Source organism: Kogia breviceps, chromosome 6, assembly GCF_026419965.1.
Source record: "Kogia breviceps isolate mKogBre1 chromosome 6, mKogBre1 haplotype 1, whole genome shotgun sequence".
NCBI classification, from domain to species: domain Eukaryota; kingdom Metazoa; phylum Chordata; class Mammalia; order Artiodactyla; family Physeteridae; genus Kogia; species Kogia breviceps.
In genome coordinates this window covers 2,466,331-2,538,419 of record NC_081315.1, presented here as the reverse complement: position 1 = coordinate 2,538,419, position 72,089 = coordinate 2,466,331, and the positions used below count along the sequence as shown (strand labels likewise).

Here is a 72,089-nt window from a genome sequence, read left to right as displayed (position 1 = left end):
TGCAATAAATGGGAACATTTACATGCATAAATATTGTAGACATAAAAACATCTGAGCAAACAAGGGGTCAAAACTAGGCATAGAGGAAAGAACAGGTAATTTTGGAAACACTCTTCCCCCCAAAAAAATCTTAAGAATAGTTAAATTTACAGAAACTGAAGTTTGAAAAATGCAACTAAAAGTGTGAACAGTGTAATCATTGAAATGGAAAAGTTCATTGAAAGATTAATGATGAAAGCACAGAAAAATTAAGCATAGAGATAAAGAGATGAAAAATATGAAAGAGATGCTAAGTTTCAGAGAGGAGAAAATAAAAGGATCCATAGGCATATGCTGATAAAATTCCGGGAAAAAAAGAACAGGAAGATAGGACAAAGGGTGGTCTTAGAAGAGATAATGGCTGAGAACTTCCTAGAACTGAAGACGGCTCTCAGGTTGAAGGAGTACACCAAGATCCAAGAGGAAAGAGAAAAGTAAATTACGTCTAGAAAAACCACAGTGAAATTGCAGAACCAAATAAGAAGACAAAACCTTCTTCTGCCGGAGAGAAAAGCCAGCTAACTTATAAAGGAAGGATGATTAGATGGACAACAGATTTCTCAGGGCCTGCAATCAATACTACAAATCAGTGAGATAATAATTTCAATGTTCTGATGTAAAAATTGTTGTTCACCTAGAATGCTACACAGCTAAACTCTAACCTGAGAGTAAAGGCAAAATTGAGACATCTTCTGCCATACAAAGATTGAGGCACGTTCCCTCGGGATAAAGTTGGATTGTGACATTGTTGGTGTCAGCCTGTTGTTGGTACTGATGTTCTTATTCGGAACTTGAACTACTGGAGGTAGAGTCTGAATAACAAGAGTGGACGGAGGTGGGTTTGTGGACCGATGCTGACCACCGTTGCTTCCACCTTTCGAGGGGATGTCCAGAACCGAGGGGCTGAGAAGCTAAGCAATGTTTACCAGGCCCCGCGCACTTAGATTCCAGCCCCGATTTAAGCTCAGTCAGTCACACGTGCCCACAAGGGCTCTGGACTGGCTGCTTTTGCTGCTTCTGTTGGCAAGCAGAGATGTGGAACTTTCTCCCCCTCGCGGGGGTGCTACCAGAGTCCCAGGGACCACGAGAGACTTTTTTTGTCAATGTTGAGAGGCAGTGGGCAGTGTCTCTTTTTTGGACGCAGGTTGTAGCAGCTTGGCTTGAATCCTGAGACGAGAGTGGTAGCGAAGCTACAGGGACTTTCTGTTTGTGGTGGCTTCTTGTGGATGGTCTTTTTCTCACTGTGGTGACAGATTATAGCTGTGAAAGGAAAGTTCTGAAGCAAGTGGCCTCCTGAGTGTAGAATAGGTGGCAACCCTAGAAATGCAATCAGGGCGTTTGCTGCAGTGCCTGGATTCTCTTTATTTGACTAATACACCCATGACTCAGCTGCTGTGAGTGTTGGCTACTGAGAGCTCAGGGCTTCCCCTCTTCTCTGAAGAAATGCCCTGTGATGATGGTACCCAGGTCACCTGGAAACTTTTGCGCCCTCTCCAGGGGCAGTCTGCAGCCGATGTCTGAATGACAAGGGGGCACAAAAGACCAGTCTTCTTACCTCAAGGGTGACCAACCCTGTAGGGTGATTTGTGCACTCAAGCTTTCCTGTGAGATCAGGCTGAAACCACACTCCTCTTAGCTTTTTTCCCCTTCCTCACCCCGTCTTCCTTCCTCTCCTCATGAAAATACTCACTCAGTGAATCTTGAACAACAATCTTCTTGTCAGGCTCTGCTTCTTGGGAATCACATCTAAGATGGGTGGTGCCATGCATGGGCCTATGAAACAGACCATAAAGATGGGATTTGCGTAATTTCAACTGGATTGCAAAAGGCAATCCCATTATTGGTGGTGGATGAAATACTGATAGACCCTAGACCGCTGTATCAATACGATTTGCAAAGACTTTCTCCTGTGGTGAATTGGGATGGGCTACAGATGAAAGAGGGTGTACTAGATATTGAAATTTCTTGAGCATTTGAACGGGTCTGGGGAAATAGTACCTAAAAGGGTGATGGAATTAGATATCTGCTGCTAACTGCCAATTCTTTACTGACAAGAAGAAATGGCAGACTTGGATATAGTAATTAACAACCTCAAGTTTAGTGTGACATTCAAAGAAGCTTTTTATTAAAAAATTATTTATTTATTTTTGGCTGCGTTGGGTCTTCGTTGCTGCGTGCGGGCTTTCTCTAGTTGCGGTGAGCGGGGGCTAAGCTTCGTTGCGGTGCACGGGCTTCTCGTTGCGGTGGCTTCTCTTGTTGCGGAGCACGGGCTCACGCGGGCTTCAGTAGTTGTGGCGCACGGGCTTCGTTGCTCTGCGGCATGTGGGATCTTTCTGGACCAGGGCTCGAACCCGTGTCCCCTGCATTGGCAGGCGGATTCTTAACCACTGCGCCACCAGGGAAACCCAAAGAACCTTTTTGACAATATTTCAAGAGACTTTCACTTTCTGCAAGCAGAAGTCCTGGTAAACCGTGATTTAGGCACAGGACTTAAAGTACAATTGGAAGGGAGGCTGTTTTCAGCCCAGAGAAGTCTCCGTGCCAAGGTCAGGGCTCTGTTCGGGGAGAGTGGCACTTGGGGCGTGAGATGGATCTGTCTGAGTAGGTGCACTTGGGAACATTCAATGCACAGATCCCCTTTTGCACCCTCTGCAGAAGGGCCTGTTTCCTCCTGTTTGAGGACAGACGCTGCAGAAACAATGTTTGTCCTCAGCATCTGCCTTTATCTCTACCCTGAAGGTGTTAAAAACAAAGGGTCTCGAACTTTAAACAGCACAGTGTAGATCACCAGCTTGGAAACCGAATGTTGCCCGGGCCGAGGGTCCTGGCCGATTTCCGTGCATCCCCCGAGATAACAGAGCGCCGCCCCAGCCCAGCTGCAAGGAAAACTTGTTCTTACACAAGTGTATGCAAATATCTGGAACAAAAATTGTTGTACAGTATTAACTTTTGCCAATTCTGTGTGTGGGCAGATGAATATGTATTGCATTACTCTCTGACCTTGTCTGTGTTTTTTAAACTTTTCAAAGTAAAAAAGTGATTGGCAGGATTTTGTTGTGGTTATTCTTTGTATGTGTTGAGGTTTGTCTTTTAATCCAGATATATATAATAATGAATAATCATTATTTTATACATAACAAAAAGTATTATAAGATATATGCAAGTTATAAACTATGGTAATCATAAATAAATAATAAACTTGGTCAACTTTTGACCTTTTAATTATAGGCCAAATGCTATTAAATCGATGGCTCTCAAAGATTCCCCAGTGGACACTTGTGCCTCCTAATACATAACTGTATTTTTCAATATATGATATCTTAGCAGAGGCCAGAGTCACTACAACGATTTTTGTTATAATTTAGACTGGTCAGTTAACTGGAAAGATAAAAATTTCTTGAAAAGAATGTTGAGATTGGCAAAGTTTCTATTTTCCAGGAATATTTAAACTTCTTTCAAAGAAATTAAAATTTTCCTAAAAACTTGTTGTGTCTTTATTATCTTAGGAAATCGCAGTGGTAATTATTTATTCTATTGTTTATCCTAATTCATTGCATTAGAGAAAATGTAACTGAAGAGTCTTTCGCTTAGGCATTTGACTTTATATCTCAAGAGAAATAAATTTCTTAATTCTTAACAAAATTTTATAGATGGTTTTGTACAAAAGATATCACCTCAGTGGCCTAATCTGCTTTTCCCAATATACTAAGGAGTAGCCTCTTTTTAAAAAAGTATCAGTTAAGTGTCTTTGGAAAGAATTTTTTCTCTAAAGTTTCAAATAAACCGCATTCTTGCTAAGGCATCTTCTGAGTAGCCCATAAGGAAATTACCTCTCATGACACTAGTCTAGGAGGATTCTGCTAGTGGACCAATTAGAAGAACTTGTGCCTTTCTCAGGAAATTAGAGTTGTAAATCTAACACTGGGGCTCTTGCTGCGGTGATGTACTACTATAATTTTTTTAAGACAATGAAACAAGCGAGTGAAGCGACTTGACCTGGAAAATCAGGATGAGAGCAGCAGCCAGACCCGCTTGGGCTCAGGTTACCGCGTAGTTCCTGAGACACACCGTCGCTTCTCTGTAACCACAGGGGCAGGGGTAGCTGTACTCCACGAGAACCAATATAGTGCCCTTTTCAGGGTAAAGAGTCCACACGTGTGCTTTCTCTCCAACACAGAGAAATGCTCAGGAACAGCACTGATCTCTAGGTGATTTATGTTTGGAAATTTATTTCATTTGAGGCCAAGGAGGCAGTAACATGGTGACAATAAAACAATATTACTTGTGACATCTGGTTTGATCTGTGTATTTTAATCAATTTTTAAAGCCACTGCCTTTTCTCTGTGTGGAAGAGGTTTTAGAGTTTGCCGTGAACACAGATTCCTCCAAGAGCTGAATATAATTTTTAGACCTTAAAAAGTTCAACATATGGAAATACATTATCTTCAATACATTTGTGAAACCTAACTAAATTCACATGTAAATTGGTACAGTGTTTTGACATCTTTCTTCCCCTTTATTGAATTAAAACTATTTTCTACTAAGCCCCCTCCCCCCTCAAAAACCCCGGGGGAATGGAAGTAGCAAGTTTGTATAATGGCTTCATAGCTCTTGATTATAGTGTGCTTTATCATTGAATAGTTGTATTAAAATATAATTAAACAATCGGGGTTATGGGAGAAAATATGAGAAACTTTAGCAAAACATGTGCCATCGCTTCACAGTAAATACTGCTCTGCAAATCAGAGAGAACTCCCCTCCCGCTGCTGCTGAAGTAACAGTACAACCCTTCACCCTAGCGGCTTCTGTAACAGGGAAGAACCTTTGTGCTCTACCGCAAGTGCATCACTAACGGGGTGGTGCCTGGAAGCTTCAGTTATACGCAATGGCCCACCTCTGGGGGCCCTAACCCTGCTCCCCAGGTCATGAGCATGAAGTAAATACCTTCCCTGAGCTCCCAGGAAACATCCTAACCAGGCCCACGGGTGAACGGCGGCAGGAAGGAAGGGATTCACACACCCCCTCCGGAGCCTGGTGGAGCCAGGATTCCCCTTTCAGTATAAAAGAGTCCTGAATTCTAGGTCGGGGAACATGGTCCTTTGGGCACTAGTCCCTGCAGTGTTTTTTTTTTTTTTTTCCCGTGCCCTTTCTTAGGGTTCCAGGCGCTGGTATCTTACAAAGATACAGCAAGAGGCAAAAAACCCCAATTCTTTCTTGTTCTTTGTGACTCATACACCCTTAAGAGCAGTTACTGCTGTTAAGTCTCAGAATTGTACAGAAAGTTTAGGATAGTCTAGGGTAGGTGTGCAAATTTTAATGCGGTTCTTTCTGGCTTCTGTAAACATCTTTTCCGAGTGTGCTTTTTGCTCTTTGTCATTTTTTGCAGTGCTTAGACACTCCCTTCTTTAACGTCTAAATGTGTTTGTTTCTGTACTTAGAAAAGTTGGAGTCTGTGCTGTCTTTGTGCCCGGTGTCTGATAGGTACGTCGCTTAGCAGTTGCCGTGAGGGAGATTTTGGGCAGAGCCTAGACTCCCAGGTGCTTCCTGACACTCGGGTTGGTTTACACACTTCGCTTGAGACGAAGGCCCTGGCAGGAGGGAAGTGTGCTTTCAGTATCTCAGTTCAGTAGCCAGGAATTTATTTTGAAACAGGTTGTGTTTATTTCACACAGATCCAAGGCAGCTTGGTTGAAGAGCTGGGGTCATGAATAATGCATCTTTAGGAAGATCAGCTGGTTTCTTTGAAGCAGTCTGCCTTTTTTAAAGTTAGGTGACTTGAGGCTACAGAATGACTTACTGGACAGAATAAAATTCTCTATAGTCAGAAGATAAATGATATGCCCTTGCACTGTTTTTCTGCTGGTGAATATAGAAAAAGATCAAAAGAATAATGTTCAAGTCAGAAGATTGTTCCAAATGAAATTGGTATATTGCTAAAAAGCTCTCAGTTGTCGGGGAGAGAAGGCAAAGCTACTTTGCAGGCAAGGGATAGTGTTTGCTTATAAAATGATTCTTAGTCCAGGAGTTGAGAAATAATTTTAAGAAAGTTTCTGCAAGGAAACATTTTAAGTATAGATGTTATGTGAAATTTAGATTCTGGTAAGATTTCCCTATTAAACGGCCATAGGGATTAGGGGCTCCCAGAATCCACTGTGAATAGAATTTTGTAAGATTAAACCCAGAAGGGACTTTGAAACCATCATTTCAGTTCCAGAATGTTTCACCGATTTGTCCCTGTGGGAGAGGCTGACCTTGTTGACGGGCAGAGCAGTTCCTGGGCCGAGACCCACCTGGCGCCCTCAGCTTCCTCCTCGGCGCTGCCTGTTGCGCTCTGTGTTTGACTGCCAGCGACTTTGGACTCAAGAAGCTTCCTCTGAGGAGGGAGCTGCTATGTTTCCTAAATGCAAATTGTTAAATAAAATATTTTGTGCTCTCAAAAAAAAAAAACAAAAAAAACCCCAGAACCTCATATACTTTCCATAAAAAAAAGTCCACAAACACCATTCAAAAGGAAGACCTTAAAATGTTTCAACTTTATGAAACTTATGATATTCAAACTTTTGGAATCAAGATGTTAAATTCTCATCAATATCTGTCAAAGCTGTGAAAGGTACACACTTACAGTGACTGCAGTACATTCATTCCACTAGCTTTGCCGTAAAAAGTGGAAACAAACTTGGCATTCCCCTTCCAAATTGTTTATATTTACCACAGGATTATTCAACGTAAGAATTTCCCTAATATAAAAGTGTTGCATATATATAAACATCTCTGTTGATACCCACACGCGCGTGTGCGTACACACACACTTTGGGGGTAGAGAGAGAAGGCCAGTCCAGGCCTTAAGTGCTAGGCAGGTGCTGCAATTATGCGTCAGTTGTCTCATAGCTGTCTCTTTCCTGTGCAGTGGCTTCTGCTGTCACTGTGACCTGGACCTGGCAGGGAGCCATGCGAGGGACACCCAGTGTCTCTGTGTTGGGATAAAACACTAGTGCCGGTTTTACAGATTTGCAAATTAGGCAGAGCCAGTAAGCTGAAGCTGATAAAATGCTCAGGCCAAAAAACCCCTAGAAATGAAAGTGGTTTTGTGAGGACTATACCATCTTTAGTTTTGATCTTAAAACAACCTGGCTACTTCTCTCAGGCACTTGATACCCTCAGATTTCAGTACCAGTTGGTGAGTCCCGGTCTTGCTGTTATAGGACTTGACCCTGATTCCAGATCTGCCGTTTATAGTTCACCCATGGTGGACACCAAACCTCTCTGAACTTCAACTTCCTATCTGCAAAGTGAGGGCTCTGACTGGACTAGTTTGTCTCTAGAGCTGCTTCTCCCTCCATCAGTCTCGTTTTCTTACTTTGTAGCGGCTGCCCACGGTGAGACATGATCCTGCAGGAACTGCACTGTTCCTTTCTACTCAGACTCTCTCCTCACCATGAACTCAAGGGTCCCAAACTTTCCTGGCGTTCCTTGATGCCCCTATTCCTTCTCTGTCTCATTCACACTCTCCTTTCCCTTTCTGACCCCTTAAATCTTGGCCTTTCCCACAATTCATGCTATTATCCCTCTTTCTCACTCTCTACACTCTCCCCGGGTGACCTCATAAGCCTGAGGCTATCACTGTGCGCGGTGGGCTCCTCCAACTTTGGAGTGTTTATCTACCGTCCACTGTGCGTCTTCCTACTTCATAGCAGCTGCAATCAGCATGTCCAGAACGAACTGACCACCTTCCATTCTAAGTCTCCTCCTACTCGCGAATGTCATCAGCATTTACTGCTCATTCCTGTATTTAGCCTTGACTCTTGCCCTTCCTTCACCGTTCCTATGCTGTCAGTTAACTCTTGAGCATTTCACGTTTTCACTGCCCTCGTGCAGGAAATCTCAAGTGAACAATTGACCCCCTACCCACTTCAGCTCTCCTTGTCCGGGGTCTTGCTCTGTCGTGCAATTCTGACCATCTCTCTCTAGGGTTTGAAAGCTTCATTGACTTTTCATGGACTAGAGTACCCAGTTTGTAGCCTATAAACCTTTGATGATATTTTGGTTAATGTTTGCAGGTCTATGCTGGATGCAAAATTTGATTATAATCTGAAAAAAATATCCACTATAGAAAATAGTATGGAGGTTCCTTAAAAAACTAAAAGTAGAGCTATCATATGATTTAGCGATCCTGCTCCTGGGTATATATCTGGAAAACATAAAAACTCTAATTTGAAAAGATACATACACCCCAATGATAGGGCTGTAATAGCAGCACTATTTACAATAACCAAGATATGAAAGCAAGTTAAGTGTCCATGGACAAATGAATATGGGTAAACAAGATGTGTTCTCTATATACAATGGAGTACTACTCAGCCATAAAAAGAATGAAATAATACCATTTTCAGCAACATGGATGGACCTAGAGAATATTATACTTAGTGAAGTCAGATAAAGAAAAACAAATACTATATGATATCACTTGTATGTGGAATCTAGAAAATAATACAAATCAGTTTACATACACAACAGAAACAGACTCATAGACATAGAAAACGAACTTACGGTTACCAGAGGGGAGAGGGAGGGAAGGAGGGACAAACTAGGAGTATGGGATTAACAGATACACACTACTATACGTAAAATAGATAACCAACAAGGATTTACTGCATAGGCACAGGAAATTATATTCAATATCTTGTAATAACCTATAATGGAATATAGTATGAAAAAATACATGTAACTGAATCACTTTGCTTGAAACTAACACAATTACTGTAAATCAACTATACTTCAACAAAAATAATAATACGTCATACATAATTACATGATTGTTTTTCCAAAGTTTGTAGATGCAGGTTATGACTAGTAATATAAATAATAATTTCCTCAATTGTGGTGAACTTGTGGTAACGTCTGACATTGTGTATTTTTAATGGATGTGAATATTAAAAGCACAGTTACCGTCATGTGGAGGCCCTAAATTCATCAATGTGAAAAGGGGGTTCCCACATTTGAAAAAGTTGGCAGCCTTTGACTAAATTCTAAGTTTTCTAGAAATGACTTACAAATCCATGACCAGACCCGTATGCTCCTAGTTACCTCTTCTGCCTCATTTTATAACCACCTACCTGGGACACTTAACTCTTTGTGGTCCCCCATTATGCAACATGGCATTTTTCTTTTATGTGCCTTTACAAATGAAGAGGAAACTGAAGCTTAGAAGGCATAATGTACCAGAGTTTACCCAAATACCAAGTGGTGGAGCTAGAGTTTAACTCGGGTCAATAAAATGCTAGTCTGTTTGTATCAGTCACTGTATTGCACACCCTTTCACAAGTGGCGCTGACGTATCCAGAAGAAGTAAGCAGCCTAAAGTCACAACAAATCGTTATTCCCTGTGGCTAACTTTGGCATACATGATTGATGACCCTTGATCTAGTATAAGAACAACTCAATTGCTATATATTAAAAAACAAAGAGTTGGGGCTCAGGCCACGCCTCCCCCAAATATGCCACAGTTGCATATGGATTACTTTGAATAGAAGTTGCTGGAGAAGCAGCCAACCCAGGAGGAAAATTGACCCCTTCTCTGTCTCCCAGAAAAGCAGGAAATGAACCTCCCCTGTGAAAGGTGATCTCCCTGCATCTAGAGGTGGAAGGACATCCTTACTGTCAGAGACAGGGAATTTGGGCGGAGAAGCCTGTATAAACAAACCATATTTCTTTTAAAATTTACTACCCCAAGCCCAAGCGCTGTTTAGATTCTTCACTAATTGAGCGCCCAAAGCCCAAGTTTTTTGTCCTGTCAATTCCTCACAAATGTATTGTTTCTTTGTCTAAAAATTATAAAACCTGCCTGCTTTGGCCACTTCCTAGATCCCATTTCTATGAGACCTCCATGAGCATGAATTAATACTTGTTTTCTTTTTTTCACCTGTTGATCTGTCTTGTGTTAATTTTCTTATTAGTCTAGCCACAAGAACTCAAGAGGGGTCCAGGGGAAATTTCCCACTCCCTGACAAAAGTAAATATCCATCAGAGAAAGTAGACATGAAAATCCTAAATAATAAACAAGTGCTGAGATTTCATGTCTTAATCCTGTTTAATTTATGCAGCAAAGACACCCTCTAGAATAACTATTAATTTGATTACTAGTTCCTTTTTTAATTTTTAATTTTTTTTTGTGGTACGCGGGCCTCTCACTGCCATGGCCTCTCCCGTTGCGGAGCACAGGCCCCAGACGTGCAGGCTCAGCGGCCACGGCTCACGGGCCCAGCCGCTCCGCGGCACGTGGGATCCTCCCGGACCGGGGCGCGAACCCGCGTCCCCTGCACCGGCAGGCGGACTCTCAACCACTGCGCCACCAGGGAAGTCCCACTAGTTGCATTTATATTTCCTAGGATAATGAGGTAAGTAAAATCTCTCTCCTAAGATACTTGATTAGGGCCCTGTGAACGCACTAGCTGGCACTTCATGTTACAGGATGTTAGTCTGCATGATAGTGTTTTCGTTTGCATTAACCCTTGTTCCTCCAAATAACTGGGCTAGGCGGGGTTGGTATTTTATTTTATTTTTTCCACTATTTTAATTTCATTTTTTTAACATCTTTATTGGAGTATAACTGCTTTACAATGGTGTGTTAGTTTCTGCTGTGTAACAAAGTGAATCAGCTATTTGTATACATATATCCCCATACCCCCTCCCTCTTGCGTCTCCCTCCCACCCTCCCTATCCCACCCCTCTAGGTGGTCACAGAGCACCGAGCTGAGCTGATCTCCCCGTGCTATGCGGCTGCTTCCCACTAGCCATCTATTTCACGTTTGCTAGTGTATATGTGTCCAGGCCACTCTCTCACTTCGTCCCAGCCTACCCTTCCCCTCCCCGTGTCCTCAGGCGGGGTTGGTATTTTAAATTTTCATTTTACTGTATGAAAATTGAGTTTCAGATTGTCAGGAACGGTTCTCAGACCTCTTTAAACAACCCTGGATGTGGAATGTGGCGCGAGGCCATCAGAGAAAATGGTTCTGAGTCCTGACAGGTGCATCATCTTCCTGGTACTGTGATTTGGCATCTGAAATCACCTCCTCATCCTATAGCTGTTGCTGCGTTTGCTTTGTCCCTGCAACCCCGTTAACCCAATTTGGGGTTTGGGGTTTTTCTGAGGTCGCCCTTGTCTGACGGCTGCTGATGCCATTTTGCCTCTGGGCTCCTCCTCACTCGGTGTGACGAGCCTCTGGGACTTTGCCGCCTCACAGACCGCCCTCAGCACTCTGGCCAGCAATGTGGCTTCCTAACAGATGAAGAAACCAAGGCTCAGGGAGCTTAATCGAATGATCTAGCACTACTACACTACTAGTAGGTGGCAGGATCGGGTTTTAAACTTCTGCCTCTCTGATACTGTCGGCAGCTTTGGGCAGGAAAGAGCTCTCTGCAGGAGGCCCCTTGGCCTTGTCACTAACCGTACGTAAACTAGGCACCTCATGCTCTACTCATCTCTGGCCCTAGCACACCTTTCAAAACCTTTTGATCACACAGTACCCTGCCTAATTTGCTGGTTGTTTCCATAGATCAAAGAAGTAGAAATGGAGAATAAATAATTAAAAGAGGACCGGGTCTCTTCCCCGGCTTCCCCTTCACTAATCTCATGAGCCAGCTGTGTGAACAAGACAGCATCTAGAGCAGGATCACAAGGAGAGGACAGCCTGCACACAGTGGGGGACGGCGCGGCCGTGACCCCCCGTCTCAGTGATTCACTGAGGTCACGTCCCTTTTTGCTTTAAAAACCTTCGCGGCTGAGCAGAATCTTCAGAGCTGTTTCTCTGCAGACAGTGAGCCTACCCTCTCCCCAGATTGCCAGCATTTTGATTAAAGGCAGCTTTCCTGTGCGCCAGCATTTGCCTCTCTCCACGAGGGACTTCTGAGCGCCAAGCAGCCAGACCTGAGTTTGCGATAATACTGAAAATTATAGTCTTGAATATGACTGCCCAGGGTTTTTGATACGGACCAGGGGTCTTGGCCTCCCCCGAGCAATAGAAATTGATCAGAGGCCAGACAAGAAGTTCAGGCAGGGCTGTGTTGGGCGCCCGCTAGCTCCTCGGGTTGGGGGGCGAGCTTGTTCCTTATATGGGGTGAGGGTGAGGGCGTGTGCAGAGGTCGGGCCGAAGGGGTGGTGCTGAGTGCGGGCGGCGTGCGCAGCGCCCTGCTTTTGCTCCCGAAGACCTGTTCTTGCTCCAGGCTCTTCAGAAGCGGCAGCTGGGTTTTTTGGTCTCTTTGTATCTTTTGTCCAGAATCTGTCCCAGCTGTGTGCGCGCACGGTTATTTTTAGTCCCATATATATAGTTTCTTTGTATCGGGTCTGCCAAACCCAAACGAACATATTGGCCGACCCAGTATTTTGTTGCTCGGGGAGAGGTTTGTCCAGGTGCAAGCGTTGCAGCACCGCGGCAAAGGGTCCCAGGTCCCAGCGTCTCACTTTGTATTAATTTGAATAATGATGCTTCCAGAGCTCAAGCAACCTCAGCTGTAACTTCTCCACGTCAGAGACAGAGAGCAGTGGGTTTAGTAAATCGTCAAGGCCACCTTCTCAGTCAGGCCCAACGATCATCTGTATTCGTGCTACTTGTCCCTCATCCACTAGTGCCGCCATCAGCACACGGGCATCTTAACGTTGTGCCCAATACGCATGCGTGCAGAGCGTAGAGCATCGGCAGCCCTGCTACTCGCTGAAGGGGTATGTGATTAATTACAGCAGGACGGGCTGCTTGCAGATCAGTTATTTAAATTTCCCCTGGCACTTAAACGTTTCCTTTTGCAAATCTTTAAAAGTTTTAAAATGTTGGCAGTACCACTTTTGGAAGTATGTGTTTTAAAAAGTGTATATGTCTTAAAATATTTTTCCTCTCAAAAGAAGTTTGATGCCCATTTGAGAACTTTGGTCCCTTTGTGATTGGCTTCGTGTTGAGCTAATTCAGTGTAGACTAATTTTGTGCTTTGGAAAGCTATAGATGAAAAGAGTCAGCCAATATATTGTTCTCAACACGAAACAGACATTTCACACGAGAAAGGACACAGCCTTAATAAAACAATCCCCTGAGAGCAAAGCTTGGAAACGTTTAACAAACACGACTTTCATAAATCATGCATCTTGCAAATCCTGAGCAGCAGGTGTAGCACAGAGACTTTCTTCCGTTTGCTTCGCCCAGTAGACGCAGAACAAGGCCATTTAAACAAACTTTTTTATGGGAACATATGTATATGTAGAACTGATTCACTTCGTTGTAAAGCAGTTGTAAAGCAATTATACTCCAATAAAGGAAAAGCCCACAATTTTTGTTTTTAGCAAGGGATTGTTTGTAAGCCTGTTGACTCTAAATTGTGAAATAAAAGGTTTGCCCCTTATTACAGGCATTATTATTAAAGACATTCAGACAATAGCATATTTGATTTCATTAAGTACAATAGGTGTTATTTACCCATAGTGATTATGTACCAACAGGCAATATAAAGCAGTGGTTAAAAGCATGGTTTCTGGGGGCTTCCCTGGTGGCGCAGTGGTTAAGAATCCACCTGCCAATGCAGGGGACGCGGGTTCGAGCCCTGGTCCGGGAAGATCCCACATGTTGCGGAGCAACTAAGCCCGCACACCACAACTACTGAGCCTGTGCTCTAGAGCCCAGGAGCCACAACTACTGAAGCCCACACGCCTAGAGCCTGTGCTCCGCAACAAGAGAAGCTCGCGCACCACAATGAAGAGTGGCCCCCGCTCGCTGCAACTAGAGAAAGCCCATGCGCAGCAATGAAGACCCAATGCAGCCAAAAATAGATAAATAAATGAAAAATAAATCAAATAAAAGCATGGATTCTGGAGTCAGACCAGCTGGGCTTGAATCCTGGCTCTGGCACTTATTAGCTGTATGCCCCGAGGCAAGTGCCTCTTTGTGCCTCAGTTGTTTAATCTGTAGGATGGAGAAACTGAGAGCAGCTGTGTGAAAGACTGACCGTGAGGATTGTATGTTAATGTGTGAAAAGCACTGGGACACAGATTGGTACATGGGTAAGCACGGAAGAAGTATTAATTACTACTGTACATGAATATGCTGGATTAACATGGCCACTTCAATTCAAAAACCAACAAAAATATATTGAGTCTATACTCCATTTCCTGAGCTTGACTCACACTCTGTAGTTTGTCCCGTGATCCTATTTTTTTCCCTCTTGCTTATGGATTTAGTAGGCCAATTACAAAGCCTAGACTGACCCGTTCCCTAAGATGGGCAAATGGCTGAGAGCTGTGATGTCGAATGTGATAAGCACTAGCTATAGTGGCTATTAAAATTAAAATTTATATTACTGGAAATGGAAGAAAATAAAAAATTCAGTTCCTTGGTCACATTAGCCCCAGTTCAAGAGCTCAGTGGTCCCATGTTGCTAGTGGCTACCACAAGGACAGTAGAAATATAAAGCATCTCCAGCTCTGCAGGAAGTTCTTTGGGGTAGTTCTGATAGAGTTTGCTAGTGTACCAGCCGTCTTGTTCCAGTCTCACCTATAGCTAATATAAGGAGCTTCTAACTTACAAATGAGACGCACACTGAAAGTTCATTTGCAAGTTGGTGGGAACTTTGAATACAGGTCCCTATGGACCAGTTATATTAAGATGATGGCAACATAAATCCTATGAAGAGGTCAATGGCTGCAAACATAAGGAAATAAATATTCAGGCTCATTGAAATGGAAATGATGACGATGAGCTTAGGTTTGATTATCCAGCTGGAAAGATTAAAAATAGTCTTCAAGTTCAATGCTGGTAAATGTGCAGTGAAGCAAGAATTTGTGGGTGTATATTTTGGTAAAATTTATCTGTAAAGTAATTTGGCAATACATACTAAAAGTCTTAACATTGTTTGTACTCTTTGGCCCTATAAGTCACTCTCCAGGACTTTAGTATAAGAAAATAGGGCTTCCCTGGTGGCGCAGTGGTTGAGAGCCCGCCTGCCAATGAGGGGGACGCGGGTTCGCGCCCCGGTCCGGGAGCATCCCACGTGCCGCGGAGCGGCTGGGCCCGTGAGCCGTGGCCGCTGCGCCTGCGCGTCCGGAGCCTGTGCTCCGCAACGGGAGAGGCCACAGCAGTGAGAGGCCCGCGTACCACATAAAATAAAAAAAATAAAAAATTTAAAAAAAAAGAAAATAGAGATACTTCCAAGATCCAGTACAGAGGTTCTCATAACAGGATTAATTATAGTAACAGTTGGAAACAACCCAAGTGTTTTACAACAGGGAGAGGGTTAGGTCAGTTATGACGGGGATATATTGGAATGCTGTATATCCATTAAAATGTTAATTAAAATGTTCTTCTTTTAAAACATAGGAAATACTCATGTAGAAATAAATGAAAAATATTATTTAATACTGCATAGCATGATTAAATAAAATATCCTTAGGAAACACTTGAAAATAAACTAAAATGTTAATAGTAATAATCTAAGTTTTATGGGATGGTGTGTGATTTCTTTTTTAATATTCTTTTATACTTTTAAGTTGTCTAAAGCAGGGGTCCCAAATATTTGTTTAAAGGCTATGAAAAAGACAATAAATAAGGTTGATTTAATAGATATACGCTGAATTTAATAGTCTGAGAACAGTTATGACACCTTATTTTCAAACATCATTAAGCATTTATAGAATTAAGATCCTATCTTAGCGCCCCAAAAAATTCTTCAGTATATTTTAATAAATAGAAAGAATATAGATTGCATTAATTATGTGAAAAATAGAAAGTAGAAAAATAAAAGTTAAAAATTTTAACCACCTGGACATTTTTAAGTGCTGCCTTAATTATTCTTGTGTAAAGCAGGATACTGAAATGGATAGTACAGAATCCCTAGAAAATGAAAATAAAAACTCTAGATATCAAAAATTATGTGACTTGTCTAAAACCATATTTATAGAAAAATTAATAGGCCTAGGAACTTATACTTACTAAAAGAAGTAGAATAAGACATTGAATTCACCATTTAACTCAGATTAAAAATAAAGAGGATTAAAATGATTACAACAGATATATGAAAGGTAAGTAGTAGAACTGATCAATAAAACCAAGAACTGGTACTTGAAAACAATAATAATAAGATAGAAAATCATGCCGTAGCACAAGCAGAAGATTTTTAAAATGTGCAAAGATATTAGATGCTCTTGAATAGGAAGACTCAATATTTGAAATTTATATATTGAATTATTTGAATTGTTATTAAAATATAATTCAATATTTGAATTAAATCTACAAATTCAGATGCTATCCAAACAAAATACCAACATCTGTTTGTATTTTGTCTCACTGCTGTTATATGCGTTTGCTTGGAACTTTATAGACTTACTCTAAATTCATGCAGAAAAGTAAGCGTGCACGAATAGCCTGGAATAACCCGAAAGAGAGTAACAACAATAATGAGCAAGCTAAACAATTTCAATATGTTATTAAGACAGTAACTACAGCGCTTCCCTGGTGGCGCAGCGGTTGAGAGCCCGCCTGCCGATGCAGGGGACGCGGGTTCGAGCCCCGGTCCGGGAAGATCCCACGTGCCGTGGAGCAACTAAGCCCGTGCGCCACAACGACTGAGCCTGTGCTCTAGAACCCGCCAGCCACAACTGCTGAGCCCACGTGCCTAGAGCCCATGCTCTGCAACAAGAGAAACCCCCGCTCACCGCAACTAGAGAAAGCCCGCGCGCAGCAACAAAGATCCAACGCAGCCAAAAATAATATAAATAAATAAATAAAGGAAACTTACATTAAAAAAAAAAAAAGTACATTACAACTCGGTGGTCCTAGCACAAAAAATGATTACAGGACCCACAGATTTATTCAAGTACCTATAGGAATTTGGCATTCCATTAAAAATATTTCAGAACACCAGAGAAAAACAGAATTTTTCAACAAATGGTGCTGGAATAAAATACCAAGTTGTCATTCAACCCCTCCGCCCCCAATAAAATGCACAGAATCCTATTGGAATATATTGTGAGAGTTAATTATATACATTTTCTTACCACCTATTTAAGAACTATGTTATATTTCCATGTGAAAGCTGAAGGTTTTATTACTAAGACAACACCTATATGTGATTTTGGAATTTCAGACCTGAGGTCCTCAATAGGAAGCATCACAAGATGATGTAAAATGAAGAGACAGGATTCTAGATGACTTCTGTTGTGTAAATGAAGAGAAATTAAGAAGATTCTGGAAAATATCTCCGTTTCTGATTTGAGCATTTTAGACATGTCCACCTTTCCTATCTCCGTGGAACTTGGATTTGAGCATTTTAGACGTGTCCAGCTTTCCTATCTCCGTGGAACTTGTTTCACAGTAATTTTCCACTAGGCACTTCAGAGCTGAAACAGACATCAGGCTCATTTGCTACTCCATTTACGTCAAACAATTCACCTTAGTAAGACATCGTTCTGTACCCAGGAAATAGGAACTGAGAACACGCCTTCCACAAGCTAGTCTACCAGTGATGGGAAGACCCTTAAGAATCCATATTTAGAATCCATCCAGATACAGCATAGGATTTCTTAATAGCCTATTGGGAAAACATTTCTGCCTCTCGGTTGCAAAAAGTTCTTCAAAAATAGCAGGGCAAATAGTCCCAGGTCTCTGTGACCTAAAATGTCTAATGAAGCTGAAGAATTATTAGAGAGAAACCTGAGGCAATTCAGCCTGACGATTTAGTCATGATGGTTCTGTCACTGGCTCAGAGAATTACGAGACTTCCAGCTCAGTATTTGCTCGGCATTACTCACAGTGTTGGCAGCACGGGATGCGAGAATTCTTCTAGGTCCTGAATATCCTAAGGCGACACACTCTTCTGTTTGAACAACTCTAGGTGTGGGCTTATTTTGTGATGTGTTCAACTTCCAGGAAACCAAATGATAAAGTCCAAATAATAAAGGTGAAAAGGTGTGAAAACTTACAGACCGAAAAGCAGACGTCACACCAGGGATTCGACTGATACATGTAAGACACAAGGCAGATAGTTGTTTTCTTCCCTAGTTCAGATTTTTTAAATCCATTGATGGCAAATTATAGTCATTTCCGAAGAGAGGTGCAGGGCAGGGGTGGGGACGGGGAAGAGTGAGGAAGCCCAAACTTCAAAAAATAAAGTTTACATGTTTTAACATACAGACTGTCACAACTAAACCTATGCTGCCCCCTGGTGGTCAAATATGAAAATGTGTTTATACTAATGACTTAAACGAATGGTTATTTAGCATACGTCAAAATAACTAAAGGTAGAGCAACCAAGTGCCTCACTTTGTATGAATATCCCATTGTCACTAACTCACCTGACTACATTTCCCCTAGTTTTTAAGGTTGAGTGGCTCTCTTTCGGAGAGGTCCCAATTCTACACTTTTCTAAACTGTAAGTAGTAAATTGTATTGGATACTACTAGTTATATACTTGGGATTTAGGTATTTATATATGTTACAAGTTATGCAGAAATAATAAGAATATTTTCCTCTACCTGTTACACTACTTACTCTTCAAAAGTAGACAAGGAATTATTTAATGCCTTAAATAATTTTACCACGCATATTTGTCAGGGATATTAAAATGAATATTTTAGGAACACAGACACTTACATTATTATCACGGTATATCAGGCTATATAGTCTCTGAACCCAGCAATCACACCTAGTGCTCTTGGTGGTCATATAATTTTTCTGATTGACAATTTTAAATTTCTCAAACTTCAACTTTACTACTTGCACAATAAAAAATATTTCTTTAAAAGCAAAAATATGGGGCTTCCCTGGTGGCGCAGCGGTTGAGAGTCCGCCTGCCGATGCAGGGGACACGGGTTCGTGCCCGGGTCCGGGAGGATCCCACGTGCCGCGGAGCGGCTGGGCCCGTGAGCCGTGGCCGCTGCGCCTGCGCGTCCGGAGCCTGTGCTCCGCAACGGGAGGGGTCACAGCAGTGAGAGGCCCGCGTACCACCAAAAAAAAAAAAAAAAAGCAAAAATATGAAATCCAGAGGAATCAAATGATCTGCCCACAGTTTCACTGCTGGTAGTATGTAGGGGCCTTAACACCATCCAGTGATTTTTCCTCTATAGTCTTCAAAGTATGATATATTTCCTCTTACTAACAAAATCGTAACGTTTCCTCTGAACCTGCTTTTCATTAAAATGTGCTGCTCCTATTTGCTTTCAGTGGCATCTCAGGTGCTAATCCCCTTGGGGTGAGCGCTCGGGTGTGTGGCTTTAGACCTCCAGTGAGGTCTCAGTCCCCCGACCGGGGATTGCACTGGAAGCATGGAGTCTTTTCGGGGGGCTGGGGGGTGTGGCTGCTTTACACTGCTGTGTCAGTTTCTGCCGTACGGCAAAGTGAATCAGTTATACGTATACACATCTCCCCTCTTATTTAGATTTCCTTCCCATTTAGGTCACCACAGAGCACCGAGTCGAGTTCCCTGCGCTACACGGCCGGTTCTCATTAGTTGTCTATTTTATACACAGTAGTGCATATATGTCAATCCCGGTCTCCCAGTCCCTCCCACCCTCCCCTTCCCCCTTGCAGAGTCTTCACCAACGGACCACCAGGGAAGTCCTCAAAAGAGTTGTTCTTGGGTGCCTTTCCCCAGCATGTCACTGGGGTCATTAGTGGGTGTCCGCTCTTCTCTGGGGCTGTAAGACGGATGAGGAAGCTTCTCTGTAGATGTTTAGACACTGAAAACCAGTGGAGAGCTGTCTGCAAGATCAGACAAGGGCAACTCCCCCTTGCTCCTTGCCGGCTTCCGTTCCCCATACAGCAGACATTGTTAGGAGCTGCTGTGAAGAAGCGACAGTTCAGTCCCCACAAACCGACCTTCTCTTACCCGTGGCCTTATCACCCAGCAAATTTCACAAACTGCCTCAATAAAAGTCAACCTCCAAGTTTCCTCAAAGCTTCTTTCTCTTAACTATATCATATTTTGAACCAAACAGAAACACTCTTTCGAACAGAGTCTTACCATGTTTTTCTCCCTCAAAATTTATGGAATTTTATCACTTACTAAAACGTTTTATGTATTTAAAAAATTTATTGTGAATGAACTGAGAACCAAGCTCATAATGCTGTGACCAGTCAAGTAAATGACAGCTTACCCTGCTCCTTTGTATTTCAGCAGCTGTGTGTCACGTTTCAGCTGAAGGATGCGATACACACGTGGAGAGAATCTATTGTTTCCTTTTTCAGACTGTGCACACATTTCTTAAAAGGCCGAACCGTGTTTTTTACATGCTTCCCCATGTTTACTTCTATAGAGCTTAATTTGACTTCAATATGAGGGAGTGAAATTCGAATTAATGTCAGGTCAGGTATGATCCAGAGGAAAACCTCCTAAGAATTGCACGTTCTTCTGTGTGTTTAAAATAAACATGTTTTCACTAGAGTCTCAGACACATCATAAAAATCTCCACATGATAGTATTACCAAACAGTGTATCCAAGTGTTTAGACTTCTTTCCCTAGATCTTGTTCCAAAATCTCCATTTGGAAATTGGAATTTTTGTTTGTTTGTTTTCATGGGAGCTTGTCAGCATAAATTGTGTTAGAGATTTTATACTGGAGAAAGAATCAGTCTGCATAATCTGAAGTGAACGTAGACTTGACCACCAGGCAGAGATGATTCAATGTGTGGAAGTTAAGTGGTTTGAGCCACAAAAGATAATACGATGCTCAGCCATTATTACTGTTATTTTTTGCCCCAAATTCCACTTAAACAGGATGGTTTCAAGCATTTCATTTTTTTCTCCTAAAAATCTTCATAAAATTAAGTGGATTACCTATTCTTTTATATCTTCTCTCTTTCCTCTAGGAGTGGAAGACAATATTCTTTTTTATTTTGTAATAACCTAGTACTTTGAAATCTTTTAGATAGCAAGGTGTAAGTCACCAATAGAAAAAAATTAGAGCACAGTGTGATAAGAATCACCAAGAGTACTCGTAAAAAATGCAAATTCATCCTTTCCCGCCCCAGAGATGGTAATCCATTAGGTCACTGTAAGAAACCCAAGAACAGGCATTTTTTTTCAACATGTAGAAAATGGAAGCCATCTAGTTTAAGCAGGTTAATATCTTACAGGCCCTCAAAAGAGAACATTACAGACTGGAGATGGACTCAAAGGGTAGCTAAGAATTCTTCTTAACCACACTATTAATTTAAAATGGTGACTTTCTGGAACATGACACATCACACACTTAAATATAACAATTCCAAATGTTAATTATTTTTGCTTTAGTTGTTATTTTGAATACACACACATGCTTTCTTCCACTAGGGTGAATAATTGAGAATGCATTATAATTGTTCTAGATCAGTAAAAATTGTTTGAAAATGGCTAGAAGATGAAAGAAATCAGATATGAAGGGTACATTGTATATGATCCCATTTATATGACATTTTAGAATAGGCAAAAGTAATCTAGAATGACAGAAAACAGATCGCCCGTTAGCTACAAAGAGGCAGAAGGGAACGTTTTGGGTTGCTGGAAATGTTCTGTATCTAGAGTGTAGTGGTGGTTACATGAGTGTATATTTGCTGAAGCTCATGGCACCGTTCACTTAAAACGGGAGAATTTTACTGGATGCAGATTATACTTCTTAAAGTTGATTAAAATAGACTACAAGGCATTTGTGAGGTTTTTGTTGTTGTTGTTGTTTAATGAGGCCAAATTTCTGCAACAACTATATTAGGTAGCTCACAGAATCTCCAGCAGGACCATGGAATTGGGTGGGCTTGGAGGCTCCACGGTCAGAAAAACCCTTAGGTCCTACCACAGGGAGGCTAGGAAAGCGAGTGTCTGGCTTCCACCTTCGGGACGTGGGGCTCCCACCCTGGAAACTTTCCCACCTTTGTCTTGATCTTCGTCTTTTTAGTTTGTGTGTTCGTGTGTGTGCGTTCTTGCTTTGCTAGTTTAAAGAGTACCTGGTTTTAATTACTTTAACATTTGGACATATGCTTCTGAGATGTTCTGCCGTTGATTCTTTAACACATATTGAAGAGCACATAGATGAATTCATTGCCATAAAACTTAGCGTATGCCAGGTAATGCTCGAGGCCACCTTGACCTAGTGTCACCATTTTATTCTCACTATTATGAGTTCAGTGCATATGTTTTTCTAATATGTTGCAGACATATGAATTCACAGAAGATGTACATATTACTTTGATTTTTAAAAATTGATTTAAATGGTATCATACCATGCACACATCCCTACAACTCACCTTTTTTACTCAATGTGTTTTTCAGAAGCTCTCGCAATATTGATACATACAAGGCTAGTAGGTAGCGACTCTATAAGTACAAATAAATCAGTATAACAGGACTAAAAGGAGGTTTGGTAGCTCAGGGGAAAGTCTGTACTATTAATTCTTTAAAACTCATTAGGGATTTTTGGTAATCAGGCATTTTTCTTCTGATAGTAGAAAATTACCATAATCTGGATGCCAGCTTCATTGGGGGCTATGCCCTCCTAAGCTACTGCCCTCTGAACACAGAGACAGAAAGCGAAGCCAAAATTGATGAAAACACAAGAATCTGACCATACTAGACAAGGGAAAAGGAAACCCCCAAACTTTAAGAACCGTGGGCATTAACTTCCTAAGGTAAGCGAAGGGAGTGGAGATGTGGAAATTGCCCATTTAGACTAACCTCTACATAAACAGTTGTTTGTTTGGTAAGCATTTTGAAAAAGCTTGTTCTCTCCCACACGACTGTACTGACATTACAGGCACTATCTGGCAGCAGAAACTGTAGAGTGGTAATAAGATTTGTTTTTTTCATTTTTCGTCTGCAGTTGCTTTACTTCACATTTAAAATTTTGCATACAAACTGGCAACCTCAGCTAAGGAATAATTCAGTGCCATTAATATAAAATTTTTAAATATATTTAAACAAGAAAAATAGCTTTGTATCATGTCAATTGATTCAGATATCAACATTTTAGGTTAAAATGAAAATGAATTTTTGGAAGATGTTACAATCAAATATTTGTTTATATTCACACTTCAACAATTAAACAGGGACTCCAGTATCTTTTTTTTTTTTTTTTTTTTTTTTCTTTTTTGTATGCGAGCCTCTCACCGCTGTGGCTTCTCCCGATGTGGGATCTTCCCGGACCGGGGCACGAACCCGCGTCCCCTGCATCAGCAGGCGGACTCTCAACTACTGAGCCACCAGGGAAGCCCTCCAGTATCATTTTTAAATTGCACTCATAGAGAGGCATAAGAAGTTGTTTGAGTGTGAGTGGTGGTGAGAGGAGTAGCTCTTACAAAGTATTCTCCAATCTACAGACACAGGCTTTCTTTCTCAAACAAGACATATTATAATAGCTAAGAATTAGAGGGACTTCCCTGGTGGCGCAGTGGTTAGGAATCCACCTGCCAGTGCAGGGGACACGGGTTCGAGCCCTGGCCTGGGAAAATCCCACATGCCGCGGGGCAGCTAAGCCCGTGCGCCACAACTACCGAGCCTGCGCTCTAGAGCCCGTGAGCCACAGCTACTGAGCCCACGTGCCTAGAGCCCGTGCTCCGCAACAAGAGAAGCCACCGCAATGAGAAGCCTGCGCACCGCAATGAATAGTAGCCCCCGCTCGCCGCAACTAGAGAAAAGCCCGTGCAGCAACGAAGACCCAATGCGGCCAAAAGTGAATTTTAAAAGAATTACATATTTGCCAAGCGCCAGACACTCATGAAAATACAGATTTTCACAAATTTGAATGTCCCAATAACCATGTGAGATGGATGTTACCATTATCTCCAGTCTACAGATGGGGAATCTGATACAGGGGGCGCAGGACCTTCATCCAAAGTCACGCAATTGAGATGAAGCAGAGGCAGGGTTCGAACCCGTACAGATTAGCTGGGGAGTCACACACTTTCTGCCTGTGTGAGGCAGTGGGTGAAATTGACACAGCACTCTTCCAGATTTTTTAATTCGACTATTTTGAGAGTTTGGGAACCATGCAGATAAACATTGTGCTAGCAGTTCCATTTCAGTTTTCTTAAAGAACACTATCATTTTCTGTGATTTTTCTTTTACCTAGTGGAAACCGCCAGTTAAAACAGGAAGAAAACCACCGGTTACAAGAGGGATTTTAGAAACGTATATTTCAGAAAAAAAATTAAATTGTACATCTAAAGGAGTGTGTTGGTCCCTTAAAATTCTCACTCTGATAAGCTGGAATCTCACGTCACCAATTCTAGAATCTCCCCCCATTGGAGTAGTACATACATATATGTATGTGTATTCATGTGTGTACTCGGTTACGTATGTATATGTGTTACACACATATTCTCAATGGTGGAAGGTTTGGTTCTCTGAGGATGGATTTTATCTGGAGATAATCAAAAGGCATTTTGAGCTAAGTCAGGTGGGTGGTGGAGAACTGGGCAACATTAATTTGAGGTTAAAATAAGTCTGGGCTAAAAATAATGAAATGGCCCTTTTCACATTCTGTTACCAACTCTGACATTTACTTTTCCTCGCAAAGGCCCCAGGTATCTTTGGATCCTAATTCCACTGTAAGTCTTCTTCCCATTCCTCCCCCCAAAACATTTTTATGCCTCTCTTCACTAATGAGGTTCATATGTTGCAAATTTGGACATATGCCAAGTTCTTTGTATACGAAATCCACACTGTTTTCTAGATTATGCACCAGTAAATACATATTGTTGTTAAAGCAGCATCCTTAGATGTAATGCTTCATAAGTAGCTCATTAGAAGAATTTCTCATTTTTATGCTCGACTGAAAGTGTTTTCCTTCATTCTCACATTTGTGGGGGAAAAAAAATCATTTACCCTAATCCGGGATGGATGGAGATCCATTTGCTGTATGAACATGAACGCTGTTCTCAGCAGTCTCTGTGTCCAGGAGAGACGTGTTCTCAAGCACTGCTGCCATCTGCTGGCCTTGTGGTTGTTAGATTTTAGAAAAAGCTGTGCATAAGGCTCCAGTCAAGATGATGCAAAATGCAAGTATCATCAGCAGGTAGTTTTGTCGACCCTAAGTAATAAAAATGAATGACTGTCATTAAGAAAACCTGAACCAAATATGCAAAAAGCACAGACTCTCAACATTGCTGTGGGCCTTACTAACCATCTGGTCTACCTCCTGTATGTTTTCTGCTACCCCTCTGCCTGATCTTCCTGACTCTGGAAACCCCGCAGATCCTCCATCATTTAACCATTCAGTAAACACATGTGCGCTCCCACTATGCATCCACACTTGCTGGGGTTAAAATGGTGAACAAAAACGTGCCCCTATTCAGTTCCTCACATAATACGGGAGACAGGAGTGAATAAAATCATTACAGAAAGGCATGTTAAAAGACAGAGAGAGGCTAATAAGCAAACACCCACGGCTGTTTGTGTGTGACCAAGGAATCTGACGGAGGGAGGTTTGAGGTTGAGTTGAGCCTCTAGGCCACAGCAGTGAGTTAGGTGGAGCTCGATGTGGTTGGAAGCTATGGGCCTGAGCACACAGGCATCTCAGAGGCCATGCTCTCCTTTTGGTTTTATTTTTCCAAGCAGTGGGAAAACATTGGAGGAATGGGCAGAGCTGGGTGTGGCGAAAAGACGGGACTTGCGTTCTGTGAAGCCCACGCTTCTGCAGATGGTGAACAGATTGGAGGGGGCCAGAATGGACGCAAGGGGACCGGAGAGGAGGTGATCGCAGTCCTCCTGGGCAGAAGTGAGGCAGCGCAGATGGAGAGACAGAGACCGGTCTAAGGGGCAAGGGAGAAACAGAGATGGAGTTTACTCGCCCAGCTATGTTGTCTTAAAGGCGGAAGCACGGAGGACCACTTCCCACCGCAGCCAGTCCATCTGTACCTTAACAAAGAAATACTGTCCTGTGCGCGCTAGAAATATTGCATTTCTCATAAGTTCCATCTCTAGGGGTACGGATAGATCAATTCTAATCTCGCTTCCACAAGATAAACCCTCAAACATTGAAAAATAAATGTCTTTTTAATCCCTGAAGCATCGTTTTCCCTGGTCATTATTTTAGCTCCTTTGACTATCTTTCAAATGGAACGGTTTCAGGCTCCCGCACGGTCCTGGATGTTCCCTTCTGAATGATTGCCAGGCTGTCTATATAGCTCTTTAAATGTATATCCCCCTTTTTTTTCATCTTAGTAAACAGTTGGGTTAAAGTGGGTGATTTTGTGTCTGTCTGATGACCACAGTGGTCTTTGTAAGTCGGGCTGGGCGGCTTGAATCGCCTGATCCGCTGTCAGCACCAACCCTACCAGAAGTCACTCTAATTCAAGTTCTACAAGTGAAAGACAGCACAAATCCTCGCCAGGCACAGGGCAGGCTAGTTACACACACACACACACACACACACACACACACACACACACACACACACACTCCTTCATGAAGGCGTTAAGGGTCCCTGACATCTTTTTCTTAGTCTTAAAGATTGCAGCCTTTGCCTAGATACCAGTACTGGTGCAGAGTGGGCGCTCAGTAAATATTTGTTCAAAGAATCAATACGCTCGGGCAATTTCCAAATGTGTTTTGTGAATTAGCCAATTGATGCAATCACTGAAATAAGAAAAAACAATATATGGGGCCTCACTTATCAGCACTTTACCACCTAATTATGTGAACACTTCATAAGCTCTCTATTTTGTTGTCTGTGTAGACAGAAGAAGAATGTTCTTAGGGGGTAAAATTTTTTCCCTTTTAAGGTTAAGAATCTGTCCAAACTGCCTAGTGTCTTAGATAAAAAGACTGATTATATTTGGGCAAAATAGTTTTCCTTTGTCAAAGATGAATGTTGGCTCTTAGAAAGATCATGCTAACATTCCTTCCCAAAGCAAAACAAGTGTGTAACTTGGATTTCGGAGACAGCTACTAAAAGGACAAATCATCTCATTCTTTATCTGGGCGTTGCTACGGACCTGTAAATTGCTGTGGTAACAATCCCCTGTACTGGGATTACTGTGGACACACTGACTAAAATGTGTTGCTAAAAATATAATGTCTGTCTAGTTTAAAATAGCTAAATATAAGATTCTAAAACAAACTTCCCAAAGAATAGATATCAGATATAAAAGAATGTCTCAAGGGCAAAGCAGACAAACCAGAGCATGGATGTTATTAAAATGAAATAAAATCGGTAAACTCTTTCACACAAAAAGTGCTTGGATCTCCGATTAAGTCCTTTTTGCTCCAGGTTGTAGACTTTTAAGTATGTGTCTTTGAGGACTGCTTCAAGACATAGCTGACAGGACCTATGAGTCATAAAGATAAATGTTTTGGTTTTGTTTTCCTCTACGGTTTTATCTTCTTTTTAAGACGAATAATTTTAAAAATTCAGATAGGATTTTGGTATCACTGTCTAGTTGATAACTCTTTGTTAAACTCGTTGGCATGGGAAGTATTTAAAACTTCCCTTTAAAGTTGCTGTCGAGAGGCAACTCAGTATCTGCATTGAATAAGTATCGCTGGACACACCTTAAGTTCTGTTTGTAGACAGATTTGTAAGACTTTTTAAACTAGAGTTAAAAGGTCAGCAAAACTCACTGTGCTTTCAGCTTTGCCCTCTCTCTATTTGTACTTACATACTTGGCCAAACTTTTGCACTCACTCTCAAATCTGCAGATCAAACACACTGGGATTTTATCTGAATGACACTGAATGTAATTGGAGGTGCTGCCTAAACCATAGTGAGCTGTTCCATCAGGGATATATGAGTCTCCTATTTGTTCTGATAGTCTTTTATGTTTTGTAGTAAACTTCTGCAGTAAAGGAAAAGATTTTAAAAATCCAGCACATTTCTTGTTAATTATTTTCTTTTATTTTTATAATTATTGTAGATATTAATAGCATTTATTTTCCTCTCTTTAATTGGTCCTTGGTGGCATATTGGAAAGCTATTGATTTAATATTTATCCTATATTTCAGTGCCTTAGTAAATGATCTTACTGGGTCTCAAGATTTTCAGCTGATACTCTTAAATTTTTAAAGAAGAGAATGTTATATGCAAATGACAATTTTCTCTCCTATATCTAGTCCTCTTACTTCTTAATTTTATCTTATCACACTGGCTAGGATCTCCAGAAAATACTGACTAATAGCAATGATGGAAAATCTATGACTTCCAACTTACAGAGAACTCTTATTTTTTCAGTTCTATTGAGATAGAATTGACAGAGAACTCTTATGTTTCACCTTAGTTACGTATATGCTATTGGTTTTTGATAGACATCTTGTATCAACTAAAACTTCCTCCTATTTGTGAGAGGTTTCTGCTATTGTAAGAGGTTGTTTTCTTAATTAAAAACTGGTTTTTAATTTTAGCCTTTTGAATATATATTGTCACAGAGTTTCTTTCTGTTTATCTAATAGTATAATAAATTACATTAATTAACTTGCATATTATGAACCATCCTTGCATTCCTAAATTAAACCCTACTTGGTCATGTTTTATCATTTTTAAAAGTTCCTCCTCTATTTCGTCTGAGCTGTTTTTTTAAAAGGTGTCTTAAAAAAACATTTCTTTGAATGTGCTTAGTGTCTTTTTAGAGGACTCTAAAGAATTAACATGATGCCCAATGGTTAGGGATTCTCTCTCTCAAGGGAGTTCTTGTATCTAGGGAAGAAGATTTTAAATGCAGTGTCATTATTACTGTGGTAGTGACTAAAATAATTTTTAAATGCTTCATAATAAATCTATTCTTAGTTTGTGCTTATTTATATCTATAGTTGTAAATAAGCTATGGTTACTTACTCATTCTTTTCTAAGGCTTCAGAGTGTTATGCTGGATAATACCCAATTCTTAAATAGAAATCATTATCCTTCACAAGGCAGATGAAATATTTGCAAAGAGATTTACAGCCTGCCTTGGGCATAGAATTACTTTCTGTGGAAAGCAACCCTAACTAAAATAAGTAAGAAACATGTGCACAAAAGTAACTTATGGGTCTATAAATGTTTTAAATTGTCTTGTAAATTTAAAAACACAAAAATTAAGATCATTATCCAAATGTCTTCTAAACAAATTTATTACTTCTTCAATCTGAAAATCTTACTTGTATTAACATCTTATGGCTTTCTACGTCAAAACATTTCATTTGGAATGAATGAAATGATGTTTTAAATGCAAAGCTGAATAATCATTTTAAGAATTATCCAGTGACATGTTCACTTTATGGCCCCCAGAGATTAGCAACATCAGATCTTCTTAGAAATAGGAATTATTTGCTGCTTATTAAGACAAAAAGTATTATACCTATGATGCCTTGACAGTGTCTCTAGTTTATATATTTTTTTAGTAAAAACTATTACAAAATACTATTCACATACATTGCTCAACTGAAGACTTTTTCCACAAATTAAGGTAAAGGGGAAAAATCCTAAAACAATTTTTAATGAGAATACACACACACATTCTAGAACTATTTGATAAATGCAATTTTAAGTCCACACCATTGGGGGCTTCCCTGTTGGTGCAGTGGTTAGGAATCTGCCTGCCAACACAGGGGACATGGGTTCAAGCCCTGGTCCGGGAAGATCCCACATGCCGCGGAGCAACTAAGCCCATGCGCCACAACTACTGAGCCCCCGTGCCACAACTACTGAAGCCTGTGCACCTAGAGCCTGTGCTCCACAACAAAAGAAGCCACCAAAATGAGAAGCCCACGCACCACAACGAAGAGTAGCCCCCACTTGCCACAACTGGAGAAAGCCCGTGCACAGCAGCAAAGACCCAACACAGCCAAATAAATTTTTTTTAAAAAGAAAAATGTCAGCACCATTTACACTCGAGAGGGAAGAGGTAGTTGTCACCTGTTACCACACTGTTTTCCTGTAAAGTCGGTGGTTGGATATGGAGGACCTTGGGAAGCATGAGAGCCAACAGAAAACATATTCCCAAATTCCATTTGCCTCAGGGATATTTTAATCTTTGGGATAAAAAAATCTTTCATCTTGTTTATCTACTGTATTTTACACTAAATAAAATTTCTCCTCTATCATATTTTATTGGATTATTTAACCAAAATCTCTTACAGGAAAATAAAGTCAACTAAAGCATTTTTCCCTTAAGTTGGGGTGGAGAAAAACATTTTCATGATAATTGTCATATCGTTAATATTTTCTTTCCTAGTTAGAGATAATAGCACTTTGAACATCTGACCTGTCAACTTCATTTGTGTGGCATGCAATTTTCAGAAAATAACACATAGTATTAAATACCCTTCTCAACTGGACCTACACCTTTCATGTACATACCTGTATTTCCTTAAACATGAAGACACCCCACATTGCAGCTACAAATCCTGGACCCTTAAATAAAAATAAGAACTTTGTTTAAATTGGTTCTTTTTCTGTGACTGTACCCTACACAAATACAGTAAGGTGGAGAGCTGACCTGACACTTTCCTCAAATAAACTTCTATTGTAAAAACAATATAACAATATTGTCAGGAAAAACTATTCATAATCTTGATCTGAGCTCAACATTGAGTTAAACTAAGCGTTAGGTGAAAAAATGAAGACTTTTTTCTTTTTTTTCTTTATGGTTTTCATTTTTATTATTTTGATGATGCTATTTTATGCCATACAGTGTGTTTCTTTAATGTGATTTATAATAAAATATTTTAATAAGCAAATAGTTTATTTTTTCTAGTGAACTACTTCCTTAGGATTCTAGAAATGGGCTTAAGAGGAAAGAGTGTATGAATAAACTTATTACTTCCTTTGGCATTAGATAATATCATTACTAAAGAAATGTTAGTATGTTCTTTCGGACCTGAAAAATAACGTGCCTATGGGAGCAGTGTGTACTTTAAAGCTCTCTTTAGCTGATATTACTGCACAGTAATCAGCTATGTCTCACATTATGCTCTAGGGAAGGCTACAGATAGCATTATGGGAAGATGGAAAAACCGTGTAAGAAAAAATAAACAACAGGTTAGTGAGCAGGAGGCAAAGACCGGAATGAGATAATGTAGCACAAAAGAGAAGAAATGAGATGGAAAAAGGATGATTCTGCAATCTGAAAACTTTAAGCTATTAAAGTTTATTAATTTTTTTTGCTGAGAAAGGAAAACACTGGAATTTAGATTAATTGCAGTTGGAGTGGTGGAGGGGAAAACAGGCGGGGACTGTTTATTTGAAACTCTTCCAGAGTGTGTGCAGGGCTTGAAAAGGAATCAGAATTTAGGTCTGTGTAGAAGGTGTACTGTATCAGCATTTTGACGATCCCTTTTCAAGCCCTGCACACACTCTGGAAGGGTTTCATATAAACGGTCCCAGCCTGTTTTCCCCTCCACCACTCCCAACTGTCTACGTGACTGGTTCAGCAAAGCTGGACTCCACTCCTGGCAGGTGAGCAAAGCAATAGGAACACATTACTCTCGGTTAATTGGGATCTGGAAAAGTCAAGATCAAAAGAGCCGGAGAAATAGGTCAAAGGAGCTGTCTTCTCCCAATGACATATGGTCCTAAGCCTCAAACTCCAAACTGAACAAGAAGCACCTGGGCCCTTTAGCAGTTTCGTAGTGACCTGGGGCAGGATGGGAGGAAATGATAGAATAGGGTGTAAATATTAATGCTATCATGCCCATCCCCCAAGAATTTTATCCTCTTTAATCCCTTCAGAGTACATGGGAGAAGACGGTACCAAGAGGTACCACTGACCTCTGAAGCTTTCTGGCTGATGACTTTCTAAATATGAGTTTAGACCTGGCCTCAGAGTTCCTGCAAGGAGCACGGTGGTTACTGGAAGTGGTGCTTTGCTAGACGTAACCCAAGCGGAAGTCTAAGTGTGCACAGACCCTGATTTGGCAAAGGACAGTCAACGAAGAAGGGCATCTTAAATAAGAGTCACAACTGTTTTGGCACTGGGATTGTGTATTTTTATATTGTAAATGAGTACAAATTACACATTTATAAATCAGCCTTGGAAAAGAAGGTGAGCTTGAGCCGTCCTGAGAGGCTTCACCTTCCTGAGGAGCTGATTTGGCCGTTCAATTCCTTGAGGAACACTGGGAGGTACCCAGCCCTTTGTCCTGCTACGTGGGCTTTTCTTCTTTCTTTCTCTCTTCTTTTTTTTTTTTTTTTTTTTTTTTTTTTGCGGTATGCGGGCCTCTCACTGTTGTGGCCTCTCCCGTTGCGGAGCACAGGCTCCGGACGCGCAGGCGCAGCGGCCACGGCTCACGGGCCCAGCCGCTCCACGGCACGTGGGATCTTCCCGGACCGGGGCTCGAACCCGCGTCCCCTGCATTGGCAGGCGGACTCTCAACCACTGCGCCACCAGGGAAACCCTCTTTTTTTCTTTTCAATTGAATATTTGCTAATAAACAATGTGGATGCTGCTTTCAAGGAACTCTTGGTCTGGTCACCAAAGGGTCCTAAGAATGGAAATACATGTCCTAGGGAAGAAGGGTAGGACGCTGGGATTTGAAAAATGTACTCTTGATGAAACAAGACTGACAATATTCATAATTGTTAAAGCGCGGTGATGGGTGTCTTTGAAATTTTCCAGCAAAAAAAAGTTAAAATTAAAACCAATCCAGCTCTACCATGAAAATAAAATAAAGAAGAAGGTACGATCCTGAAGGGCAGGGCCAAATCTTTTCTGCATACAGATAAGGCTGTCTTTGAACCAATGACAGTGAAACCGAGCAAGAGCCCAGTAGCAATAAAGACCTAGGCCCTCACCATCCAGAAATACCTGTCGCTCCTGGAAACAATCCTCAGGGGCCATAGGAAGCCACACTTGGTGGGTGAGACGCCCGCTCTCATCACAGTGTTTGAGAATCATCCTGATGGGTGAGTCGCCAAATGCCACAGTGACCGCTTCCACCGGCCCTTTGCCGACACCCCACCTGCCTCAGCCATTTACTTCCACTGAATTAGGCTTTAATGTCTTGTCCTAAGTCTTTACATAACTTAATACAAGAAACAGTAGGAGTAGTACCATATCTCTATCTACTATAAAATTTTTGTGAAGAATATTATTTATTATTTGTTCCACGTCTCCTGTATAAGGCCCCATAGGATAAATTCTATTAAGAGTTTAGTGTTTAAAAAACAAAAGCAAAAAAAAAATGAGTGTTAGAAAATACCTGGTCTTTTCTGAGGAAATAATGTTACCAGTTAAAAAGAATTAGTTATCACATTGTCTCACCCCCTTTTGCAAGCAAAAGCAAAACAATGTTTAATCACATAACTATTTACTCTCTGTTGTTTGCTTACTTTCTCACTTTTATCATAGTTTTCGTTTTCTATTTGTGTTTGTATTTCTGTTTGTCTTGTGTTACTTAATTCTATATGCGTATTTTATACAAAAAGTTGCTTCAAACTCGTTTTGAAGAATCCACATTTGTTCAAGAATATAACTTCATTGAAAGACAAAATCACTATCATGTGACGACATTTAAATTTGATGTGATTAATCACTGCATCTATTTTAATGTGTCATTCCTCCTTAGGTAGTGGGATCTGACGGTCAAATAACATTTGCATCCCTAGTCGAGGTGCATATCATACTGTATACTTTGCTCTACAAATTTACTTTTAAGCATTTCACTGGTAAGTGATATACCCCATTGCCCATTACATTTTCCTGTTATATGGTCACTTCTAGCACTAAATATCTTTGAAATAATGAGAAACAAACCCTTTCTGTGAAAAAATTTGGGTCTTTTGCCATTCCAATGATGAGGACTTAAACTTAAAAATATTCCTTATAACTTGCTCAATTGTGATAATATTTTCCCTCAATAGAAATTAAGAATGTCAAAATGTGAGCCCCTTAAATTAAAAAAACCTAACCTATTAAAATAGTTCACTTTAGTGTGCCACTAAATTCAGATAAAAAATAAAGCCAACAGTTTTATGAACACAGAACTGTCAAAATATGCTGTTTGAAACCCAGATTTCAATTAAAAGTTAAGGATGTTTCAAACTTTTATGCAATTGTATTTTAGACCAGACAATGTGTTTAAAAATATCGGTTTTGTAGACTTGCACAGGTGCGCTGCTAACATGCTTTAGGCACATGTGGTTTACGTTGATCATTTAGGAAACAGGGAGGCAGGTAAACAACTCAACAATCTAAGATACTAGAGGAGAAATAAGAGCTCAACGTTAAAGCAATTAATTCGTGTGTGTGTGTGTGTGTGTGTGTGTGTGTGTGTGTGTGTCGGTCCTAGTACCATAAGGAACCTGAAACATTCTAAATTGGATTCTATTCTAACGGCAAAATGTAGCCCTGCATACAAGAAACTCTCTCCTGAGAAGCCCTGAGATGTCCACGTAGCCATGTTCTTTCAGACGACTCTGTCAGCTATTGCCTCAATTTTCTCATCTTCAAAATGGGGACAAGCCTGACAATACCTGTCCTACCTCTGTCAAAAGAAACATTTTTGTTTTTCTGTTACCAATGCGCTACATGATCGGCACCTAAAAAAATCAGATGAAGCAAACTGCATTACGAATGCACGATAAATGGCACCATCCAGAGACAATACTTTGCTTCAGCACTTTCTGAAAGCCTCCCTTAAAATATTGACGAGCCCTATGAACAGGGGCTGAAATACTTTCTGTCTCACAAGGCTGTCATGAGATTCAAGTGTGATAATACACACAAAAGCATTTTTTACATCTATAAACTGTTTATATAGAGATGAATATTGTTATCAATAGCAAATTACAATGTATCCCAAACGAAATTAGGTAAAACGACCAAACAAAAACTGCAAGGGTATCAAAGATGAACAACCCTGCTAAAATGAGGTTAGCAATATTCCCTTAGAGATCAAGGACATGAGATTAGAGGGTATCAGTTTATCTACATGAATCTGTTATACTAATTATACTCCTGAAAAATCAAACTCCGTGACAGGCTTCAGTGATTCACTAAGAATGCTTGAGAAAAATTAGATTTACGTTTGAAAAACAAAAATTTGGAAAAGCAGTTCAGCTACTTACAGCAGTGATGATTGGAAAACTGACCACAGCGCTGAGGGAGTGGTTCGCTACGAACCAACAGCAGGTAGCGATGGCCCAGAGTGTCCCAGACAGGAGTCCTGAAACACACACAACCACGCGTTTACCACCCACGTCCCCTCCTGGAAAATCCACACTCCAGGGAGAGCGGGAACGTTCAAGTGCTCAGATCAACACACTCCTACCAACACTGACGGCCAACATGGGTTGTTTAGCCATGTTTCAGGACCATTTTGGAAACCAAATGATTTCTCTTTTCTTTACTGCTGTGGGTATAAAGATCACCTTTTACCTTATTGACATGAAATCAAGTACCCAAAATAGTAGTTGAGGTAAAGATTGGGGAGTGGAGGGGGACCCAGGGAAGATACCGGGTCTGAACGTATTCTGCAAACACCATTTACTCTAAACCATGACCATAAAAATCTGTGAAATTCGGAACGATGCCTAGCTAAGGGGAAAAAGACTCCTAGAATTTGAATAAAAATATCAGCTAAAATTTTTGATACTTAAGCTAGGCATTCAGTAAATATTCTACCATTTTCTAAAATGGCATAGTGGTACAGTGGCACACATTGGCTTCAATGAATCAGGCACTCAGAGTGAATCTCGGACATATGCTTTATTTTGTTCTTTAAAGAACTTTACTTGTGGATCTATATTCCAGATTGAATTATAGCAAACTTTTAAATAAGTGAGAAATTATAATTTCTCATTATATTTATAATACCTATAATTTCTCATTATATATATGTGTGTGTGTATGTATATATATGCACACACACACACATATATTACCATCAATGCCTAGTGGATTAAATTCAAAAGCAAGTACATTTAACATGCCATTTTTAAACTCAAAAATAATTTCTCCTAAATTTTTGGAGAAAATGTTTTCCCTAGTGACAATATAAAAATATGTGAGGGCTTCCCTGGTGGCGCAGTGGTTGAGAATCCGCCTGCTGATGCAGGGGGCGCGGGTTCGTGCCCCGATCTGGGAGGATCCCACGTGCCGCGGAGCGGCTGGGCCCGTGAGCCATGGCCGCTGAGCCTGCGCGTCCGGAGCCTGTGCTCCGCAACGGGAGAGGCCCCAACAGTGAGGCCCGCATACCACAAAAGGAAAAAAAAAAAAAAAAAAAAAAAAAAAAATGTGAAATTCAGGATGTTGCTTAGCTAAGGGGGGAAAAAAAACCCTCCTGGAATTTGAATAAAAATAGCAGCTAAAATTTTCAGGATACTTTAGCTAGACATTCAGTAAATATTCTACCATTTTTTAAAATGGTAGAGTGGTACAGTGGCACACTTTGGCCTCAATGAATCAGGCACTCAAAGTGAATCTCGGACATATGCTTTATTTTGTTCTTTAAAAAATTTTACTTGTGGATCTATATTCCATATCGAATTATACCAAACTCTTAAATAAGTGAGAAATTATAACTTTTCATTATATATACACTTTTTTTTTAACCAATGCCTAACCGATTAAATCCAAAAGCATGTGCATTTAACATAACTTTTTTAAACTTTAAAATAATTTCCCCTAAATTTTTGGAGAAAATTTTTATTTTCCCAAGTGACTGGAGATTTGTATTTGTTGACACTTTAAAAATATATACAGGACTTCCCTGGTGGTGCAGTGGTTAAGAATTCACCTGCCAATGAAGGGGACATGGGTTTGATACCTGGTCCAGGAAGATCCCACATGCTGCGGAGCAACTAAGCCTGTACGCCACAACTACTGAGCCCACGAGCCACAACTACTGAAGCCCACGTGCCTAGAACCTGTGCTCTGCAACAAGAGAAGCCACCAAAATGAGAAGCCCATGCACCTCAACAAAGAGTAGCCCCCGATCTCTGCAAATAGAGAGAGCCCTAGGGCAGCATCAAAGTCCCAACACAGCCATAAATAAACAGATAGATAGATAAATAAAAATATAGAGAGAGCCCCAGAACTCTGACTTTTAATACACATCCTTAGTTGGTGAAGAAGACAGACTAAAGTCTGATCCTCGATACACAAGATGTTTCAGCACAGGAAACAATCAGATTCATTGTTCAAATTCTAGGTTCTGTAATAATGACTTGGCATTTCAAACACAGTTTCATGGTTTTTAAATCCTTCATATTTGGTGGTGAACTGGGCCAAAGTCACTGAGGGGATGAACACATACACAGACACACAAAAACGGACACACACAGAGAATGGCTTGGTTTCCAGAAGACGATTATTCAAGCTAAATGAACAGGGCATGACACTTTCACGGAGTAAGAAGAGTTTCTGTCATTAATATTCTTACCTGGCAACACTGCTTTGGGATATAGTTTAGGATTATTTTTCATGGCTATACAGTAGGCCAGAAAGTAGACTGTACTTGCAAGGAAGATGCCGCTGAAGTGTGCAAAAATGTAGTCTAAATCTGGAAATACAGGTTAGAAAACTCTCAGGCATATCAGTTTAGTCATTTCAGATACATCTAGAGTTGTAAGAATAAAACAAACTCACTCAAATCAACCTTAAATGTAAAGGAAGCATTAATTCTATTTTATCATCCACATGTTATTTATAGAGAATTTTAATTAACATACTTAAAATAGTAAGAAGTTAATTACTATAATCACATCTAAAAGACTGGCTTTTATGATTGTCTGGGAAATCTAAATAAGAAACAACAAACATTATGTGAATATAAAGTTAATATCTCCTTTTTTAAGATCAGGTGTCTGACCTAATTTTACTGATGGCTATAGCCATTGTAGCAAATCTCCAAGCAGACTGTAGTTGGGGGATGGTGTGTACAAAACGTTTAGAAGTGCCGATTTTATATGGTGTATTGATCAATCTGGAGACCAGCTTCCAGGTTGCAGATGGCAGTTACCCAGGCAGCTATACAGAAGGATATTCAGGAAGTTATTCCAGAGAGGATTTTATTTGTTTTCTATAAACCTAATTACACGGGGGAGTTAACAACACAGGTGGTAGCCCAATAGCTGAGAAACTCAACTCCACTGACTATTTAAAGCAGAGGGTCCTTTGGCCAAACAGATGGGTGTAATGCAGGTTCTTGGCTGGGAAGTTCACACTGGGCTCAACGTTTCTCTCAACTAAATTTGGAGAAAGACGAGTGGCCCTGTTTAGCCAGAAACTCGTGAAAGTCAAAGGGTTTGTCTCTTCTTCCTACTTCTGAGTCATATCACAACAGCACATCCACCCAAAGACCCCCAGGAAAGGCAGGTTTAATCTAGTGATTAAAACACAGACAGTCTGTTGGGGCTCACCAGTCTACCACTTGCCGACTGGGAGGCCTGGGCAAGTTACCTGCTCCATCTCTGTCTGAATTTTCTCAATTGTAAAACCCGAATAATAACGGTGGCCGACAGTAAGGTTGCTGGGAGGGCCACTTGAGTTATTACTGTAACTAGAACAGTGCCCAGCACAGAGCATATACTCTTTATGTGATTGCTAAATAAGTGACATTAAAAAAGATGCCCCCTTGAATTATTTTTGAATACATTGGAATAAAGTGTATCTCTATCTGACGACATTTGAGTTGTCATAAGAAAGATCCCTAAGAACTGATTGTACTGTTCATGGGAAGAGACGAGGACATTGTTTATTATGTCCCAGCACCAAGAACAACTGTACTCCTGAGCAATTAGTTCTTTTTGTCTTGTGTTTGCTGAATTCTGGGACTGATCTGATTTCCTTTGTGGCTGTAAGAAAGCTTAGAGCCAAATTATGACTCATTACTAGCAAGTGTACAAGCGTAGCAAGTGTACAAGTATAGCATAATGTACAAGTGTAGCAAGTGTAGCAAGTGTACAAGTGTAGCACAGTTTTTCGACTCATTCATGGCTCTGTTTTATTTGTCACTTTTTTCCTTCTCTCAATTTATCCTATGTTATTCTATTTTTATTAGTTTTTATCCTTTAAAATGAAAAGAATAAAAATACAAAAGGTGTTTGTATAAAATCTTTTTAAAAAGACAGAAATTAATAAAAGTTTGAGTACTGCTCGTGGGGCTGAATGTAAAAAGGAAGAAACAGACCATGGTAGTCACTCAAAGTCTATCTGCTCATTTAGAGTTCAAATCCCAGAGTCTCCATCAGTCTTTCCCGCATGACTTGCCCTCCAGAAGTCTCCCTCATCTGATCACAGATGACATTCATTTTCTGCACCATGGATGTAGAACTGTCTTAACCACAATATCATTCTTTTATCGGTTCGTGGGTGTAAGCCACGTTTCAGTCTAATCTCAGGATCCTGAATTAGCCGCTCTCACCTCCTTCGGAGCCTGCAGAGAAGGCTGTCGTACACTGTGTGGAAGTGGCGTCTCGCGAGATTAATTCTAGCGCTAGAAACTGAGATAATTTGGCAGCGTTACGTTGGGCCTTTCAATGCGCTACTCTGTGCTCGAAAAATCATATACGAAGCAGGCTATATTTTGACCTTTATTTGATTTTAAAGTACTATGTGCTACACTTCAGTTTGTTGTTTTTTTTTTAAAGAGGAGAAGAATACATATTTTCCTAGAGATCATCAAACTGGAAAATAATCTCCAAATCTTGCAGTAATGCCAGAAACCCTGTGTTAAGATCCAAGTAGCTGAAATGAATCCTGACTAAAATTGATTCTATTTGTATGTTAAAGATCACAAGAAAATATTCAAACAGTCCTTTATTTATTTTATTAGTTTCCCGTGCCCTTCTAACTCACCACTTGCAATGACGAAGTAAGATCAAATGTGATGACATGAAATTTTATTTTAAGGCACGACGAGAAAATCTAAACATAAAATTCTCTGTGTCTGTCTGGGTTTCCTTCCTCCCTAATGTGAGGTGTGTCTCTGCATTACACTTTAACTGGAGCTTCTCAAAATGGGAGTGCTTGCGTGACGGTAAAGATCCATTTCTTTTTTGCTTCTGATGCTACCAATGTATAATAACTTCTGAAAAGAAGAGCGTTCTTTCCCAGCTCTGTAGCAGGTCACGGTGACCTGCTGCTCCTTTGTGGCTGCTTACCTGGACTATGTATCGTTGGTGAACTTTATGGAAAATATCAGTATGTCATTTTGATGTACAATCCTTTGTCTCGAAAAAGTATATGACAGTGCATTTGCCTTTTAACAGGCGGAACAGTTCTCAGAGCTTCTGAGAGTCTGTCTCCTGGGTGATAATCCTCAGTTTGGCTCAGATAAAATTCCCTTTTTTCACTTCTTAACTTGACTGTTAATTGAATTTTTATCGACAAATCTATGTACCAATATCTAGCACAGTCCCATTCTTTTTATACTCTTAACTAGAAACGTGGGTATTGAGTTTATTTATAAAGTAAAGTAACTTTTTTCTCTCACCGTTCTGACTCGCCCCTGCATATATACTATCATTTCTCTTGCTGTGGTCCTTGATGTAAATGATTGGCACAAATGTAGATCCATAGAATATTCCAGAAATTATCGCGAGACTGCAGCCCCTTAAAAACAAATAAATCACTATTCATCTGGGCCCAAAGCAATGTTTCTGACAAACGCACACATGGAATCATATCAAAAGCATGCTTCAAAAATGGAAATCACAAGGCATTATGTAGCAGTCACCCATCTGTCTCAAGTGGGGTGACAAGCCAAAGCCCCAGGACTGCCCTGCAGGGTCAGGGTACCTGATGCCACCTTGCTGTGATGCAGCTTCAGTCCCCCACCGTCTAATGGTGGAAGGACGTGCTTTACAGACGCTGCAGTGGATTATCATGAAAATTGTCATTACGTAGGGGAGAATACTGCCGTCATATTCTACAGGCCACACAAATAAACCTGGCTCTCTCATTAAAGTAGGTAGTATTTGTGGACTGACACCGTGCTCGATGCTTCTGTTTTAAACCCTCTGTGACAATAGCACAGATAATAATAATGACTAGAATAGACTAAGAACCAAACACACGTTTGTTCAAAACAACTTCTGAGATCCACAGACTCGCCTATGTCTTAGGCATGGTCAGGGGGAAGTGCTGATTTAATAACAGAAGTTAAGAAACCTTTTTTTTTCTTTTTCTTTTGCCGTGCCGACGACCTGTGGGGTCTTAGTTCCCTGACCAGGGATTGAACCCGGGCCCCCTGCAGTGAAAGCGCCACGTCCTAACCCTGGACCGCCAGGGAAATCCCTAACAAAATAATTTGAATATTTCAGGTAAAACATTACTTTCTGTAAGAAGTAAAGGTTTTGCCTTAAGCACTCGGGTCACGTTGATCCCTCAGACTTGGACCATATCTGCGTGAAGCAAGCGCTCCAATGGTTTCGGCAGGGAGGTGATTAATATTTTGGAACAATCCCTTTGGCTTAATACAAAGGACAATGGCATGAAACAGGAAAGAGCTTTAGGCAAAAACCATACCTTTCCAAGCGTGAAAACAAATGCTTAGGGACTTCCCCGATGGTCCAGTGGTTAAGAGTCCGTGCTTCCACTCTAGGGGGCATGGGTTCGATCCCTGGTCGGGGAACTGAGATCCTGCATGCCGCGGGGTGCGGCCTCCAAAAAAAAAGAAGTCTATTTTAGTGGTGTTTTCAGGAATATGAGACTGTAGGCACTCACATGGCCAGTGAGCTCTGTTCATGATGGAAACCCCTGCATCCTGGGGAGGCCTAGACCACCTGGTCCTGGAGGAGGGTCCCAAACGCAGACCAGACTAATAGACTAGGCTGGCCAATGAGACAACTGAAAACGTTCTTCTTAACAAAGGCAATGCTTTGTGAAAAAATGTTTTGTTTGATATATCTGTTTTATTCCAAAGCAAAAATAGCAACATATTTATTTCTTCCAAAGCGTGTGGGTTAGTTCATTCTTTCATTCATTCCATTTATTCAAATATTTATTGAGCATCTATTATGCACCCAGTACTGCCTGTTTCCCACTGTGAGGTCATTGTATATACTAACAGAGGACACGCCTTCTATTCTTGAGGTGTCACCACAGAAAGTCTAACACAGTCCTCAACTGAAAAATGCAAGCTACATACTATTACATATCCATATTTCTTATATAAAAGATACAAAATTTTCATACATAAAACATAAACATTCTCATATTTCTTTGCCAGCCCCCAAAACCCTAAAATATTAGGGCTGTCATTGAGCCTAACTCTCCTGGTCTTGATACAAAGCATTGGGAGTAGGCGCTAGGACCTACACGGCCACAAAATATTCTACTATATTTGACAATAAATATCTTGCGATTATAAAACTGTCTGACACACGAGTGGAGGGATTTCCAGTGGAGAGCATCCTGGGTAATGTGATGGAGACGTGGACCTAATTCGATTGTGATTGCTGGGAAGGTACTGGTCATTATACGCTGTGGCCTATAGTTTTACTTTGCTTTGCTTTTTCTTTTTTCTTTTAACTTTACTTTTACTTTAGGCACGAAAGTCCTGCAAAATGAGATTGCTTTTGTCAGCTCCTTATTGGCTAGAGACACTGCAGTGGCTTAGGAATTCCCTGGAGCACTGAGACCAAGGCCCTCTGTACCTTAAACTTTAGCAAGCGACCAGAACGTCTCTCGACCGTGGAGCTAGGAAGTCAAAGCTTGTGTTACCATTTTCGTCTTGAACTCAGATGAATATTACTTCACTCTTGCTTTAACCAAATATAAAACAGAATAAGAGAACCTCCTCTTACACTAAGCGGTTTTGCACGGTAGAAAGTTTATCCACCCAGGAATGATCAGGACCGCGATCTTCGGTTTTGTTAATCACCTGTTGAAAACATTGGCAAAAATCACAAGGAAAACAGCATTCAATTGCTAGCCACACTGGTGACAAGAAGATTTTCAGTGTTTTTCTCTTCTCTCTCAAACACACTTTAAAATATGACCCTGTCACCCTGCACGCTGAGTCTGTGGCCGTCTCTAGACTCAGATGTTTCTGATTCTGTTTCGGTTTCACTCAGAACGGTCTGGCAGCGGGCAACTTCTCTGTTTAAATGTTTTTCACAGTTTATTAAATGGCTATTTTGATACACCTGTCAAAGCTAACAAAAGTTATTAATGCTTGCATTTTATTTGCAAATTTTAATAACTTGTAAAGAAATTAGAACTTAGACTCTTCTACTACGGACTACCTAAGATCAATAGGCATATTTTTAACCAGACTTTTAAACTAAATTAGCTAACGAAACATCTCCAGCCTTGTTTGAAGATTAGCTAATATTCTAAGTCAGGAAAAGGTACGAGCGAATTCATAATATTTCTACTATTGAATGTCATCATCTTTGTCTCTTAGCTGAAGTTTCCTTGATGCCGTACTCCTAACGCTTTCATGAGAGATGAGAAACTATTGTACATTTGAGTTCTTCGTTATGTGCTAAGTCAAGCTTTCCTCTGGCAATCATGCTTTCTCATGCTTTCTGCTCGTGATGTACGGCAGCATCGTGACCAATACTTTTTATGAATCTTTAAACTTAAGTTTGCTTCCACGCCTCCATCTTGATGGGAAACTCTAAGGCCATCAGCTTACTCTGCAGCTTTTACCAAGTTGCACGTATTTCCCTTTCTTCCCCCCTTCGTTTGCAGGGAAGTTGGTTAGGAGGTATCTGGGTCCCTAAAGGTGGGCAAGGAATACCGGACACCTTCTCCCCATCCCACGCCTTCATTCTCTCTGAAACATCTCCCTGATCAGAGAGGCCTACGGATCAATACGTCTCTTTCCTCTAACACCTAAGCTACTTATTATTTGACTTTAGCGTCAGTTTAACTAAGGTTTCTGTCCCCTTGTTGATAAGAGTTTGGATAGGGGAAGAAGGAAGGGGAAGGAACGATTCATCCTGAAGTAAGGAGTAGAGGCGGCGACTTCCAGGGAGGCAGCGCCTCCGCGTGTGGGTGGGAGGTGCGATTTCAAGGGCGGCAGCCAGCACTGGGCCCTCGGCAGGCGCACGAGACACTCAGCATCCGTGGCGGTTTGCCCTGGAACCACTTCTCTATACGGAGCCACTGGCACTAGTGCTGCGGGCTGCCTGGTAAAGGTTGCCCCTGTTTAACCTAGACTTGCTATTCCAGACTAATTTATGCTCTTCAGGGTCAAAACAGTGACTCCTTACGTATTTCCTGTCTTCGCCTTGGAGTGGAATGGGATACGGCAGAAAAGAGAAATAGAAGAAAGTCAAGTCTGATTCCCACCTTTGTGTGACTTGATTTACCCTTTCACTGGCTTTGTCTTATCTGTGGCCCCTGCCCTCCCCCAATCCTACTTTAAAACCTCCTTCCTCCCCCTTTCTAAAATCACTTTCACGTTCCTCTTCAGTATTCAGCGTTCGGTACTGCGGAAATCCTTAAGTTGTTCCACAATATGGCCTTGTGTGCACATCTCCTAGTAGGCATCTACCGTTAACAAAAATAAGTAGACCTCTGTGTCTGTTGAGCGTCTTTACTGTGGAAATGTTGATTGCTACACAGACCTAGCCATAAAAAAATATGCTAAAATATTTCAGATAGCCCTGATTTAAAAAAAAATACCCCATTACCCTCTTATCTATGTTCAAATCTATGCATTTTCCTTTTATCTTAATTATATGTTTCAGATCAAGGCAGTTCTCATTATCTACTCACATGCTCTGTTATTAATGGTGTGGTGTCCACAGAATATGTGTTACTTGGTATTTTGCTTTTGATGAACAAAAATATGAAAGCACTGCAAAGAAAATAAATGTTAGTGACATTTATCATAACCCTGGTTCCCATTAAGTTGCCTGAATTTTAAGGGAAAACAGCTTAAATTAAGTCTTAATGATACGATGATTACTTCCAAACCGCCTCTTCAGGGGTCCTGCCATTTCTCCAGCACTGCCGTTCTCTTTGACCTCGCTCCTTGTCCTTGATTACAACAGCTTAAAAGCTAGACTCATAAACTTCCCTCCCAAATCAGATCTTTCTCCTGATTTTCTTGTTTCAGTCAATGGCCCCATCTTTCTTTTTATTCATGCTTAACCCTGGAATCACATGGTAAAAAACACAAATGGAAACACCTTGAAATAACATATCTCACCTGTTCTATTGACAACCCCCCCCCAAAGCTTAACATCCTCAATTGGACAAATTCGAGGAGATAAGTACCACTGGTGTGAGTGCAGAACTGTGTGACCCTTACAGAGGAGACCCTGAGGCCATGTACCCAAGGCATAGGTGTGTCCACTCCTGATCCTACCAGTCCTGTTCCAGGACCTCTAACACAAGTACAGCCACGCTCAGGTGAGCCGACCTTCACGGGCATCCAGTGGAATACGACACAGCCATAAAAAAGGAATGGGGATGTCCTCTGTGCTCTGATATGGAAAGACCTCCAGAGTATATTTTAAGAGATAAAAACACACGCTTAAGCCTAATGCCTTTTTGCCCTTTAACCTCTCTCTCCTAAGGCACTGACTATTCATGTCCAGTATCTTTGTAACAAATGCCTCACTGACCTTGACTTTTGAACCACGCAAAAATGCTAAAATGTGTTAAAATATTAAATTAACTTAAGGAAACTAACAACCTTGGTATATTTTTGATATTCCTTTTAAAAAGCATTCGCATAGTTCAAAAGTTAAAGCAATATAAGAAGTTTTCAAAGCACACATGAGACTGAAATGGTATAGGTAGCTGAGTGCAGACTAGTGAACCCAGATATGCTATCTTCTGTACCAAAATTAAAAATGTCGAGTTAGCTTCCTTAGTTCAGCCTCTTGGCTGCTTTATAAACTTGAATGGCTCCATATCCCCTTCCATAGGAAATTCAAGTTTCGCTTTGATTTTTACTGCTCTCTGCTTCATGCCCCATTCAACCTTTCTCAACATAGTTCCCCCATGGACTTCTTTCCCTGACCAGCCCCTGCTCCAAGCTTGTACGTCCTGCTTGTGAGCCGTCCTTAGCTGGACACACTGTGTCCTCACCTCTTACCCAAACTAGAGAAGACGTGAAGTGCTGACTGTGAGAAGGGAGCCCCACCCACGGCCGGTCCTCGCCTATCTTCCTCTTCTCTGAATTCCCGAAACACTGAGAATTGTCATCACACGGTCCACACCATCTGCCACAGGTCCATGTAATCTTTTTTCTCTAAAGACTTTCCAATTCAATAGAAGATAGGAACCACATTTTCCATCTGCTTCAAGGTTCTCGAAGCACCTGACACTCAGTAAAATTGAATGCATAAAACCCGATTATACGTGTCTATCTTAGTTGTTAAATAGTCATGTGTGTGCGCTCATATATATGTTAATTCGCAAAGCTAACATCAGACACTGCAACTGCATTTTCTTCTCAAAGTTACCATGAAAACCCTCTACTTTGTATAGACCCGTCTGTTTTTCTAATAGCAATAGAGGATGATATGTTAGAAATATATCTGAAGGACACAGAGCAAAGCCCTAGAGTGCTTCTTCAAACACCTGTGTTACCCTCCAACAAATCACTTAACCTCTCTGACCCTCAACTTTTTTCATCTACAAAATGGGGAGGGACTTCCCTGGTGGTGCAGTGGTTGAGAATCGCCCACCAATGCAGGGGACATGGGTTCAAGCCTTAGTCTGGGAAGATCCCACATGCCACAGAGCAACTAAGTCCATACGCCACAACTACTGAGCCTGCACTCTAGAACCCGCGAGCCACACCTACTGAAGCCCACGTACCACAACTACTGAGACCACGAGCCACAACTACTGAAGCCTGTGTGCCTAGAGCCCGGGCTCTGCAACAAGAGAAGCCACCACATTGAGAAGCCCGCACACCAGAACGAAGAGTTGCCCCCACTCACCACAACTAGAGAAAGCCCGTGCACAGCAACGAAGAACGAATGCAGAAAAAAAAAAAAAAAAAATTAATAAATAAATTAAATAAAAAATGGAGATATACCCACTTTACAAAACTGTGATGAGAATTAAATAGTAATGGCTACAAAATTCTCGGTGTACTTTTTGGCACATGATAAAATCTCAAAATATGTTAGTCAGTTGAGAAGTTTAACTACCAATTAGATGGGAGACGGGGTGCTGAGCGTGAGGAAGAAATGAAGACTCAGGAATCAGTGGTCTGAGCCTGTGTACTAGACATCAAATGGGTAAGGCAGAAAGAAGAATCCAGCTCAGTTAGGTCAAGAGGGAATCTGGTGGCACTAAGTTAGGACAGGGTAATGAGATGTATCGTATGGATATGAACATAAAGCCAAAGAGATCACAAGGTCTTCTGGGCTACAGACTTGAAGAACTTGGTACAGTGTGTCAAACACAAAAGTTTCATGATCGAGTCTGTGAATGCTTTCAAAAGCATGGGAAACTTTAAAAATAAATCAACATGTTATACGCAAGGGTACTTCTCTATACTTTCAACCTTTCCAATTTCCCTAGATTTGCAACCCTATACACAAATTACTATTAGTAAAACTCACGTGTGTGTTTACACTGACAACTGATTTCAGTAAGCATCTGTTGTCTGTCAAGCACTGTGCAGCAAAGTCTGATAGTGATGGTGCACGAAGAAAATAACAGACTTTGTCCTTCAGGATCTCATAGTTTAAGGATAAAGAGGGTTGTCTGAATAATACAACACAGACCCGGAGAATGTGGGTAATAGAAGAAGTGCAAAATACAATGGGAGCTTAGGGGCGACTCATTCTATTGATAATTAGGACGAAGAAAATCAAGAAAACATCATATAGCATGGGAAATCTTAACTGATATCTTAGAGAGGCAGAGGAAAGGGCTTTGGGGGCTGAAGGAAGTGTCGGGTATGGTAAGTAATCCTGGGTCAGTGCACCGACAACCCAGGGAGAGACTGTGCTCGGAAGAAGTGTGGAGTCTCTAACTGTGGAGGACGTGCTGGATTAAGGAGACAGATTTATTCTGAATCCAGTGGGGAGCTTTCAGGGGTTCCTAAACAGAAGAGTGATGTCCTGATTTGAGAGCAGATACGAGCAAGTCATACTGGCAACAGGAAAGAATGGAGCTAGGGAAATGAGATGTGAGATTTTTACAACTGTATACAGGTGGGTAGGTGGTATGTGACCGAGGGAAAGGAGAGGAGGAAGCTGTGAAAGATCCCGAAAGAATTTTACAGGATTTGATACGGTGTCGGGTACAAAGGAAAAAAATTCAAGATGCCCGAGGTTCTGAATTAGAATGACTGTGGCTACTACCTTCTACAGAGGGAAGGAACGTGGGAAGAGGACCAGTTTTCAGGGAAGGCTAAAGAAAAGTAATTCTGATTGGGAAACGTTGAAGGCAAATAGAAGGGAACCACCGGCCCAGGGTTTGTGCAGGGCTGTCCTTGTGCCTGACCTGGCAGCGTCCCCTTCCACGGGTAGCCCCACCTGAGATGGAGTAGGAGGCACCCGGGGGGCATGCACGAGATGTTTAGCCTGGTCCGCAGTTCTATGTAAGAACTGTGGCTCTGAAGAAAGCTAACCGCTAGAATCAAAGATCTGGGTTTCCTCACAACACGACTCTACGGAGGAAGCAAGTTAAGGAAGTAGAGAAGAGAATGGAGAGTAGATTCAAGGATAATTCAAAGCCTTTTTTAAAAAAAATTTAATTTACTTATTTTTGGCTGCGTCGGGTCTTCATTGCTGCACGCGGGCTTTCTCTAGTTGCGGCGAGCGGGGGCTACTCTTCGTTGTGGTGCGCGGGCTTCTCACTGCAGTGGCTTCTCTTGTTGCGGAGCACGGGCTCTAGGCACGCGGGCTTCAGTAGCTGTGGCATGCAGGCTCAGTAGTTGTGGCTCGTGGGCTCAGTAGTTGTGGCACGTGAGCTCAGTAGTTGTGGCACGTGGGCTCAGTAGTCGTGGCTCGAGGGCTCTAGAGTGCAGGCTCAGTAGTTGTGGCACATGGGCTTATTTGCTCCGAGACATGTGGGCTCTTCCCGGACCAGGGCTCGAACCCGTTTCTCCTGCATTGACAGGTGGATGCCTAACCACTGCGCCACCAGGGAAGTCCTCGAAGCCTTTTTTAATTGAAAAAGAAATCTGTCTTCTTGTGAACTCCGACTCCTGGATCTTCACTGAAGCATGTCGAAGAGGGCGTCCTGGACTTTGTTTCTTGGCACCCGCTCCACTTCCACCCTGAAGCGTGGGGACTAGCAGGCTGAAAACTACATTTGCGCAAACTGTGCTTCATCCCAGCTTTGCCAGCGGTGGGGGGGGTGGGGTCGGGCGTCATCTTGCCTCGCGTGGCTGCAGGGGTGTCCGCAGCTCAGGGCAGACACCTTTCTCCCCACAGTGCCAGCTGGGGCGGGTGCCCTGGGGCTTTGCGTGATGCCACCTTCTCCCTTTGCTCTTCTGGGCTTTATAACACTTTTTGTCAACAATTCCCTGTGCTAAATCCTCTGCTGTTTAAGATGCCTGGGGTGGTCTTGCATATGGAGACGGACTGATACTTACCCTGGATAACACGTAGGGAAGACGTAAGGCTAGATATGACCTTAGCAACGCTTCACAGTTGACTGTACAGAGGACGGGAGCAATTGTTTCCATTTTAAAAAGAAAAGTAACACCCTAAACCAATGTAACCAGATTCCAAGTTTCCTTATACTGGCTATGAAACACCAAGTCATTTCAATGAATTCCCTTCAGAACAAACTGATTTAATGGAGTGAAAATGGAAAGGTTCCAGAAGTTCCTTTTAGTAAAGGGTAAAAAATACTAACAAACAGAAACCTCAGTTAAATAGAGTCGAGATACCAGAATGGGGAAGCTCACATGCCCTGTGATCATAGCAGAGCCCAACAGGAAAGAGACAGACCCCTCTCACCTGCTGGCCAGGCCTCAGCCAATGGACAGCCATGGACTTCTTGTTTACTATAACCCTCCCAACTTCCTTGTGTCCTCTATAAAAATGTTCTCCTTCCCTTGATGTGAGGGACTTGTACTGGCTCGCCATGGTTGCAGACCCCAGACTGCAATTCTCTGCTGATCCTGAATAAACCCATTTTTGCTGGGGACAATCTGGCCATCTGTTTGTTTCAGGTCAACAAAAGAAACTTAGAAGAGAGCCAGGATGCACCACAGAAGAGATCACTGCATTTTCTTGCCTCAGACCAAGACCCAGACTAAGTTGGGTGACTCCCAGACACGCTGGCTACATAACTGTTGAGTTGGACAACATAGGCCCAAAGGGGTAACAGTAACCAAACATGCAATAGTTATTAATTAAAAGAGTGACTATTGTAATTAAAATTACCCACCATATAGAGCATTAGCCATGTGTCTAGCACTATACATAGCACTTAACATATTTATTTAATCCTCAAAATATCCTATGAGGCTGGTGCAATTATTATCCCCACTTTATCCCCAGATGAAGAAACCAAGGTTTAGAGAAATTAAGTGATTTGCCCAAGGTCACACAAGTAGTAGTGATAGAACGTGAATAATTTGTAATTTTAGAGAATGTACACTTTCTAAAGGAAGAAGGAACATGGAGAAAAACAAAGCCTGATGGACTGGATAAACTGGCCTCAAATTATCATTAAATCAAGACTAAGGCATTCTACTTTCCAATTTCGGGGTGTAAAGAAATGTTTTTTGAGAGAGCTCTTCAAAGCTCGAATGCTATGTGAATTGTACAAAATATACAAAATTGCCTCTAACCAAAAATGTCAAGAATCTGCTATTTTAGAATAATCAATGTTATTTCCTCTCCGATTGTCCTGGAAGAACTCTCTAAGGCAACATTTCAAGGACAAAGAGATTGTTCCTGAATGTGGCTGGAGAAAAGCCATCAACTGCAGGAGGAAGGGAAGTATAGCGTTCTTTCCCCGAAGAAAAAGAAGCACTAAAATCTTCGTAGGCTGTGCTATCCATTATGAGAGGTGCTGACAGGACATACAGATGGAGTCTAGAGAGGAAAAGGGGCCGAAGCTAAGGTGACCTAATTCTGTGACGGCTTTATGGACTGAACACTGCCATTCAGAGATTCAAAGTCAGTTTCATTCTCACTCATACAGTGAATATAACGAGATATCCCCAAACAGGTATTTACTTGAGTGTGTGTTGTCACAGGTGAGAGCGTGGTTATCTGAGCGGGTTGAGAAGAGCCGAGTGACGTGACAGGAAAGTGGAAACTGAGTAGCAAAGAATACATGAGTAATAAGAGAGAATCAGTGGCTATTTCAGAGCATCAGGAAGCCAGAATAACATTGACTTATTATAGCCTTTTCTAGTTTGCAAAATACTTTAATTCCACTTGATCCTCATTTATGAGCTATATCTTATGATTTTTCTGAGAATTACAGGTGATGAAAATGAGCTTCACAGCAGCTACAAGGTTTCCCAGGGTCTCAGAGCTTTTGACCCCTGAGGCTGGGACCCCCTAACCCCAGAGCTGATACTTTCTGTCCTCTGAAGCCATGCCTGTCAATGTAAATGAAGAATCTGAGAAGAAATCACGTTGCTTGATGAGACGTGGGTGCAAAGCAACGTGAACACATCAGGACCTTTAACAAGTGTTCTGAATACTGGGAAGAAGAGGTGAAGCATAAGAAATGGCCAGGTACCTTACTACTGACAGTCCGGCTCCTATGTAATTGAGCAGTGGTTTTGACACCTCTTCTGCATCCATTCCAAACCAGCCAAACCTGGCAATGGAAAGAGTCATATCAACGTAGATATTGTGAACATGTGTTCGTCACAGGGTTTAAGGCCGTGGACTCGGGGTCAGATTCCTGGACTGAAATCCTAGGTCCCTCACCTACTACCTGTGACTTGGATAAGTTAACTACCTTTATTGTGCCTCAATTTCCCATGTTTAAAACTGGGACAATTATACCTATAATTACACCCCACGTACAGGTTTCTTAAGATCGAATGAGCTAGTATATGTAAAAATACTTGTCTAAAAGAAAAGTCCCTTTCTCATTAAGACTAAGGAAGAAGGAAGAAAAAATAGGTTAAGTGGATGACCGAATGCTGATGAGTTGGTTGCTACTTTGTGTCATACTTGAAACAGACTTCAACAGCTGCTTGGTTAGAGATCCCTGCTCTTTGGCATCCCTTTACATTCTTTTCCTTTTTTCCATGCCTTGACGTCGTATTGATCATCGCGGACAATCACTGTGAACCACCCAGGGCCAGAGAAAGGGGGCAAGGACAGGAAAAAGGAAATAGCACTTGTAAAAAGCAGGGCGCGGATGAGGAAAGGACAGGAAAGAATGCACTGGAAGTTAGTTGGCTGTAGGTTGGCTGTAGGCTGTTAGTTGGCTCTAGGTGGCTGTAGGTTGCTGTAGTGTTTCGAGCGGGAAGAGGGGCCCGGAAAGCAAGGTTAGAGTAAAAGCCCCCTTTCTATTTATTTTCCCAAACTCAACTTGAATGTTCATCTTAATGCTGACTGAGGGTGGTGCAGCCCAAAAGGATCTTCTCAGATGAGGCTGTTCCCAGGCTGCAGCGGACAACAGGGCAGCTTCCGCCAGATATAGCGAAAGAGCACTTGACATGTGGCCACTGCAGCGGAGGAATTCTATGCTTAACTTTATCACATTTAAATTAATTTAAATTTAAATACACATGGCCACATGTGGCTTGCGGTGACCCTATCTGGACAGCTCAGCTCTAGAGCTGCAGGTTGGCAAAGTTTCCCTTAAAGGGCCACAGGGTAAATATTTTAGGCTTTGCGGGCTGGGTGGCCTCTTGCAACTACTCACCTCTACCATTATAGGGAACAAGCAGTCACAGACACTCCTTAAACGGATGTGTTTGGCTGTGTTCCAATATCACTTTATTTACAAAAATGGCTGGGAAGCTGGACCAGGGTTTGCTGACACTGGCTCAGACCCAAGACGGAAGAATACGGGCTTTAGAACCAGCGGGTCTGCGTTTGAATCTGGCTGATCAGCTCTGCGAACTTCAGCAAGTTCCTCACCTTCTTTGTGTGTCAGTTCTCTTATAAGATAGCACGTACCTCATATAGTTGTGAAAATGAGATGGGAATAATGTATATAATATGTCCAGCAAATTGCCACACAGAGAAAGGGAACGTAAATATCAGTGTCCTTTCTCTCTCCCTACTTTGTTCCCTAGAGACAATTCTTTACTTTATCTTGATCAGAGTGTTAGATCACTTCTTTAGAACTTAAGGGAAATAGTAATTCAAGGTAGCATATGTCATGCGTATGCCTTACCAGTGGTGACCTCTGTGAGGGTAGGAACCAAGCATTATTCCTCTCAGCTAGTCCCATCCCTAGCACTGGCCTTACACAGAGTGTGAGTGCACAGAATCGTAGTTGAAACACTTCTCTTTGTGTTACCTTGAGCTTGCCCAGCCGGTTAAGGCATTAAATGATCCCCAGATTAAGATTCCAAGGCCCAAACCAATGGTTTTGATAATTGGGACAACAGCAATGTTTCCTGTAGATGAAATATACAGAAGAAAGGTGTTATGTCCAATACAGAAAACAAGTGTATCAATTGAATTAATTTTTATTTTAATTTCCACTGAAGCTCCTGGGAGGGTTCCCTTTTCTCCACATCTTCGCCAGCATTTATTGTTTGCAGGTTTTTTGATGATGGCCATTCTGACCGGTGTGAGGTGATACCTCATTGTAGTTTTGATTTGCATTTACAATAGCCATGGAAGCAACCTAAATGTCCATCAGCAGAGGAGTGGATGAAAAAGCTGTAGTACGTATATACAACGGAATATTACTCAGCCATAAAAAGGAATGAAATAATGCCATTTGCACCAATGTGGATGGGCCTAGAGATGATCATACTAAGTGAAGTACGTCAGACAAAGACAAATATCATATGATATTGCTTACATGTGGAATCTAAAAGAAGGCTACAAATAAACTTATCTGCAAAACAGAAATAGAGTTACATATGTAGAAAATAAATTTATGGTTATCAGGGGTTAAGGGGGGTGGAGGGATAAATTGGAAGATTGAGATTGACACATACACACTACTATATATAAAATAGATAACTAATAAGGACCTACTGTAGAGCACAGGGAACTCTACTCAATACTCTTTAATGACCTATATGGGAACAGAATGTTAAAAAAGAGTGGTTATATGTATATGTATAACTGATTCACTTTGCTGTACAGCAGAAACTAACACAACATTGTAAATCAACTACACCCCAATAAAAATTTAAAAAAATAAAACAAAATAAAGATTTAATAAAAATGAAAAAAAAAGCTTATGGGATTTGGACAAACTTAGCAAAGCGCAATTCATCATTTTAAAAATAAAACAGCCACATGTTTTGGCATTTAAACGCATCATTATGACTGTTAAAAGAGCCAGGCTTAGGGCAAAATCCTACAGAGAAAATGTTGAATTAGCTCCTTGCCTAATTGCACCAAGGCTCTTCTTCCTTAGCGTAGGTCTCTGTTTTATGTCTTTTTGCAGAAGCTTGTCAATGATAAAATCAGTAGTGACCATCCCCTACGACTCGAACCAGGGCCAACCACTGGCAGATGTCCCTGTCCCAGTATGGCCCCAGACTTTGCTTTCCCACGTTCACCAGCTTGTCTTCTGGATTCCAGTACCCAGTGCTTCGTGCTCAGGACTAAGTTCATGGTTGGTTTTTCCAGTTCGTGATTGGCTGTCTGGTCTCAGTCAATCTCCTCTGGAAAGGTTCCCTCTCTTGGTTTCCAAGATCCCTTCATCTCCCAGTTCCCTCCTGTTTCTCTCTTTCTCATCACACCTTCCGGATTTAGACGCCCCCTGAATATCTTCCCTAGAACACACCCCTCCTCTTGCTACATTCTTCTTTGGGTACTTGACTAGTTTCATGGTTTCAGCTATCAGCTAGAGTCACACACTCCCAGTGCTAGCCTGGACCTTCTCCAGAGTTTTAGTGCCAGTAAGAAATTTCCAGGGCTTCCCTGGTGGCTCAGTGGTTAGGAGTCCGCCTGCCGATGCAGGTTACACAGGTTCGAGCCGTGCTCCGGGAAGATCCCACATGCCACAGAGCAACTAAGCCCGTGCACCACAACTACTGAGCCTGCGCTCTGGAGCCCGTGAGCCACAGCTACTGAGCCCACGTGGCACAACTACTGAAGCCCACACGCCTAGAGCCCGTGCTCCACAATAAGAGAAGCCACCGCAATGAGAAGCCCGCGCACCGCAACGAAGAGTAGCCCCCGCTCGCCGCAACTAGAGAAAGCCCGCACGCACCAACGATGACCCAACACAGCCAAAAATAGATAGATAAATAAATTTATAAAAAGAAAAAAAAAAAAGAAATTTCCAACACCAGGAACTTTCAGCTCAAAAGGTCCCAGCTGAACTCACTATTTTCCCTTTCGGACACGTTCTTTTCCTGGTTTTCCTCATCCAAGTCAATGACACCATCACTCTCCTAATCCCTTAGGAGAAAATCCCTACATCACCATCGGGTCCTCCCTTTCCTCCGCTCCCCACATCCAATCAGCTACTGTAACCTACAGCAATGCCCGTCTGCAGCAGTTCTCGTGCTAGACTCTAACCCGCCGACTCCCAGGGGGACCTGCTGGGTGAATATAGATACTATGGTGGTCGTCAAGATCTGCAGGGTGAATGGTTGCTTTCTCTGTTCCCTCTCCCATGAGACATGACAATCAAACGCCTACTAAGGTATAAGTGAGCTATAATCATTACAACTCTAGTGGAAACTTGAAAGTTAACTCTTCTGTCCTCCAACTCATCATCTTCACTAAATCACTTAATTCTGTGGAGATTCAAATTAAGTAGTTACCCAATACATTTTTAACGTTTAAAATGTTATTTGCTTTTAATCAAATTGCCTCTAGAGAGCCTTGATACTTGGGATTGTCTTTGCTAAAGAGAAGAAAACTGTCCTGGGGTGTATTTATATTAATAGAAGAAAAACATCCCTGATTGGCCAAGCAAAGGTGTAAGTTCTAGTCATATAACTTCAGGCAACAGTGAGAAGGCAACAGAGGGAAGATTTTTGTTTGCTTTTGTCTCCCTGCCAGTGTTTTTGAAATGATAATGTGTCCGTGTTTGTCTACTTTTAGGGACAAGTCCTAAAAATGGTAGTAGTAGAAACGACTGTTTAATAAATATTTTCTGACAAACATAATGGGAAAGAAAGAAAGACCAGAGCACTTAAACTAATACATGAGTTATGCTTGAAGAGATAGCGAGTGAAACATTTTTCCTATAGTAATTTTATATAATTATATATATAATATATAGTAACAATTTTACGATCACAACTATCTACCAGGAATTAAGAAAGAAATCATTAAAAGGAAAGAGTCAGGAAATGTACCAAAAATATTTATGGAGCAGATAAATGAAAGAAACTAAATTGTTCATTTAGTTTCCTTCTATTATGAACCAGATTGATTATGAACATAGCATAAAATGATTAAAGAATAAATTATATCAAATATTACCTGTTGCCCAAATGCAGCCCCCAACCATTGCAAAAGGCCAAAACTTAGGGCAATGTAATATCAGATTGACCACCAAGGCAACCAACCATATGGCAGCACAAAGTACCCACTGGAGAAACATTCCTGGAAAAAACAAAAAAAATTGGTGTCATTGGTTCAAACTGATCGAAGGAAATTAGTGCCCTTAGGAATATCAATGAATTATTACAGTAATGGTCACAATTTATTGCATGCCTATATGCCAGGCACTTTACATGTTTATTATATTTCTTGTAACTACTATGCATCATAATTAACCCTAATTCAGACAGAAAGTGCATCTGAGATGGAGCAACTTGTCCAAACAGCTAACAGTTTGTAAAACTGGAATTGGAACGTAACTTGACTCCAAAGCTTGCTCTGCACTGTGCGTTCCTGCTTAACGGGGGTCAAAAGTTTTCTACCAAAGAATGTTGGCAAGACCAAAACTATATATTTTTATTCAGATGCTATACTTAGTGCCATTCCTCACGAAAGACATGGCATTAAGAACTTCACAACACCATGATAGCCAGTTAAACCTTTGGGGATCATTCGCGCCACTTTGGGATAAACATAAAGTCCTTTAGGGCCATACGTAGGTCTCATGCACTTGGAGTTGAGTGTCTGCAATGAGTCAGACATTCCAGACCTGAGAATTAGCCTTCTAGGTCAGGGCTACTCCCCTTCCTATGCTCTGGGCTGCCATCTGCCAGTTACCTGAAGGTCACATGGTGATATGAGGTGTATCTGTACTTTTCTGAGGCTTAGGAAGAGGGTTTAGGGATTTAAAGGATACAGAAAACATTGACATTGGAAAAACTACTAAGGTAGTTATAACTCAGGGTAGCACTTTTGACTCTATTGGAAAATTTTGCCTATTTCTATTCAAACTCACAGTGGAGGAGAGAAAAAAAAGGCTGTTAACCTCTAAGACAAAAAAAGTAAGAACACAGAGATGAAAGGGAACTTCACTTTACAAATGAGAAACTGAGAACAAAAGAGTGGGTAAGGTTTGTCTGGGATCACATAGTTCTTGTAGAAATCCCAAAAGTTAGGTCCTCTACCCCTTAGTATGTTTTTTGTTATTTTTTTTAGTATTTTTTTCACTCCTGTTCTAACTCCAAAGGGAAGAAGAAAGGCTCTGGAGGGAAAAGATTTGTAACTCTATTGTCTGAGTGGTATAAAGACATAAGAAAAAAGCCTGAGATAAAGTTGAAAAAAAAAAGACATAAATTGGAGTGAAAATACAATGCTTCCCATCAGGCTTTCACCATCACATCCCCAATTCCTCCTCCTGGCTTTAACAGGAAAGGCAGGTAGATAAAAACAACTACTGCTTCTCCTTCCCTAAAAATCACATTACAGTCAGCTCTACCGTAACGTGACATGTGTGTTCCTGAACGTCACCGTACTGTGTAAAATCATGTGATAAAACCTGCAGAGCTTAGGGGGAAAAAATGGGGCTAAGGACACAACAGTCAGAAACTTCATCAACAACTTATTAAGAAAAGATAGGAGCCTAAAAAAATGGTAGTGCAGTTTTACACTGGTTAAGTGGTTAAGACATTCACAAATGCTGCAATAAATATGGAACTTTACCTTAAAAAAGATCTGAAGTTGGCTTATGCAAATGGATGTCAGAAGCGTTGTAGCTTGTGAATTATTGGGAAGGTGGCGAATGAGGGTTTGAACACCAGATGTGTATGCGTGTGGTGCAGCAGACCTGGTGGTTGTGTGAAGGGGGGTGTGTGAGCATATTTTGTGCATTACTTTGCATCTTTGTTCATCTGGGTTTAGTTTTCTGTGTTCACCTAATGCTCATCAGAGTCAAAATTGCTCATAGGCAAACACCAATTTCGTGTTATGTGCAAATTGTTTTCTATTATATCAATTGTGTTGGCAATTTGTGTTTGCAAGACAAGTGTTATCAGTAGAGCTAACTTCCTTCTTTTCTAAACATAACAGAGATGGCTAAAAGGCTTTCCCCATCCTAGCTTTAGGATGAAACACAATCTTAAGGTTGTCCTATACTGACTAGAGCAGTCAGATAACCTGGCATGGGCATTGTCAAACGATTTTTTTTAAGCTCTATTCATTTGGCTTCAGGTACAGCAAAATTGATTTTTATAGCCATCATTTAAAAAAGACCGAAAAAGTGAACTTCACATTTAAAATTAATTTAAGACTAACAATGAAGGAAACATAACTACCATCGCCAGTCTCATATTTTTTAAGTGGTACAAAGTTTGAGCCAAACAAAAGGATGGCTACGATAGAGGAGATGAAGCCAGTGGTGAGGTCTGTTCCATTACTGCTCATGGCTCTGGTCCTGCCCCAGAGCAAGCTGGTTCACCTTCCACTTGATGTACTTGTCAAGAGCTTCTGAAATAAAAGGAATAAAAATGAAACAATTAAAAAGGTGTGAATCTTTGAGCAAACTGTGGTCAATACATGATACTTATGGAGTATTTCAAAAGTATGGTAAGAGTCCTTCTTCCAGATAAAAAGTTAGGACATTATGAAATTATGTATCACATTCACACCCCATGTTCATTCATTTTTTCATTTATTTTGTCAACAAATATTTTTTGATCACTGACCTACAAAACAAAAAAAAAAACAAGCAAAATTTGTCTTCAGAGCTTGACAACCTAACTTCTTCCAAGACCTGGATACCATTTGTATGATATTGTAAAGAAATTCTTCTGTACGGGTAGATTGTATAATGAAGATTTGTGGACCAGGATCCTGTTCAGTTTAATTGGTTGTTGTGACAAGTAAATGACAGAGCACGGGTGAAGACTTTGAGAACTGTCAGTGCCTTCTGAGCACAAGCTGTTCTACTATTTAACACGAGCTTAAGGGCACATTTAAGTTGTACTGTTGCTACATACTCAGGATCCCCTGGAGGTAAAGGCACTTTTCTTCAACAGTAGCACCACCACGGTGTGTATTAGTTTAAATAGTTCATGAAATTATATTTGTGACTTTTAAAAAAACTGAACAGATAGAAGAATCTCCTAAAGATCTCTTTAACAATCTCTTGAAGGTGGCCAAGATGGTGGAGAAGGAAGACCGAGAGCCTACCTCCTTCCCAAACCACAGCTATTTACAAAGAAACTATCAATGAAAATGACCTGAAGGCTAGTGGAAAAGATCTTCTACAACTAAAGATATAAAGAAGGAACCACAAGGGGATGGGAGGAGGGGTGAAGACACAGTAGAGTCGAGACTGACACCCATGGGTAGGTGACCACAAACAGTAGGATAATCACAATTGCAGAGATTTCCCCAAGGAGCGAGGGGTCTAAGCCCCACATTGGGCTCCCCAGACCGGGGATCCCGCACAGAGAAGATGAGTCCCCAGAACGTCTAGCTTTGAAGGCCAGTGAGACTTGCATTTGGGAAAATCAGAGGTCTGTAGGAAACAGAGCCTCTGCTCTTAGAGGGCGCACACAAAATCTCACACCCTCCAAGACGCAGGGCAGAGGCAGTAATATGAAAGGAGCCTGGGTCAGACCTCTTGCTGAGGTTGGAGAGTTGCCTGGAGAGGCGGGAGGCAAGCAGTTCTCACCCTGGGGTCACAGATGTTGGCAACAGCCATTTTCAGGAGCTCATGCTGCCACTAGGGCACTGGTGCTAGCAAGCACCAGTTTGAAGCCCTCCCACTAGCTTATTAGCACTGGAATCTGGCCTCACCCAAAGGCCAGTTGTCACCAGTCCTGTGATGCCCGAGGCTAAGCAGCCAGCAACTTAGAGACTAGCCCAACCCACTAGCAAGCCAGCAGAAGCCGTAGGTACTGCAGAAACTGGTCCTGCGTATCAGCAGGCCAAGACTAGCTCCAGGACCCCTGGCTTGCAGCTAGCCACCCCAGGACTTGATTCTGCATTAGGGGGTCATGGAGCTAGTGTTAGACCACTAGTACAGCATGTGAGATTTTGCATTCTCTCTTTAAGGGTGGAGTCTCTGTTCCTACACTGGGCTTGCCTAGACACATGACCCCCTGGTGCACTTCAGCCAGCTGCATCAGGAGCTGACCTCACCAACCAGTGAGTGGGCACCAGCCTTGGGACAACATGGTCCCCATAGCCAGTCATCGTGGGACTTGGCCCCTTCCACCAGTGGCCAGCAGCCTCTGCACTATAGGCAGGGCCTGACAATCAACTGGGCTGGAATCCAACTTGGGAAGAAAGAAGTAAAACTGTCACTGTTTGCAGATGCCATGATACTACATATAGAAAATCCTAAAAATGAATCAAAAACTCATTAGAACTAGTAAATGAATTCAGTGAAGTTGCAGGATACAAAATTAATATACAAAATCTGTTGTGTTTCTGTACACTAAGAATGAACTATAGAGAGAGAAATTAATAAAACAATCCCATTTACAATAGTATCAAAAAGAATGAAATATCTAGGAATAAATCTATCCAAGGAAGTAAAAGACCTGAACTTGGAAAACTCTAAGACCCTGATGAAATTGAAGATGATACAAACAAGTGGAAAAATGTACCATGCTCATAGATCAAAAGAATTAATATCGTTAAAATGACCATACTACCCAAGGCAATCTACAGATTTCCTGCAATTCCCATCAAAACAGCAATGGTATTTTTCACAGAACTAGAACAAATAATTCTAAAATCTGTATGGAAACTCAAAAGACCCCAAAGAGACAAAACAATCTTGAGAAAGAAGAAAAAAGCTTGAGTTATCATGCCCGCTGATTTCATACTTCTAAGCTACAGTAATCAAAACAATATGGTACTGGCACAAAAACAGAAACATAGATCAATGGAAAACAATAGAGAGCCCGGAAATGAACCTACACACATATGGTTAATTAATCTACGACAAAGGAAGCAGGAATATACAGTGGGGAAAATAAAGCCTCTTTGATAAAAGGTGTTGGGTAAACTGGACAGCTACATGAAAAAGAGTCAAACTGGACTGCTTTCTCATACTATGTACAAAAATAAACTCACAATGGATTAAGGACTTAAATGTGAGGCCTGAAACCATAAAGTTCCTAGAAGAAAACATAGGCAGTTCACTCTTTGACACTGGCCTTAGCAATATTTTTTTGACTCTGTCTCTCCAGACAAGGGAAACAAAAGCAAAAATAAACAAATGGAGGACTTCCCTGGTGGCGCAGTGGTTAAGAATCCGCCTGCTAATGCAGGGGACACTGGTTCGAGCCCTGGTCTGGGAAGATCCCACATGCCGCAGAGCAACTAAGCCCGTGCGCCACAACTACTGAGTCTCTGCTCTAGAGCCCGCAAGCCACAACTACTGAGCCCGTGTGCCACAACTAGTGAAGCCCACACACCTAGAGCCCGTGCTCCATAACAAGAGAAACCACCGCAATGAGAAGCCTGCACTCCACAACGAAGAGTAGCCCTTGCTCACCGCAACAAGAGAAAGCCCGTGTACAGCAACGAAGACCCAACGCAGCCAAAAATAAATAGATAAATAAATAAACAAATCTTTAAAAAACAAAAACAAATGGGACTACTCTAACGAAAAAGCTTTTGCACAGCATGTGAGCTACCAATCAAATAAAAAGACTGCCTACTAGATCAGAGAGGATATTTGCAAATGATATACCTCATAATAGGTTAATATCCAAAATATACAAAGGCTCATAAAACTCAATATCAAAAAACAAATAACCTAATTAAAAAATGGGCAGAGGATATGAATAGACATTTTTCCAAAGAAGACACACCCTTGGCCAACAGATACATGAAAAGATTCTCAACAGCACTAATCATCAGAGAAATGCAAATTAAACCACAATGATATATCACCTCACACCTGTCAGAATAGCCATCATCAAAAAGTCTACAAATCACAAATGCTGGAGAGGGTGTGGAGAAAGGGAACCCTCCTACACAGTTGGTGCAAATGTAAATTGGTGCAGCCACTATGGAGAACAGTATGGAGGGTCCTCACAAAGACTAAAAATAGAACTGCCATACCATCCATAAAATCCACTTCTTGGTATCATTCTGAAGAAATACTAAAACACATTCAAAATGATATATGCACACCTCTATTCATTACAGCATTATTTACAACAGTCAAGATATGGAAGCATCCTAAGTGCCCAGCAACAGATGAATGGATAAAGAAGATGTGATTTTATATATATATACACACATACATACATACACACACACACACACACAACATGGAATATTACTCAGCCATAAAAATAAGGAAATCTTGCCATTTGTGAAAACATGGATGGACCTAGAAGGTATTATGCTAAGTGATATAAATCATATGGAGAAAAATAAATACCATATGATTTCACTAATATGTGGACTCTGAAAAACAAAACAAAGGAACAAACATAACAAAGAACAGACTCATAGATACAGAGAACAAATAGGTGGTCACCAGAGGGGAGCAGGGTCGGGGGGTGAGTGAAATAGGTGAGGGAGTTTAGAGGGACAAATTTCCAGTTACAAAATAAATGAGTCCTAGGGATAAAGATGAAATGTACAGCATGGGGAAAGTTGTTAATTAGACTGTAATAACTTTGTATGGTGACAGGTGGTAACTAGACATTGTAGGGTTCCTTTTGTAATGCACAGGAATATCGAGTCACTGTATTGCGCACCTGGAAATAACAGAGGGATGTAGGTCAACTATACCTCAACTGAAAAAATAAAATAGGTAGACACTGGGAGGAAATGTGTCAAATAGCTAAAATAGTTATCTCTGGAGGGTGGGGATTATGGGAGATTGCAAATTTTTACGTTATGCTTTTATGTGTTTCTGGTAGTCTGCAGTGAACATGTACTGCTCGTAATGTGAAAACAAAGCAATAAATGTTATTAACAATGAAATGAAAAAAACATATCTGTGAAATCCCTTCCAGATTAAGGCTCTTGCAAAATACCTTCAGGACTCCCCGATAGGGTCAGCAGCTGTGTCTCGCGCGATACTCTCAACCAGCCAGCAGGCCAAAGGCGAGCAGCTGGTCAGGTATTTGTGTAATCCGGTAGCCACTGCTCGCATATGGGTAACTAAACTTTCATTAAAAGTTAGCAAAAGAAAACTCAGTTCCTTAGCTAAGTTAACTACATTTCAAGTGCTCAATGGCCACATATAATCAGCAGCTACCATACTGGACAGAGCAGATTATACATAGGACACGCCTATCATTGCAGAAAATTCTACTGGACAACACTGCTAAGCTTATTAAAAAGTTCTAGTTTCCTAAAGGACGAAAACCCAAATAGCTAAGAACCAGACATTTTTCATAAGATAACATTTGGGAAGAGGTATTGAACATAATTCACTTTTTTAGTTGTACAAGCTACATGAGAAAACAAATAACATAGTCATTTTTAACACAGGAGGTCACCAGTCATGCCACAATACCATTTTGAAATCATTTTGCACACTGACCTTTTGATTCAGTCACTTCTCTATATAAATCTTCTGGAATGGAATTTAAAATAATCCAGTGGTGTTTTTTCCCCCCAATTTAATATTATAGTGATAACCTCTAGTGGATATGTATTGAACAAAGTACATCTGAAATTACCTTTCCTTATTATTTTATTTTACAATGATACATTTTTACATTTAAGGTGTTTCATTTTTTTTTCACGTATTGTTCCTTATGTGTTTTTTGCAGAGAATTATCAAATATACAACTACCTACAATATATCTTCCTTGGTATTATTAAACATAGTTTAACCCCAAACAGGAATAACTTCAAACTGATAATAAATTTTAGCAAAATGATATCTAATTAAAATTTTGTGTTTTCTTAAAATAAAACAAAATGCTGTTAAGACAATATCCTCCATGAGACCGTAGTTGAGGAAGAGATGCTAAGACATTTAAACACTGACACAGTAACACTACTTCAATAAAAATAATAATAGTCTTACTATTAGGTGCAAAGAAAGTTTCAGCCCTGTGGCTTCCATCAATGGCTTACATGGGTTTTGCTCAAGGGTCAAGTCGGTGGATTGTTGCTAAAATGCCAGAGCTGCAATAGGTCAGAGGAGCAGGAGGTATCCAGGAAGGATATCACAGGACTAAGGACACATGATTAAGTTCAGCTAAGAAACTAATTCTGTTTCCATTTTAACTAAAATCAGCTAAGCGGAAAAAAACCCTTTATAAGCACATTGCGAAGAGAATGCCTAACCCTTAAAAAACAGCAACATGGGCAAAACGATGTCTCTAGTGAAGAATATTGACAGCCCGAAACCTCCAGGTTTCCTTGAAAGAATAATCTGGTGCGCGCGTTATAATCGCAGCGCACACACTGCACTTTGACTGCTGAGTGAACATTAACCAGTGTGGCTTAGTTATTACCTGCAGATAAATGAAGTTTATTGCATGCCCCTCTGGTACATTTCAGAAAGCATGGGGTCTAGTTTCATTGTGGGTTGGCAATGTTTACTATCTTTAAGGAAGAATCTACTTCATTCTAAATCAATGAAGTTCTGTGGAAAGGAAAACAATATCACTCTAGCGCACACTAGACCCAGTTTTTAAAAATGCAAACCTGTTGAGCTAACAGGGCTCAAACTACTTTTGAATAATATTTAAATGAACTTAATATACTTTAGACTAAAGTAGTTTTCACATGTTTAAGTATATGCTGATATATTGTTAAACTATATTCATTTATTTTTGTTCTAGTACTTTTGTTTCATTGAATAGTACCTCTCCCTTAAATCTCTCGTAGTAATTTAAACTTTTTCCTGTAACCCTCTCTACGGAGACCTTTCTGTGAGCATTTAGTACGTGCTGATCAATATTGCTTACTCCACCTAAGATTCGGTTTCAGTTTCATGATAATTTCCTCAAATCCCCTGGCAAGCTCCTCCAGTGTCTTGGCTAAAATTTTTTTTTTTTTTTCAATCAGGAGCACGTTTTGAAAAATCATCAGACACTCCCCTTGCAAAGCTGCTAGAGTTTCCTTGAGTTGCGGTCCTCGCCGCGCCCGGGGCCGGGGCTGAAATTCCCTGGGCTCCGCACCCGCGCAGCCGCCTCCCCCGCGCCGGCGCCCAGCCTGCACCCGCCCGATTCCCTCTGCGCCCCGCACCCGGCCAGCCTGGGCTTCCTGCGGGACCCTCACCCGTGCACCTGCAGGAGGGGAGGGCGGGACGCCGGCACCCACGTGCCCGCGCTAGTCCGGGCGCCGTTCCTTACCGCCGAGACGGTGACCGACGCACCTGGCGGGGGGGGCGGGGGGAGGAGGGGGGAGGGCTTAGCAAAGGAGACCCGGGACCTGCCCGGAGCGGCAGGTTGGAAAACACCTTCTTCCAGCTGCTGGGCAGCGCGCGGTCATGTGACTCCATGTGAAGTCACCAGGCCCTCTGTCAATCAACCAGCAAACTAGAGAGGATTTGTGCATTTTCAGAGATGATTGCTTAGGGAGCTCTGAGCGCGTCACCCTCTTCCAGATGTCCCAGAGCTTGGTATGATTTGTACCGTCTATGGATAAAAGGACAAGGAATTTCACACAGTCGTTAGAGATTATCTAAAGCTGAATTTTTTGTTCATGGAACGTCAAGAAATTCATCCGAACCACTAATGTCACTTATTATCTCTTGCGACATCACAAGATTTCACTTGTAATCACTAGCCCTTTATAAACGCCCCCAGACCATTTATCTGTATATTTATCTGTCTATTCTGAGGGTCGAGGCAGAACAGATCTTCTAGACGCTCCAGCCTGACTGCCCGTAACAGTCCCCAGGGAAGAGTTTCCGTCTTGTTTCGTTTCTTAAATACTAATACCTGAACCCCACACCAGACCAGTCGAAATGGACTCTCTAGGGGTGTGGCTGGGCACTGTTCTCTTTTAAAACCTCCTCCAGGTGAGTCTAATGTGAAGCGAGGATTGAGAATCCCATTCTAGACCAACAGTTGTGACATTTTACTGCTGGTAAGAATTGCCTGGAGAATGGATCAAGAAGCAGATTCCTGACATCTTGGTTTAGATTTTGAGAAACTTTGCTCTAGTCCTCCTCCACCATCTGATATGTGGCCACTAGCAGTTTATAGCTATTTAAATTTAAATTGGGATTAAAAATTCAGTAGTTCACTCGTACTTTTCAAGTGCTCAGCAATCACTTGCAGACGATAGAACATCTGGATCCTGCAGGAAGGTCTAGTGGATAGCAGCATCCTAGACTTTCAGCCCTGGGGGTGCAGCTGTGACTTATGCAGAGTCCACCCTCATGAAGATTCCAGAATAGCAAGGGACAAAGATATGAACACGTAGGTTCAGAAAGAGGAAGTGCTGGGTTCTGTCCTGTCTAAGGGTTCAAGGAAGGCCTCTCTGAGGAAGTGATTTTGCACACGGAGACATTTCAGTGGTTGGTAATGGTTGCGGAGTTACCGCGAGAAAACACAAGGACAATCCAAAGGCAAAGGAAATCCTGGAAGGAAGTCCTGCTTTAAATATTATTCATATTCATAAGCTATAGTGTATTTAAGCAGGTGGGAAGGTAAAGTGTCATGTCATTTAAAGAATTAAAGAAGCTAAGGCTTTTCACTTAAGGGAGAGGCTTAATTTAGCAGTTCAGAAAAATTGTAAAGAAATAACTTCCTCTTTCACATATCCATACCCACAGACCCACAGATACACACATATACAAACTCTCTCTTCCAAAAATATGGAGCCTAAATACAACCTAGCACTGCTTTATTGAGTGATTGTAAGAGACCTCAATGAATGATTATGTGGTTAGTTCTTGCTCCAGATTCATACTGAGAAACTGAGCCTCCCACTGTTGTGAATTCCCTAAAATCTAAATGGGAGCTGGGGTCTGAGCCAGGCTTGAGGACGTTTATTATGGAATATCCCAGGGCAGGGCTTTCTATATCAGGCCACAGAGCCAACTGAAATGTGGACGATCCTCTCTTACATGAAAGTTTTCCTTTCACACTGTTTCAGGTGCATTAATGACTGAACATACACGTCTGTGTTGGAGGAGTCTTGGCAGGGTCTGGAAGATGTGGGTTAGGCTTCACCTACTGGTCCTTCGTCTTTGGGAAAGTTACTTAATCTCCTTCAGCCTCAGTTTTCTTGTAGGTTAAATGCCAATGATAAGATCTATGTACCTTGTGAAATAAAAATTTGTATTTAATGGCAAGACAAGAAAAATTTAAACATAAAAGAGCCTTCTCTGACCTTTGGCCCCCTCTCTCCCAGCACTGTTCATTGTGTATCTGCATTATGCATCCACCAGACCTCCCCCATTTGTAGGAATACCTGCTCAACCACAACAAGCAACATTCTCCCAACATTAACAAGACAACTCCTTAAGAGACAACATTCCTTCCTGATCTTGTAGGGGATCACAGGACCCACCGCGATGCTGATTAGATCTGGATCATGTGAACTGCCAGTAATATGTCACGGGATGTACAGCCCTCTGTCTGAAAAAACTTATATAACTGTGCCTTGACTTCTAATGGGCACAATAGTTCTTAGAGCTTTCTGAGATGCTCTTCCTGAGTTATAATCCTCAAAACTGTCTTGAATAAAATTTTCCATTTCTTTCTTAGATCGACTAATTTTTCATTGGCACCCTTTCATGTCATCAAAAGATATAATGGATATAAAATATTATTATTAGGACTTCAGGTTTCCACTCTGATGCATGAAGATCTTGGAAACTGTCACTGCTGCCATCACAACAAGAAAAAAGCTGAACCAACCAAAAATCAACAATTCTTCTTACATCTACCAGAGAATTCGGGACAAATCACCTCCCTGAAAACTGAAGAAATAGGTGAATGCAGACAATCCCAGCTGACTAGGAACAAGAACCAGTAGTGGGTGGGGACACTTAAGCAGTAATCTGCGAATAGCCGGAGGCTGAGTGTGGACTGAATTGAGAATGGAAAACTCTGAGGGTGCAGGACCCAGCCTTAGGGGAGCACCCGCGCTTTCAAGAGTGTTACCTTCAGGAGCCCCACACGGCTCTCCTGTGAAGATCATAGAAAAATTCTCTCTTGCCTCTGGCAAGGGGAGGGAAAAAGCAATCATTTTGAACCCAAAGCTTCCTTTTCCTGAAACAAAGGCTAGCCCTCAAGGGAAACGTCAATATCAGAGCTCCATCTGACCTCCAGGGAGAACAATTAGATAACTTGTGCCTCTTCTAGCCTGTCTCACACGAGGGAAAAAAGAACTGCTGGTTCCCACGTGGACATTTGAAGGCGCTGGAAATTGTCACGCCTGTCTTCACAACAAGAAAAAAGCTGAACAACAATTCTGAAGGTCATAGCCTGGGGATTCCTGCCGGATAAAGGGGGAGATTTAATCATAAGATTATAGAATGCCTCTCCTTCCCAATACCTTACGATCTATTAAAAGTTCTCCAGTACAGTAACAGTGGATTACAACTGAGAGAGCTGCAGGACACAGACACCATTCAGAGAGGAGTTTCTAAGTAAACCCAAAGACACGAGAGCAGACAGAACAAAGGATGTTAAAGGAAAGTGAAACCTCTCACACAGCAAACAGTAAACACAGCGCGACTCCTGGCCTTGTTAACATAAAAGCTCACACTAAAGACCTGCTTACCTCAGTTCCTATTATCTGATACATCGTGTGCATCTTGTAAAGAATTAGAATGCTTGCTAAAAGGCAGGAAAAAAACACCATCTGAAGAGATAAAGCAAGCATCAGAACCAGACTGATATGGTAGAGGTTTGGGAATGGTCAGACTGGGAATTTAAAGTACTTAAAATAATTGACGTGATAAAAGCTCTACTCAAGAAAGTTTACACCTTGCAAGAACAGATGTGTAAGATAAGCAGAGAGGAAAACTCTTAGAATCAGAAGAAGCTGCTGGAAAACAAAAACAATACAAAATGAAGAACGCTTTTCACAGCTGAAAAATCACCCATGAGCTTGAAGATATGTCAATAGAAACATCTCAGATTTAAGTGTAAAGGGAAAAAAGATTTTTCTTTGAAAAAGGAACAATATTCGAGAACTATGAAAAAATTACAAAAAAAGTGTAAAATATAAGTAATAGGAATACCAGACAGTAAAGAGAGGAAGGGAAGAATTATTTGAAGTAATAGTGGCTGAGAATTTTCCAGAATTGATGGCAGATACCAAACCGGAGACTCAAGAAGCTCAGAAAACACCAAACAGGATAAATACAAAAATATCTACATGTAGGTGTATCATATTCAAGTTGTAGAATATCAGACAAAATATATATATATATTGAAAGAAGCTGGAAGAAAAAATATACCTTACCTATGGCAAACCAAGAATAGAATTACATCAGACTTCTCTCTTCAGAAACCATGCAAACAAGAAGAGTGGAATGAAGTATTTATAGTGCTGAAAGAAAAATCCACCAATGTAGAATTCTGTATCCAGTGTAATTATCCTTTGAAAGTGGAGAGGAAATAGACTTTCTCAGACAACAAAAACTGAGGAAATTTTTCATGAGTAGACCTGCCTTGGAAGAAATGTCAAAAGAAGTTCTTCACAGAGAAGAAAAATGATATAGTCAGAAACTTGGATCTACATGAAGAAAGGAAGAATGTGAGAAAAGGAATAAATGAAAGTAAAAATAAGACCTTATTTTTTATTCTTAATTCATCTGACAGATAACTTCAAAATAATAATAGCAACAATAAGTTGGGTGGTTATAGCTTATGGGTAAGTGAAATGAATGACACAGCAATGTTATAAGGGACAGGAGGGAGGAACTGGGCATAGTTTATTATAAAGAACCTGCATTACCTGTGAAGAGGTATAGTGTTATTTGAAAGTGGATTTAGAATAGTTATAAATGTTTACTGCATATTCTAGGGCAACCCTTAAAATCTTTTAAAAAGTATAATTAATAGGCTAAGAGAGGAGAGAAAATAGAATCATATAAATCCCTGATTAAAACCAGAAAAAGGGAGGGAAGACAAAAAAAGAAAACAAAGCAGAAGGGCAACAAATAGAAAAAAAGTGTATGGTACATATTAATCCACCTCTATCAATAATCACTTTAAATGTGAATTGTCTAAATACACCAATTAAAAGATAAAGACTGCAGAGTGAATAAAATATAGGACCCAATTACATGTTGTTTACAAGAAACCCACTTTAATTATAAAGACGCAGATTAAAAATGGAGAAAGATACACAGTGCTAACACTAATTAGAAGAAAGCTGGAATGGCTTTAATGTGAATTGTCTAAATACACCAATTAAAAGATAAAGACTGCAGAGTGAATAAAATATAGGACCCAATTACATGTTGTTTACAAGAAACCCACTTTAATTATAAAGACGCAGATTAAAAATGGAGAAAGATACACAGTGCTAACCCTAATTAGAAGAAAGCTGGAATGGCCATTTTAATTCAGACAGAGCCGACTTCAGAACAAGGAAATTTTCAGGGATACATAATGATAAAGGGTCAACTCACCAAGAAGACACGACGATCCTGTGTCTGAACCTCACAACCGAGCATCAAAGTACATGAGGCAAAACCAGATAAAACTGCAGGGAGAAAGAGACATAAATGCACTATTACACTTGCACTTTCAGCACCCCTCTTCTATTGATAATGGACAGATCCAGCAGGCATGAAATCAGTGAGGATATAGTTGAATTGAATAGTGCCATTATCATCTGGATCTAAAAGACAGTTGTGTATTTCATCCAATCACAAGAGACAACACATAAAACACTAACCTCACATAGAAGCTCAGTAAGCTCAAATAAAACGTTAACCAGAATAGGCTACATTCTAGGCTGTACAACACATCTTAACACATTTAAAAGAATATGTGTCACACAAAGTATGCTCTCAGACCACAATGAAATTAAACTAGAAATAAATAACAGAAAGATAGCTGGAAAATCCCCCAATATTGGAAATTACACAACACGCCTCTAAATAACTAAGGCATCAAATAAGAGTTTTCAAAATAAAATTTATATCAAGCTAAAATGATAATGAAAATACTGCTTATCAAGCTTATGGGATGCAGTGAAAGCAGTGCACAGAAGGAAATTTATAGTATTTAATACATATACTAGAAAAGAAACATCTAAAATCAGTAATCTCTTTTCCCATAATAGGAGACTAGAAACAGAAGAGCAAATTAAATGCAAAGTAAGCAGAAGAAAGAAAAAGAGTAGAAGTCAATGAAATTGAAAACAGCAAAACAATAGAGAAAATAAAGGAAACATCTGTTTATTTGAAAAGAGCAATAAAATGTCTAAATCTCTAGCTAGGCTAACTGAAGAAAAAAAGATACAAATTACTATTATTAGAAATGAAAGCGAGGCCATCACTACTTATCCCACGGATGTTGAAAGGGTAATAAAGGAATATTATGAACAGCGCTGTGCTCACACACTTGATAAACGAGATGAATGGACAAATCCTTAAAAAGACACAATGTGACAAAACTCATCTAAAGAGGAGCACACAGTCTGCATAGGCTTATATTAAATACATTGAATCAATAATTAATAAGCTATCAAAACAGTAAGCACCAGGCCCAGATACGTTCGCAGGTGAATTCTACCGACACTTAGGAAAGAAATGTATACCAATTATCTACACTCTTGCAGAAAAAAGAAACAAAAAAAACCCACTTCTTAACTCATTCTATGAGGCCAGCGCTATCCTAATAATAAAACCAGATAAAGACATTACAAG

At 41.0% G+C, this 72,089-nt stretch overlaps 1 protein-coding gene across 5 annotated transcripts; it reads right to left on the bottom strand.

Annotated features, from left to right (window-relative positions):
- Positions 1-23,693: 23,693 nt before the first annotated feature.
- TMEM144 (transmembrane protein 144) lies at positions 23,694-71,063 on the bottom strand. 5 transcript variants are annotated; one of them, XM_059066827.2, is made up of 12 exons: positions 70,845-71,063; positions 58,615-58,786; positions 56,384-56,506; positions 53,277-53,376; positions 51,531-51,611; positions 44,619-44,700; positions 42,695-42,771; positions 40,381-40,499; positions 37,327-37,446; positions 35,012-35,109; positions 30,305-30,358; positions 23,694-25,063 (listed from the first exon to the last, which is right to left on the bottom strand). In XM_059066827.2, exons 2-12 carry the CDS (start codon positions 58,721-58,723, stop codon positions 24,980-24,982), a joined length of 1,047 nt encoding a protein of 348 aa, XP_058922810.1. In that variant the 5' UTR covers positions 58,724-58,786; positions 70,845-71,063; the 3' UTR covers positions 23,694-24,979. The 5 variants fall into 5 exon arrangements, with proteins under 5 accessions (XP_058922810.1, XP_066891533.1, XP_066891535.1 ...); XM_067035432.1 differs by lacking the exon at positions 70,845-71,063 and adding an exon at positions 65,522-65,707; XM_067035434.1 differs by lacking the exon at positions 35,012-35,109 and having other exon boundaries at positions 70,845-71,033.
- Positions 71,064-72,089: the final 1,026 nt, after the last annotated feature.

Coding starts and splice junctions, on each gene's coding strand:
- TMEM144 (XM_059066827.2), bottom strand. CDS start 58,723: ATGAGCAGTAATGGAACAGACCTCACCACTGGCTTCATCTCCTCTATC. Junction 53,377..56,383: donor GGGCTGCATTTGGGCAACAG/GTAATATTTGAT, acceptor TTTCATCTACAG/GAAACATTGCTGTTGTCCCA. Junction 37,447..40,380: donor TGCAGGGGCGAGTCAGAACG/GTGAGAGAAAAA, acceptor CTGTATTTCCAG/ATTTAGACTACATTTTTGCA.